General features: G+C 35.3%; 2 protein-coding genes across 3 annotated transcripts; both read left to right on the forward strand.

The window, feature by feature from the left end:
• The first annotated feature begins 12,023 nt into the window (after window positions 1-12,023).
• On the forward strand, window positions 12,024-30,300 carry LOC136203342 (potassium channel SKOR-like). 2 transcript variants are annotated; one of them, XM_065994467.1, is made up of 14 exons: window positions 12,024-12,401; window positions 22,742-22,966; window positions 23,051-23,114; window positions 24,068-24,407; window positions 24,969-25,264; window positions 25,378-25,458; window positions 25,956-26,060; window positions 26,521-26,739; window positions 26,817-27,005; window positions 27,194-27,269; window positions 27,360-27,654; window positions 28,433-28,554; window positions 28,615-28,773; window positions 29,901-30,300. In XM_065994467.1, exons 1-14 carry the CDS (start codon window positions 12,193-12,195, stop codon window positions 29,906-29,908), a joined length of 2,388 nt encoding a protein of 795 aa, XP_065850539.1. In that variant the 5' UTR covers window positions 12,024-12,192; the 3' UTR covers window positions 29,909-30,300. The 2 variants fall into 2 exon arrangements, with proteins under 2 accessions (XP_065850539.1, XP_065850537.1); XM_065994465.1 differs by lacking the exon at window positions 29,901-30,300 and having other exon boundaries at window positions 28,615-29,094.
• A 17,962-nt stretch (window positions 30,301-48,262) lies between these two features.
• On the forward strand, window positions 48,263-51,506 carry LOC136203317 (uncharacterized). Its single transcript, XM_065994439.1, has 4 exons — window positions 48,263-48,564; window positions 48,715-48,797; window positions 50,912-50,967; window positions 51,045-51,506. Exons 1-4 carry the CDS (start codon window positions 48,393-48,395, stop codon window positions 51,121-51,123), a joined length of 390 nt encoding a protein of 129 aa, XP_065850511.1. The 5' UTR covers window positions 48,263-48,392; the 3' UTR covers window positions 51,124-51,506.
• Window positions 51,507-72,089: the final 20,583 nt, after the last annotated feature.

Here is a 72,089-nt window from a genome sequence, read left to right on the forward strand (position 1 = left end):
TGAGCCGATGACCTTTAACCAGTTTAACGAGAATAGGACAATGGTCAGAATGACGAAAAGGGAGATTCAGCACGTTCACCTCGGGAAATCTGTAAATCGCAGCCACATTCGCATAAACTTTGTCCAACCGAACAAACACGCTATTTCTTTTCCAAGTGAACTTATGACCAGCGGCTCCCAGGTCAGCCATCCGTATTCAACTTCACCACCCCATCCTTTGGCCTACTCCAACCAACAAGGTGAACCTCTTTATTCTGGGTGGACCTGACAAGGGGGTCCCCTTTGAAGCTCTCAGTAATAATAAGGAGCTTTTTCGAGAAGAACTCAGGTAAGTTCTGAATAAAAACAGTCTTCTCACTAAAAATCTCCTCGTTCCTCCACTTCCAGATTTGGTGACAAATAATAGCAAAGAAAATGTCACCATGCTCCATGTTAGCTAGTAACTTCCCACTAACCCCATTAGAGAACCAGTCATTCTCAGAGTGGGAAAGGAAGGAAGAGAGAATGTGGTGTGGGAGAACTTTCTTCCACACCTCTTTACTTTTAGAGCAGTCCCTAAGGGCATGGCACAAAGTTTCAACATGGCCACTGCATCTATTGCAAGCTCCTGAATCCGCCAAATGCCGTCTGTGCCTATCCGAATTAGTAAGCAACCTATCCTTAACTCCCAGCCACAGGAAGCTCCTAATACGGTAAGGGATTTTAAGGGCCCAAATGGATTTCCAAGTATCCGAGAGAGGGTCGAATCCGTTGAGTGTAAAGGCTTCAAAGGCAGACTTGCAAGAATAAGCTCCATTGTTAGTCAGTGCCCAGCAATGTCTATCCTTATCTTCCTCTTGATTACTAATCTTAACTCCCCTGATTCTGAGGAGACTATCCAAGCTAAAGAAGGTATCAAATTTAGACCAAATCCAATCCCCATCAGAGTCCACCACATCGGCAATCCTCCAGTTGCGGATATTGCTAGGCGGGGGGGGGGGGGGGGGGGGGGGGGGGGAGCTACAAACATCTATAAGCGGTTTATCTCCGATCCAGGTATCATTCGAGAAGCTAATGGATTTACCATTACCCACCTCCAGGCCAACCCCCGAGCAGAAATCAGCAAACACAGCGCTGAGCCCTTTCCAAAGGAAAGAACAATTGACAACTCTCTCCTTGGGGCCTCCAAAGATTTTTTCCTTCTGATACTTACCACAGAGCATACGAACCCAAAGAGAAGAGGGGCATTGCCACATTCTCCAGAGGAGCTTCATTAATAAAACTTTGTTGTTGTCCTTAGCTTGTCTAATGCCAAGACCCCCCTGCTTTTAGGCTGGCAGACCTCCTTCCAAGGGACAAGGTGAATCTTTCTTCCCTCTCCAGACTCTCCCCAAAGAAAACGCCGGTTAATTTTGTCAAGCTCATTGAGAACCGGCTCAGGTAATTTACAGGCTTGCATGATATGATTGGGAGCCGCACAATTGACAGACTGAATTAAAGTTAGACGGCCTGCCAGGGAGAGAGAATTGGCTTTCCAACTAGCACACAACCCATTAGTTTTATCCAGAGTCTCTTTAAAAGAGGCTTTGGAAACTCTGTCACTATGGAGGGGGACCCCAAGATACTTACCCAAAGAGTGAGTAAGAGGAATGCCAGAAAGATCGCTAAGTTTTTTACAAATGCTTTTTTCCATGTTCTTAAAGCAAAGCATCCGAGACTTATGGACATTAATCTTCTGGCCAGAAGCGGCGCAAAAGCAATTAAGAATATCCATGACCACGCCAACTTGCTCCTCATTTCCTTCCACAAAGATCATCACATCATCAGCGAAGAACAAATAGGAAATAGGAGGGCAAAACTTGTTAATGGACATAGGATGAAGAATCCCCTTGCTCCCAGCCTCTTGAATTAGGTGAGCCAGCCTTTCCATAGCAACCACAAAAAGGAAATGGGTCATAGGATCTCCTTGACGGATACCCCTGGAAGGAGAGAACTCATCAGACATATCTCCATTGATCAAAACCTGGAAAACTGGAGAAGAAATGCAATCCTCAATCGATCTCCTCCAGTTCTCAGGGATACCAGCTCTTTTTAAGCTATCTAGAAGGAAACTCCAATTTAAGCGGTGATAAGCTTTCTCCAGATCAAGTTTGAGAGCCACGAACACTTTCTTACCTTTCCTCATCTTCATAGAGTGAACCATCTCCTGGGCAATAACCACATTGTCCATCATTTGCCTGCCAGGAACAAAACTACCTTGATTTTGGCTAATAATCTCAGGAAGGATACGCCGGAGCCTATTAGCCACAATCTTAGTGATAGCTTTGTATAAGACATTGCACAGACTGATCGGCCTCATTTGTAAAAAGGAGGAAGGTTTTTCAACTTTAGGGATCAGAACCAGGAGTGTTTTGTTCACCAGCCTAATATCGTTGGATCCACCGAAAACCCCTAAAATAAAATTGTAAATGCCTTCCTTCATCGTATCCCAGTGTTTATGGTAAAAACTAGCAGGAATACCATCGATCCCTGGAGCCTTAGTAGCTCCAATACTGGTGAAGGCAAGATCAATTTCTTTCTGGTCGATAGGATGAAAAGCTTCTTTAATAGCCTCCTCCTCCAGCCTAGGAAAGGAGATCTCAAAATGGGCTTTGTCCAGATCCACCTCTTCCTCTTTAAAGAGGTCTTTATAGAAATCAAGGACAAGGCGATGAATATCTTCCTCCTCATAAATCCAATCACCATTGGAGTCTTTAATAGCATCGATCTGATTCCTCTGCCTCCTAATAATAGTAGAGAGGTGGAAAAATCTGGTATTCCGGTCACCGTCCTTAATCCAAGCCTTTCTAGACTTCTGGAACCAAAGGAGCTCTTCCTGTCTAAGCACAGCTTCCAACTCGTTCTGGAGAGATCTAAGATGATAATTCAGACTGTGGTCAAAACGGATCTCCAAACAGCGTTGAATACCTTCCATTCTCCTTAAAAGTTTATTTTTCCTTCGGATAATATGGCCAAAGATGTTTTTATTCCATCCCACCATATTTCTTCTAAACTCCTCAACAGCAAGGAGAACATTAGAATGAGGTTGCCAATTGTCCTTAACAAAATTCCTGAACTCTGGATGGGTATCCCAAGCAACAAGGTACCTAAAAGGTCTATTCCCTTTGAGCCGATGACCTTTAACCAGTTTAACGAGAATAGGACAATGGTCAGAATGACGAAAAGGGAGATTCAGCACGTTCACCTCGGGAAATCTGTAAATCGCAGCCACATTCGCATAAACTTTGTCCAACCGAACAAACACGCTATTTCTTTTCCAAGTGAACTTATGACCAGCGGCTCCCAGGTCAGACAGCCCGCATAGATCCATATTCTGCTTATGATTAAGGCAACGGTTCACATAATGATTACCCCCCCTCTCTGATCACTCATGAGGGCAATATCATTAAAGTCCCCAGCAACCATCCAAGCATCCACCATGCTTGTACTTATAGAATATAGGAGCTCCCACAGCCTTTTTCGGTTAGTCAAAACCGGGTCGGCATAAACAAAGGTGACAAAGAAATGTTTGTTACCAGGGTAACAAACCTTACTATGAATGAATTGATTATCCATACTAATAATATCGATACTAACACGATCTGGCTTCCAAAAAAGCCAAATCCCCCCTGCCCGACCAGTAGCCTCAGATCTGACACAACTCCAATTCTTAAACTTTCTAACCACCTCATCTGCTTTGGAACCACTAACCTTGGTTTCAAGAAGAGCAAAACAAGAAGGATTAAATTGCTTAATAAGATCTTTAACATGAATGCGGGTAGCCTTACTAGCCGCACCTCTAACATTCCAAACAAAAAAGTCCATCAGAAAAGAAGACTATTGATCATAGGCCCACACCTTATGCAAGGTATTTGTTCGGGGCTCCTGAGAGCCTCAAAGAGGTGCCAGCAGGCCCCCTTTTATCCCAAGAATCCAAAGAACTATGGTTCTTTTTAGGGTTAGCTTTAGGTTTCTTCATATTCAACTCATTGACTCCCATAGTTTTTGCGGTTGGGACATCAACAAGAGTTTTCAAATTACTAACCTCTTTGGTCATCATTCTTCCTGTTGAGCCAATGATCTGGGATTTCCCCTTGACAACAGCATTAGAATCGAAAAGAGGATTAATAGAATCACCTAGGATGGAAGCAGGCTCGACTGATTCCAGGCCCGTCATGCTTAACTCCATATGCTCATTAGATAATTCTGGATCCTGTCCATCTTCAAGAGACAGGACTCCAAATCTCAACCTTGACCCGGATGTTGAAGCAACATCAGCACCCATCTTGACATCAGGGGGCCTGACCTTGATCTCAGGAGCAATTTGCAGAAAATTCAACTCGTTACTGATATCTGGAGATTGATTCCGAGCAGCAAATGCTCTTGGCTTCCGTCTGACCAACCTTTTGGCCAGCATCCAAGGGCCAAAATTCTTCCCTTCACTTTGACTCTCCTCAGCTCTACCTATGTTAGGCACCACCACCTCTTCAACCGCCTTCCTTCTCTTTGGACATCCATCATAAGTATGGCCAAACATGCCACATTCATAGCAGATATTGTGAATCCCTTCATATTCAATATGAAAAACTTTATTCTGAACGTTGAATTTGGACAGAAGAGGCTTAGCAAGATCAATGTCAATACACACCCTGGCAAACTTGCCTCTCACTGCCCTAACGGTAGTTTGTCTACATGGTGAACTTTCCCTACAAGGCCACCAATCTTATTAAGAAATCTCTCATTATAGTATTCAATAGGCAGTCTTGGGAATCTAACCCAAGTAAGGATCCTATTCACAGAACAGTTATGGGGATTAAAATTAGGGACCCAAGGCCTCAAAGCCAACACATGATTGGATATGATATAAAGGGTCACCATTAACTACAACATTAAAATCCTCTGCCCTTGTAAATTTAATGACATAATAGTCATTCTCCAGATCCGTAATGGTAACCTTCCCTTTCTTAGCCCATTGTGCTTGGATCCTCTGAGCAAAGTAATTAAAGCTAATCCTTTTCCCAAGCACCTTGACAATTAAGGCTAATTTCCATTTTGACCTGAGCATGCGCTTATCCTCAGAGGAGAGACGGATCACAGGACACAGCGGGTCCTCTTGGAAACCATCCTCCACATCAGAGTCGGAATAGACTTCTTCCGACTCATACTCGATAATGTCATCCTCCAACATAGGTTCTTCCTCGATCACCCCCATCACCTTATCTCTCCAGGATGAATTCCCCAATCCTTTCTCAAATTTAATATTATCAATTGTATCCCCTCCTTTTTGCAGGCCCGGATTAGCAACAGTAGACATACCATTAAGGTCCGCAGCCCCCTGGATCCCTGATCCTCCCAACGGGCCTGTAACAACATCCCTAACAAACTTAGAAAGTTTGGCCACATCCGGCCCCTACTCCTGGGCAGCCTCCCCCGCTGTCGGCACTTCCACGGTGTAATTGCCCATCAATACATCAGAAACAGGGCACTTACTGCCAAGCACCCCAGCCGAATTGGTATCCACCGCAACGCGGGACACCGTCTCCCTAGGTCCAAGGGGCCGAGAGAAAAGATCCCTGGCTCCGGAGACCCAATCCGGCTCTGCCGCAGCAGGCGCCGGCACCCCGCTCCCAGCAGACGCTTGCTCCGCCTCCCTTGCTACCCTCTCCCTGTACCACCCAACCTCAGCGTCCCCTGCATCAGTCAGAATCACGGCCGGATCCGACCTCTCCACCCTTATGCGGCTCGGCCGCTCCCTCTCAGTCGAGCGGTCCCTAACCCGCTCGCCACTCCCCCGCCTAACATTCAACATCTGAGCCGATCTCCCTTCGCCCACCGCTCCCTCCCCATCCGGTCCCAGATCCGCAACCAACGACCTCACCGCAACCTGATCCCTCCACTCCTGGTCCGAACGGCCGCCTGTACTGCCAGTAGTCATAGCCGCTCTTGCCTTCCGCCGCTTGCGCTCTTCCGATCTCTCTTTCGCCATCACCGCTTTTGTATTCTATTAAAAATAAATTCTAATTAAAGTGTGTGTGTATATATATATATATATATATATATATATATATATATATATATATAATTGTTAGCGATATTTTACGAATATACTAATTTTCAACATTGTCACGTGCAGTTAGGGTGCGGGCATGCCAGATAAAATTATTTTTCAATTAAAATGGGCTAAGTTTGTGGATTTGCGCATCAAAACTTGAAATCTAACGAAGCGATTGGCGAGGGACGCAAGGATTGAAAAAGTCCTTCTTGGACCTCTAGCGCTGTTATAAAAACTTTGCTAAATAAATTAATTTTATTTAAGCTAATGCGAATAAATTAAAAACGGGTAAAATAAATGAAATAAAAGTGCGAGATTGACACGAGATTTGAAAAAAATGGGTATTTATTGATATAAATGTAAGTTTGAGTACATGTGTTCAAAGAAAAAAAAATAGAATTGATTACAGTTGAAATATTTCTATACTAAACATATAGATAAATAAATTGAATCGGAGAAAAACAAATCAATACATAAGAATTGAAATGCAATAACAATAAATTGAAATTCAACGACAAATTCGGAGCTACAATAACTATCTCAGCTAGAGGTCCTTAGAGCACCACGGTCGGTTGGTAAGAGCTAAATTGATCTAGCAAATCTCTGATTTGTAGTAGGCAAATATGGGGCAGATTTGACCTCGAACACGGAATCGAGCATAGTAAAAGGCTAAATTTAACTTCAGGAAGTCAAGAACAAATGTTTAGAAGGAATCGAAGGCTAAAATAGACTTTAAATGGTAAAGAAACGGGCTTGGAAAATCACTGGGCAGATTATACTAAAAGCTGGAAACAAAATGTCTAAAAAGATTTGAGGTGCAAGGATTGACTTGTAAATGGAATTTCCGAACACGAAATTGGACAAAATAAAAGGCTAAATTTAACTTCAAGAAGTTAGGAACAAATGTTTAGAAGGGATCAAAAGGTAAAATGAACTTTAAATAGACATAATCGGGATTGGAAAATAACTGCACGAATTGTAACAAGAGCTGGAAAAATTAATTTGGAAAATGGTTCTAGCTAAGGAATTGAGAACTTTAGGCTTAGGAATGCTAAATTAAATGAAAAAAAACTTGAAAAGGAGCTATTAAGAACTTGAATTGAAACTAAAACAAGTTAGAAAAAGGAATTAGAATTAAGAACTTGAAAGAACAAAGCTAAGAACTAAGAACTCAAAAAGAGAGGATTGGAATGGACCTTTAGGAATGAGTTTTGATGTGTTGAACGAGTGAGTACTAATGAATGATTAGAGTTTTATTTATAGCATTTTGTGATGATATTTGAGGTAATTAATCAACCTAATTTCCTTAATTTTCTCTCAAATTTTCACCACAAATTGCCAAGTGTATAACCTCCCTAACTTCCACTAACCACTAACATCTTCCTAACTTCCTTCAACCTTCATAACTTTTATGCCACATCACCCAACTAATTTGTGGTTAGAGAGAGTTTTAAGGCTAGACATAGGTGTGAGGAGGAGGTTAGACTTCACGGGTTCGCCATTGGTGTACGTTTGGAGAAGCCGGGTGAACTAAAATGAACTCTCGGAACTAAGTTCCAAGGGTAGGTCTCGCCGAGACCTATACGAAATATATATATTTTCTTTTTTTTATTATTCTTTTTTGTTTCTTTTCTTTTGTATAATTTTTATTTGTATTTATCACTTTTATTATTTACAACTTTACTCTAAAATTAACTACATGCTTACAAAAATTTATTTATTTGGACTAATAATAATATTATTTTATTTTTGGAGATTTTTCGGTTATTTTTACGGGCGGTTTTTCAGGAGCAGCAGGGTGGGGATCCCACGGTTCGGGGATAGTAACACCCACCCGTCCAAATTTAATCTTCGGAGCTAATCTTTCCTCCGCTTTTGGTCCCGCACTAAAAAATTTTGGTTTTTTTCTGGTCCCATCGGTTCGGATCCCTACAATTTTCGGTATTCTCCGGCCCCATTGCCACCCATACTGTAGTTGCGAAGTAAGGATTAGGAAAGAATTCTCTATCTATTTTTTTTTAATATACGGTCATACCCAAAATGACATCCTTTTGCATAAGGGTCTAAATTTAGAAAAAGTTACCCAACAAAAGTCATCTTCATCTCGAGGTTTCCTTCTTTGTATAGAAGGAACCTACAGCAGCAGCCATAGTGGCTGTATGCAAATTAAAAAAAATTAAGGGGGCGAATATTTTTTAATCCAGTAAACTTCTAATGGTAGCCACGATGCTGGGCAGGGGCGTAGACAGGGTCCTGGGGGTCCGGACCCCTCCAGCCGCTGGAACCACCTTGACCCGGGTAGTTTCGGTCCCTCTGTCGCAATTTTTTTTTTTATCGAGTATTGAATTAGCCCCCATAATGGGCTATTACGTATTAGGTTTGTCCAAAATTTAAAATTTCAATATTTTTAGGTACTCTCTAAATCCAAATTTCTAATTTTGTTTGGTGTGTTAGGCTTCTATAATCTAAATTTCTAATTTTTTTTTGGCATGTTAAGCCTCCCTAAATCCAAATTTCTAATTTTTGTGGTCAGTTAGGCTTCCTTAAATCCAAATTATTAATTTTTTTTTTTGCCTGATAGGCCCTCTAAAATCAATTTTTTTATTTTTTTACGTGTCCAGCCCTCCCTAAATCCAATTTTTTTTTACATGTTAGGACTATTAAACGAAATCTAGCTTAATTTTGAGAAATTATACATTAATACTTAAAAATTGGTTTTTGACTATTCAAATTATAACACGCATGTATACAAAAAAAATTGAGCAAATTCGATTTAACAATTTTTTTTTTTTAATATACGGTCATACCCAAAATGACATCCTTTTGGATAAGGGCCTAATTTTAGAAAAAGTTACCCAACAAAGTCATCTTCATCTCGAGGTTTCCTTATTTGTATAGAAGGAACCGGATTAAACCTTTATTTGGGGTATTTTTACAAAAAAATTACTTTATTAGATCTGATTAGGAAATATTTCCTCTCAAGGGGCTGTTTTTTTAACTAGGGTTAAAAATTATATATTTTTGAATTTTTCCTACTCATTCCGGCGCAAAGTGGACAGGAATCCAAGGATTCCTGTCCAAAAGCCTGCCCCAACAAATATTTAATTTTTTTTATTTTATAAAAATTAAAATGTATAAAATTAATCTAAAAAGAAATTAATTTATCACTTTATAAAAATAAAATTATATATTATAATGATGTTATTAAATTTTTATTTTATAAAATTTTGATTAAAATTAAAATTTAATTTTACTTGAAAACGTTAGGATTAAAATTACACAATTTTATACGTTATGGCTAAGTATGCACTTTATTTGAAACGTTACGAGTAAATATTTAGTGCATTACTAACAAAAAAATATATTTAGTATATTAATAAAAGAGTAAAATATTTTACACATTTTCAAAGAAATTGTGATTAATTTATACGTAATAGATTTAATTTTTTGAAACTGTCTAAAATATTTTATTATATTATTAATATAGTTATGGAAAGAATATATGAAACTGATTCAATTTATCAACAAACTGGTTTAGAAGGTCTGACGTGGCTAAATAACAGTCAAATAAAATTTTTTCAAATTTTCAGTAGCGTATGGTTAAAATTGATCTTCATTGAAAACGTTAGTGTTAAATTTGCACAATTTCATACATTAGGGCTAAATCTGCACTTCGCTTGAAACATTACGGTTAAATATTTAGTACATTACTAACAAAATAAATATTTAGTGCATTAATAACATAGTAAAATATTTTAGACAATTTAAAAAAAATTATGATTAATTTATACGTAGTAGGTTTAGTTTTTTTTTTTTTTGAAACTTTCTAAGATATTTTACTGTGTTATTAATACAGTTACAAAAAAAAATGTATAAAACTGGTTTGTCGATAAACTGAAACAATTTCATACATTTTTTTTGTAACTGTATTAATAACACAGTAAAATATTTTAGACAGTTTCAAAAAAATAAACCTACTACATCAGACCTTCTAAACCAGTTTATAGATAAATTGAATCGGTTTAATCATTTTTTTTGTAATTATATTAATAACACAGTAAAAAAATTTAGACAGTTAAAAAAAACTAAACATACTGTACATAAATTAATCAAAAAAAATTTTAATTGTCTAAAATATTTTACAATGTTATTAATGCGTTAAATATTTTTTTATTAGTAATTCACTAAATATTTAACCTTAACGTTTCAAGCGAAGTGCAGATTTAGCCCTAACTAATGAAATTTTGCAAATTTAATACTAACGTTTTCAAGAAAAATCAATTTTAACCACACGCTATCAAAAATTTGAAAAGATTAGTTTGACTGTTATTTAGCCACGCGAGATCTTCTAAACCAGTTTGTCGATAAATTGAATCAATTTCATACATTTTTTTGTAATTATATTAATAATACAGTAAAATATTTTAGATAGTTTCAAAAAAACTAAACCTGCTACATATAAATTAATCACAATTTTTTTTAAATTGTCTAAAATATTTTACTATGTTATCAATGCACTAAATATTTTATTTTTGTTAGTAATACACTAAATATTTAATCGTAACTTTTCAAGTAAAGTGCAGATTTAATTTTAACGTATGAAATTGTACAAATTTAATCCTTACATTTCCATACAAACTTAAATTTAAATTCTAATCAAAATTCTAAAAATTCAATAACTATCATTATAATATATAATTTTATTTTTATACAATAATAAATTAATTTATTTTATAATTTTTATTTTTATTTTATAAAATAATAAATTTTTTTTTTAAATATTTGTTGGGGGCAGTGGAGCCACTGCCCCATTTTTGGACAGGAATCCTTGGATTCCTGTCCACTTCCTCATTCCGGCGCCTATTGCGCTGGAATGAGTAGAAAAAGTTCAAAAAAAATACAATTTTTAACTTTAGTTAAAAAACAGCCCATCGGAGAGGAAATATTTCCTAATCAAATCCAATAAAGTAATTTTTTTTGTAAAAATGATCTCAAATAAAGGTTTAATCTGAAGGAACCTACAGCAGCAGCCATAGTGGCTGTATGCAAATTAAAAAGAAAATTAAGGGGGCGAATATTTTTTAATCCAGTAAACTTCTAGTGGTAGCCTCGATGCTGGGCAGGGGCGTAGACAGTGGCCTGGGGGGCCGGGCCCCTCCAGCCGCCGGAACCACCATAATGGGCTGTGTTATGTTTGTCCAAAATTCAAAATTTCAATATTTTGGACTATTAGGTACTCTCTAAATCCAAATTTCTAATTTTTTTTTGGTGTGTTAGGCCTCTATAATCTAAATTTCTAATTTTTTTTTGGTCTGTTAGACATCTCTATATACAAATTTCTAATTTTTTTTGGCATATTAAGCCTTCCTAAATCCAAATTTCTATTTTTTGTGGCCTGTTAGGCTTCCTTAAATCCAAATTATTAATTTTTTTTTGGCCTGATAGACCCTCTAAAATCAATTTTTAAATTTTTTTACATGTCCATCCCTCCCTAAATCCAATTTTATTTTTTTTACATGTTAGGACTATTAAACGAAATCTAGCTTAATTTTGAGAAATTATATATTAATACTTAAAAATTGGTTCTTGACCATTCAAATTATAACACGTATGTATAAAAAAAAAATTTAAGCAAGTTCGATTTAACAATTTTTTTTTTTTTGTGAACGCACGTGTAAAATCGGCCCCCAACCGAGTAATTATGTATTCGCCACTGGCGCTGGGCTACTGTTCCAATCTTAACACCTGTTACCATAGTTTTTTTTTTTTTTGCCAACATTAAAAATCATATGTACCATTTTATCATAAAAATTCGAAGTATCAAAATGTAAAATCACTATTATTTTACTTGACAGGAAAAAAACTTTTGGTCGGTTTCTTTAAATCAATAATGCAATTTACAGATAATAAAAGGTTAGTACAATTTCCTTTTTCAACCCAATAAACATTTTGAACATATTCTCGGAATCAAAATTAATCACACTTGTCGATTGGTTTCTTTATAGTTTTTCCTTTTCATTTTAAATGTACCAATTAGAGGTGAGTGTTTTTCTTTTCTGTCAGAATTGATTTTCCTTTTGGTGTTTGGCGAGTGAGAAAGTGCAGAGATCGGAAGAAAGAAGATGCGCGAAGAAGAAGAAGAAAGAAGAACAGGAAATGAATTAGAGATAGAAGAATTCGAGGAAGATAAGATCAATAAAGCGTCATGGAAAAGATTTCTGGCTCTGTTTCGAAACGAATCTCTTACCGGAGAGATTATTGATAGATATGGAAATGGAAGCAGTAGCAGAAGTTCTTCACGCTCTTATTTCATCATTCGTCCTGATAATTGGTAACCTCCTAAACCATACATTTTCAATTGATTTACTTAGTTTGAATCGGAATGAGCAGAAACATATTGTTTATCATTAGGATTCACTCACACTTCACTTTCGATCTTGAGTTATATGCTGATCTTCACCATTCAATACATAATTCCGAGGCTGTTTGCACTGGCTAATACAGCATTGGTCGGTTGGGCCGAATTTACACGTGCGTGTGTAAATTTTTTTTCTTTGTTAAATCGAAGTTGTTCAAATTTTGTTCGTATATAATCTGCGTGGTCAAGATTAGAAAAAAAATCGGATTTATGGAAGGCCTAAGAGTCCAAAAAAATTTAGAAATTTGAATCTAATGAGAACCTAAAATACAAAAAAAATATATTTGGATTTAGATGGGCCTAACTGGTAAAAAAAAAGAATTTTGGATTTAGAAAATGACTTAACAGGAACCCATTAAATTTCTTGGAGATAGAGGGGCCGGAACCACCATAACCTCAATTTTTATGGAGACTGGAACTTCCCGTGATCATGGTGGTTCCGGCGGCCGGAGGAGCCCGAGCCCCTATATCCACCTCTAGCTGTTTGGTTAAACTTTTCATATGTGCTGTTTAGTGACAAAGCCAATTTTACGGGGTTGAGAGGTAAATTTCTAAAGTTTGGGTTGAGAAATTTTTTTGGCATGGAGAGCGGTTGTTTGTAGAAAAATATTGTGTTTCTGTAAAATATTGGATAAGCAGAAATTTTGTAATAGAAAGTAAAATAATATCGGATGTTTGACTATAATACTGAAAATCAGAAGAAAAAAAAAGGTGGATGACAATTATTTTAAAAAATTCAATAAAGGAGGTTACAAAAGTTAAAAAGAAAATGTTTTACTCACTTTTTTTATAATATTTCTGTTTGATTTATTTAAAAAATTTCGTTTATTTATTTTTCTAAATAAACAAAAACTGAAAAATTAAAAAAATATTTTATTGCATAATATTTTTCGATAAACAACCCGAATTTGAACTTTAAAACTTTATTATTTTAATGTGCTAGAGATTAAAAGTACCCAATCTAAAAGGAATGTTTTTTTTTTAATTTTTTATAAGTTGAATATTATTTTTTATAGAATTGTAATTTTTTTTTATTTTGCAGTTATAAATTTAATATGACTTCTACAAATTAAAATTTATTTTGTAGTGTAAAACGTAAAGAATTGTTTGGACCTATCCAAAAAGAATTAAGTTAAAAATGGTTAAAAAGGTCAAGGGTCCATTTAAAATAGGGTAATGTTATATACTGCAATTGTTTTTTCCACCCACCGCACTCTTTTGACATTTATGCCCTTGTCATAATTTTTTATGACAAAACCAAAACTTTTTTTTTCTCTCTTTTTAATTTTTTTTTAAATGGATTTGGCCTAAACGGGCAGCGCGCACCGTTCCACCGTACGGTGGAACGGGCATGCCGTTCGTTCCACCCGTGATGGAAACGGCACGTCCCGTCCGTTTAGGCTAAATTCATATGGATTCCGACTCCGATTCGGAGGCGGAACCCGTGATTTCGGAGTAATTTTAAAAAAAAAAACCTTAAGGGAGCATTCATGAAGCCTTTACCCGCTCATGTCTTTGGCGGCATGTCGTTTTAGGTCGGGTTTTTTGAAAATCCAAAAAGCTAGAGAGAATTTGAGAGTTTTGAGTTTTTGAGTTTAAATTATGAGGAGGGCAAAATTGTCAAAAAAGTGCGGTGATTGGAAAAAATATTGCGGTAAATAGCAGCCCACTTTAAAATAAGGGCAAGTATTTTTACATTTTGTTAAATAAATGTTTGTGAAACTTTTTTGCCAAAATAATGACTAAGGTTTTGGTTTTCAATAAGAAGATGACCGGGATTTTTTATTTTGTTAAAAACAAGAAGTTCAAAATTAAAATAATGGAACAAACATATATTGTTTGATAAAATATGAAAACATAAATTTTTTAACTTTATCCTTAAAATAATTAATAAAGGTAATTTAGTTATTTAAAAAAATCAAACAAATAAAAACTAGGCCTAATACATAAATAACCCTTTAAACTTGTCCAATTGTAACAACTTACCTCTTAAATTTGTTCAATTGTAAAACACAACCCCAAATTGCTGACATGGGCTGCAATTGAAGAAACGCGTGAAACATAAAATTTGCAACGCTCGTGGAGTATGATAATCATATCTTTGGCGTGATACGAATCCGGAGAAACTTTTTTACGGTTGCTTCAAATACGGGGTAAAAAAATTCCCAATTTGAGATTATGTTTTACAATTGGACAAGTTTAAGGGATAAGTTGTTACAATTGAAAGTTGAGGGGGACAGTTGTAACATTTGGACAAGTTCAGGAGGTTATTTGTGTATTAGTCTTAAAAACTATATAAAAAAACAAGCTTCGTTAGATTTAAATTCATAATCCTTCTATATTAAATTTAACACATACATTTTAAATCAATCCAGCGACCTAATATTGAGATATTAAAATAAAATAATTACTTTGTTTTTCTAAAAAATATTAATTCAACCATTTTAAAAATTATTAAAATAATACAATTGCATTAAAGTAACTAATATTAGGAGGAGGGATAATAGGAGGTGACACTATGCCTTAGAAATAATAAAAGGTTGGAATTCACAATTAAATAACAGTTAAACCAATTTTTTTAAAATTTCAATAATATGTACTTAAAATTAATCTTAGTTAAAAATATTAAGATTAAATTTATATATGTTATCTTAAAACTAATCTTACTTAGAAATATTAAGATTAAATTTATATCAAACTAATCTTACTTAGAAATATTAAGATTAAATTTATATCATTCTATATATTAGGATTAAATTTACACATTATACCTATATGTTAGTAATTTTATGCTCTATCATCCGATGGTGAAAACCACACCAAGTAACGGTACTTTGTAAAAAACAAAATAACCATAGCGAACACCTACAAATTATAGACAAGCAATTTGAACTACAAATACCTTCACAATCCCTATAGCCAAAGTTTTAATTTAATTACTCATAAATTCTTGGGAGGTAATTATCTTAACATTTTTTTTTTTTGGAAGAAATCGTAACATCTTTTAGTTTAAGTTTTAAAATAACCAATAAATTATGTTAGAATATTAATAACTTGAATGTCAAAATTTACTTAACATTAATAACTTACAGTGCTTTATATGGTTATTTTGTTTTTGACAAAGTACCATTACTTGATGTGTTTTCACCATTGAATGATAGAGTATAAAATTAATCCAATGATGAAAACACACAAAGTAAACTTTACTTTGTAAAAAACAAAGTAAGCATAGTCTTTACTATAACTTGAATATGTATATAAGACCCCATTTAGCATAAATTGTGTTTAGCATTATACTGCCCTGGGCGTAGTAGGTAGAGCTAGGAGTACGGCCTTGCAGGCCCAGGACCAAAAGGTCCAAGTTTTTTTTTATTATATATTTCATCCGTAAAATATTTGTTTTTTTAGAGATTTTTTTGGGATCAAATACATGAATGTCATAATTAAGTACAAAATTACAATTAAATTATATCACCAAACTTAATTCTTAATATATCATTATTCTCTATATATTATGATTTTACACTATAATTTAAAAATTCTAGACTCCAATTCATAAATCATGAAGCCTAGAAAACATATTCTAGACTTCTAATTTATAAATTCTAATCCGTAAATATATTAAAATTACTGATTTTAATAGTTTGACATAATCCAAAATTATGACTTGACATATTTATAAATAGTTTTTAAAAGATGAATTTCTATGTAATTTTCCCAATTTTTTTTCTAACAATACATGATTTTTTGATTCAATTTATATATATTAATTGATTCTTATTAATATACCCCAATCTAAGTTACCTTTTTATTTTGGAAATAGATAAAAATTAATTAATAGATGCAACTAATACCAGGATAACAAATTCATTTTAGTTAAAATTAATTATATTTCTTAATTTTTGTACCTTAACCTTAAAAGACAAATATTATGGATCAATTTTAACTAGAAATGTAGTCATAAATACTCATTCAGATCTAAAAGTGATAAAATAATATGATATTTTAGGCTCAAAATAATATGATAAAGACTTGTTTGGTTCAATTGTTAGCTAATAGTTGTTGTTATTGTTGCTAGCTGTTTGCTGTTGCAGTATGCTGTTTGTTGTTACTGTTAGCTGTTTAATTATTACTGTTTGGTAAAATTATGTTGATCTGTTGCTATTAGCAAAACGTCTAATATGAGCATGTTTTAAATTAATCAATAAATAAATTATAAAATAAAAAATATATTACACAAATTAATAAAAATAATTAAAATAAATAAATAAAAATAAAATTTTGTTGAACGGAGCAAAATCTTGTTAATTCGTCAATGATTTTTAGAGATAGAAATAATGTTAAAAGAAAAAACATGTTTTGTTGAAATAAAAAAGATAATTTAGTTACTCAATAAGACATTAAAATATGTGTCATATCCAATAATACTCTCCATACTCGTTATTTATTTATTACTAAAATCATTATTTCTTTTTGAAGTACTAAAATCATTATTTTTTTTTGAAGTACTAAAATCATTATTTATTATTATATTAATCAATAGGAAAGTGAGATTTATTAATAATAAAATATTATTAAAAAAATAGAGAAAGTAAAGAAGCTCATCAGTAATGAAATGGAAAGTGAGAGTTTTAAGGATTTTGAGCAGGGACGAATACGATTCAGTTAATCGATATATTTTTAACTGATTCTATTTGTTTTTAAGACATTAAACCTTAAAGCAGTCCAAATATATCGGTCAATGGTTAATTGTAATTTTTAGTTAGGTTTTCGGTTAACAATTTTCAATAATTTAATGAGGGCATCCACCCTCTAGAGGCGGACCCGGAACCTAAAGACGAGACCCGTAGAGAGCTAGCCGAGGGAGATGAAGAAAAGGACAAACATGGGAGCACGCGGGGCGTACCTGGTAGGGCGCGGGGCGTGAAGAGCCCAAAACCTGTAGAACAACCCAGCAAGTTGAACATGCGGGGCGTGCCCTCCGAGGCGCGGGGCGTGGAACCAGTCTCCAATGAGAGTTCAGACCAGGAGGTCGAGTACACGGGGCGTATGTCTCAGGACGCCACGCGTAAGAGTGCCCAACAAGAACCACCAAGTCTAGGGACACATCCACGCGGGACATGAGGGAGGCCACACGGGGCGTACCTAGGTTGAGGAATACTTCCTCCCCAAGTTCTTGTTGTTAGGGACAATATCTGCCACCTCTTATTTACTGTTTTGCCATTTAATTATTTACCACTTTGCCATTGAACTTATTTACCCTAATATCTATCATTATGCATTTCCTATTTTACCCCTAGGGCTCCTTAGTTGTTGGTAACCCTAGAGGTGGTCTTTAGTCTTTGTCTTTTAATTGGGAGGAGTATATATTCTCCATCTTTTGTAATGTTGGTTAACTTTTGATGAATATTATATTTTGAAGCTTCCATTGGAGCAAGGATTCATTCCTTTTGGGTTTATTCAACCTTCAAGTTAAGCTTGAGAAGTTTGTAATCTTTGTTGGTTTACGATTAAAACCTTCAGATCGATTTAATCTACATCAGTTGGTATCAGAGCCGAGTCGTTTTCCTTGACCGGAGACTTCTTCTCGGAAATGGTTCAACCTCGTATCACAAACGAAGCCACCGGATCTATGGAGCAACGAGTAGAGTCACTAGAAGGCCACATGAAGCATATCACGGAATCTCTAAGAACGATAAAGGAGAAACACGAGACGAGCACCCGAGATTTGCACCGCCTCATTGAAGAGCTCACAATAGCAACCCGCCACAATAACAATCTTCTAGCCGGAGACCCTCACCGGAAAAATGAAGATGCAATCCGGCCTCCACCGGATAGACACCCAACGCCACCTCCTTTGAGAAACCAAGCACCACAACGAGCGGACCCTCGGGTTCATGAGGTAAGGCATCCTAACGCCATGGTCATTAGAAATGCCGATAGTGATAGTGACGGTGACCTATTTGATGATTTCGACTTGAATAGGATTGCTAGGAACATGGGTATTAAGCATAATGTCGGTATTGAGAATGTTAGGCATGTGAATGATATGAATATGCATGATGTTGTTGGTCCCGTGCATGTGCGTGCCGGGAATTTGGATATTTTGAATGATGATGATGTAGGTGGTCACGGAAGGGTAAATTATGGAATGAATGATCCGTATGGGGGTCATGCTATTGATAGGGGCGGATATAGAGACGGAATGAATGGGAGAGTGGGGTATGGAGGACACTATGATAGGGATGATGCTTTCAAACTTAAGGTTGATCTACCTTCATTTGGAGGGGAGCTTGACATTGAGGGGTTCCTTGATTGGTTGCTTGAGGTGGAGAGGTTCTTCGACTATGCGGGGATACCGGAAGATAGGAGAGTTCGGTTAGTGGCGTATAGGTTGAAAGGGGGAGCCTCGGTATGGTGGGATAATGTGAAGGAAGAGCAGAGAAGAGGAGGAAGGGAACCGATTAGGTCTTGGAGGAGGATGAAATCGATGATGAGAGAATGGTTTTTGCCACCCGATTACGAGCAGTATATCTATAGCTCCTACCGGAATTGCTCACAAGGGCCGAGGAGTGTGCACGAGTATACTTCGGAGTTCTTGAGGCTTTCGGCAATGGCTAACTTGTCGGAAACTGAAAGGCAAAAGACTTCAAGGTATCTAGAGGGGCTACGGTATAATATTCAGGACAGAATTGGGACACAAATGGTAATCCGGATTCAAGACGTAAGGAATCTAGCTTTGAAGGCCGAGTCTCAATTGAATGTTAGAGCACGTGATGGGTACCGGAGACCGAGGATTGAGGAAATATGTGAGGAGGGAGAAGAGTCCAAAGTGGTGGACAAGGAAAAAGGGGGCGCTAGTTCAAGTGGCACTAAAGTCTTGAGTGGGGGAAAATCACCTAGCGGAGATGTGCGACCCTTTAGGACAGCCGCCCCTCCTAAGAACAACAACCCGTACACCAAACTGGCTCCATTTAAGTGCTTCCGATGCAATAAACCGGGCCACCGATCAAATGAATGCCCAAAGAGGAGGGGTGCTTATGTGGTTGAACGGTACGATGACAATGATTATGGGGGACATGACGGGGTGTATTGTGAACCCGTTGATAGTGGATCATCCGGGGATGAGCGGAAAATCCATGTAGTGAAGAGAGTTCTTATGACGGTAGAACAAGAACATGACCCGAGGCACCAACTGTTTAGGACGAGAGGCCTAATCCACGGATTGAAGTGTGAGTTGATTGTTGATGGCGGTAGTCAAGAGAACATCCTTAGCAAAGCCGTCTTGAGCAAATTCGGCTTAGTGCCCGAGCCGCATCCGAATCCGTATCGAGTGGGTTGGATTAAAGAGAGAGAGAAGCTTAATGTCACTCACCGGTGCAAGGTTCCTATCTCTATTGGGGCCTACCACGATGAGGTTATGTGTGATGTGGTTGAAATGGATGTGTATCACTTGCTCCTTGGGAGACCTTGGCAGTTCGACCGTGATGTTTCACATGCGGGGAGGGACAACACGTACACCGTATTCAAAGATGGTGCCAAGTACATTCTCACACCGTTGATGGGTCCTACTAAGGGAGAGAAGAAAGCAGCCTTGCTTGTATGCTCTAGCCGAGAACCAACGCCACCAGGAGACACACGCATTGGGCAGCCCGTCGGATTGCTAGTAACGGGTAACCTGAGCCAGGAGGAGAGTATTGATAATGGGGTGAGCGGAAGAATAACCTTGGGCATGAGTCACTTTTGTTCTATCAATGAGTTGGGGTCCAACTCTTTTAAAGGAGAGTATGATGAGGGCATCCACCCTCTAGAGGCGGACCCGGAACCTAAAGACGAGACCCGTAGAGAGCTAGCCGAGGGAGATGAAGAAAATGGCAAACAGGGGAGCACGCGGGGCATACCTGGTAGGGCGCGGGGCGTGAAGAGCCCAAAGCCTGTAGAACAACCCAGCAAGTCGAACACGTGGGGCGTGCTCTCCGAGGCGCGGGGCGTGGAACCAGTCTCCGATGAGAGTTCAGACCAGGAGGTCGAGTATGCGGAGCGTATGTCTCAGGACGCCACGCGTAAGAGTGCCCAACAAGAACCACCAAGTCCAGGGACATATCCACGCGGGACATGAGGGAGGCCACGCGGGGTGTACCTGGGTTGAGGAATACTTCCTCCCCAAGTTCTTGTTGTTAGGGACAATATCTGCCACCTCTTATTTACTGTTTTGCCATTTAATTATTTACCACTTTGCCATTGAACTTATTTACCCTAATATCTATCATTATGCATTTCCTATTTTACCCCTAGGGCTCCTTAGTTGTTGGTAACCCTAGGTGTGGTCTTTAGTCTTTGTCTTTTAATTGGGAGGAGTATATATTCTCCATCTTTTGTAATGTTGGTTAACTTTTGATGAATATTATATTTTGAAGCCTCCATTGGAGCAAGAATTCATTCCTTTTGGATTTATTCAACCTTCAAGTTAAGCTTGAGAAGTTTGTAATCTTTATTGGTTTACGATTAAAGCCTTTCAGATCGATTTAATCTACATCATAATTATCTTAATATGTAGTTAACGGTGCCTTCATTGCTTACTTTGTTAATAAACTTTACTTTGTTTTTTCTACCATTGGATGAGTTTACTTTTTTTTGTCAAAGTTCATCACCATCAAATAGTGGAAAAGACAAATTAAGCATAGCCTAACCATGTAGTTAGAAAAAAGAAGCAGCTAACCATATAATAGTTAATAAACTAAAAAAACAATAATCCAAACCTAAATATAATAGAACCAAAACATCAGTTAACTATATTTTTTTATTTAAATATTTAAACCAAAATAATTGTTCAATACACATTATTTTAAATATACCAAAATGAAATTAATTGATACAACATAATATCACTGATAATTTATTCCTAACCATTATAATTTATATTAGTTAAGTATTTTTCTTAAACATGTTAATTACTAAGTAAAAGTAAAAAAATGTAATGATAATAATATAAATGGTTTGGTTAATCGAAACTGTTGGTTTTTGAAAATATAAAACCGTTAACCGTTGCAACCAACCTATACAAATTTAAACCATATTCATCTATTCGATTAACCGTTAATCGATTTGACGACTTATATAATGTTGCACATGTTCGTTTCCTTTAATTTTCTGTTTTGAACACTTTTATTTTCATTCTCCTCTCTTTGTAATTTTCCTTTTTATTAATAATATTTTGAATTGATTTAGTGTGTTAGGGGTACCAACCTAGTTGGAATGTCTAGCCACTTAATCGCGTCCCAAATTTTCATACAAAAAAAGATTAAGCGGTTTTTTCGGTTTTGCTTTGAGTAATAGTTTAGTAGGGGGTTTTTGTCCACTCCTAATTTTGGGAGTAACGGATAATCTCTTGGAATTTTATTTTGTCAAAAACTACTCAAAATTTAAATTAAGAGCCTCACGAAAGATTCTCATCAGATGCTTCTTTAATTATTAGAATTTTAAGAGTTTTTTTTTTTTTTTAAATATTTTAGGTTCAACCCCCTCAACTCTCCAAAAACATCACATACAACCCCTTACACCCTTATGTTCGGTCAAAATATTGACCCGTGTAGAAAACGCGTTTGACTATTGACCACACCAATGCTACGTGTCATTTTTTATTAAATTTTTTCATTGAGACCTCTACTCGGCGAGCAAGCCCATTTGTGCTCGGCGAGCAACTACCAGAGATGGATTTCGATCAGAATTCTTATGCCAGAATGGAAAATTTTAATAAAAAAGTGACACGTGACATTGGTGTGGTCAACAGTCAAACGCGTTTTCTACACGGGTCAATATTTTGACCGAACATAAGGGTGTAAGGGCTGTATGTGATGTTTTTGGAGAGTTGAGGGGGTTGAGAGGTTGTCCCCTAAATTGAGGGGACGAAATGAAAAAAAGTTACAAATTTAGGGGGTTGGGTGCCTATTAAGCCAATATTTTAATTGAAAATGTTAAGGTTTGATGCGACACTTAAATAATATTAGGTTTAATTTCCACAAATTGATGTTAAGGCTAGATCTGCAATTTCACATAAATATTAGGATCAAATTTGTTACTTAGCCCTATATTTAAAATTGTCCAAATTCAATTGTTTCTTCACTCTTCCATTGGAAGCCCTTCACTGTAAGCTAGTTGATGGCCAAAAATGCAATTGAAAATCTATCTTCTTCTTGTTTGAGGAGTGGAGGAGGAAATTGAAAATGGTATGTTGATGTGAAATGTGAAAGCAGGTGGTACGCAGTATGGACACATTTCATTCTGATATGGGCTATTTACTCTTCCTTCTTCACCCCTTTCGAGTTCGGATTCTTCAGAGGATTACCACAGAACCTTTTCCTGCTCGACAGTGCTGGTCAGATCGCTTTCCTCATCGACATTGTTGTTCATTTCTGTGTTGCCTTTCGCGACCTGCATTCCTATCGCTGGGTCTACAATCGAAATCTCATTGCCATTAGGTTCTCCTTTTCTTCATCTTTCTTCAGTGTTCTTTCTATCATATAATACAGAATTAATGCTATTCTCAATTGTTTTTCTTTCAGGTATTTGAAATCTCGATTTTTGGTCGATCTTTTGGGTTGTCTGCCATGGGATGCTATCTACAAGGTTATTTCTACCTTTTCTGTTCTTTTCTCGCTTACTTTATCATTTTATTAGAGAATAAGTAGAATTCTCACCAATTCTTCGTTTAAAAAACGGAGCCAGTTAGTTTTAGTTAAGTTACATATGCCATTCGAGTAATCAATTTAATTAATAGAATTTTAAAGAACTTCTAGTGTTAATAAATGATAACAAAATAAACACAAAGTCCAAACAAACAAAGTAGTATACAAATAAATTAAGTGTAAAATGCACCTAGTGGATGTCTTTGAGGTGATCCTTCTGTGAACCTGTAAAAATGAATATCAGTATGCTATGCACATCCGCTGTGATGACTTACTTGTGTTGTGCCATTGTCAGTTAGAGTATATAGAGAATCAAAGTGACCAGAAAGTATTAGATGTCTCACCCTACCTGGAATGCAGCCTCTATATAGGTCTCTTTTATCCTTTTCCTATAGAGGATGCTCAGGTTCCGATTAGAAAACAATGAATCGTTACTTGTTAGCCCTTACCAATTACCATGACGATTTTTATTTTAAGGACATAGTTAATAGGGATGGTTGTCATCGGTGACATTCATTTTAATTGGATTTCTGATATTTTTTAACATGATCTACAGTATTGAAGTGAATATTCATATCCTTTATGAAATTGTTTCTGAAACAAGAAGCAGACAGGAAATTGGAACGAATGACTGTACCATAACCCAGTTAAACTGTCCAAGGCAGACAAATTATTTTTAGGGACATTTCATGCTTCCAAGTCTAACATGCATTATTTTGATCAAAGAGCACTATATATTATGATTTTGTACAAGCAAAAACATATTAATAGTATAATGAAAGTATGAATATGTCCTGCCTATACATTTCTTCCTTTATAAGAGTTATGTGATCATTTGTAAATTGGGAGGAAAATAATTTCAATCATCTGAAGTTATATATCTGCTCTAATCAGGCGTGTGGGAGAAAAGAAGCAGTCAGATACATGTTATGGATAAGGCTAAGTCGGGCCTGCAGAGTGACTGAGCTTTTTGAGAGGTTGGAGAAAGATATAAGGATCAATTACCTTCTTACAAGAATTGTGAAACTTTTCGTTGTTGAACTCTATTGCACGCATACAGCTGCCTGTATTTTTTACTATCTTGCTACTACGTTGCCTCCATCCGAGGAAGGTTATACATGGATTGGAAGCTTACAGTTGGGAGATTATCACTTTACTCACTTCAGAGACATTGATCTTTGGAAGCGATATATAACTTCCCTATATTTCGCCATTGTTACCATGGCAACTGTTGGTAATAAAATTTCTGCTGCATTCTTTTGAACATATATGGTGAAACTGAGGATAAACTATTTTTTTGACCCATGTACTTGCCAAAATGCTGATATGGAGTCATTGAACTTTAAGTTGGTCATATTTAATCCTATATTTTGATTATAGTTGAAATTAAGCTCTTTATTAACAGGTGTGCATCACACAACCCGTTAAATGGCATGTCTAGCATGCCATGGAACTCAAACTTCTCGCACCATTTAATGAACCATCTGGTGCATGGCTGACCTTGCTGTTATTGAGCCATTGAATTTATATAATAAATACAGTACATGGACTAAATGTCGCCAAATCAAAGTTCAAGGACTGGATGTCAAAATTTTGACAAGTACAAGGACCAAAAACTATCATTTTACCGTCAAGTTGGTGACAATTTGTTAATTACTATGTTTTATTTATCTCTTAGCATGACTTGCTTATCTAACGTTACTTATCATTGAAGTACTTCTGATCATTTCCTATTGATTTTCTTCATTATTTATGATATTTAATCTAATGGCTAATTCGGTGCTTGCTTTTGCAGGTTATGGAGAAATACATGCAGTTAATGTGAGAGAGATGATATTTGTGATGATTTATGTTTCTTTTGACATGATTCTTGGTGCTTATCTGCTTGGTAACATGACTGCATTGATTGTAAGAGGATCAAAAACAGAAAAGTTCAGGGATAAAATGACTGATCTGATCAAATACATGAATAGAAACAATATTGGGAAAAGCATAAGTAATGACATCAAAGGCCATCTCAGATTACAATATGATCGTAGCTACACTGAAACTACTCTTCTTCAGGGTATTCCATCTTCTATTCGTGCAAAGGTATTAATTATACTCTTTAGGAGACCAATAACATATATGATCTTGACATGCTAGAAGTTCGACGTCTTCAATTGAAAATCTGCATAACTTCACTATGTTTTTTTTTCTTCCAGATCTCACAGAAGTTATATGAGCCATATATCAGTCAAGTTCCTCTCTTTAAAGGGTGCTCTTCGGGATTCATTAAGCAGATTGTAAGCCACTTTATTAAAAATGAAAGGAATTTTGCTTTCAAAAGTTCAAGAACTCTTTTTATCTCTCTATCTATAGATTTTAGGAATGAGACTTGATCAACCGTTAAATGTAGTTATTTGTTCTAAAGGTCTAAACAGTCTTCTTGAGTCATAAGCATACTTATTTGTGGCAACTGGCAAGGAATTCTGCTTCTATTTGAGACAAGTATAGGCTTTCTTGCTGACGTACCCCCATATCATCATGATGAAATTATAATGGCTGCTCTAGATATTGTTTATCTAGAATGATTAGGTGACTGTCTTTTATTTTCTACATTCTATGATACTTTGACCTTTTGAAAATATAATGCTCGAGAAGGGTTAATATATGAAAGAAATAAATATTTCCTAAAACATTCTCGGCTTGTTCCTCTACAACATTTTCACTCCTAGAAAATTTTCAGGAATAACTTCTTGTTGCTTGATTCAAATGTTATTTAGATTTTGTGTTTTTCCAGGCTATTAAGGTCCATGAGGAATTTTTTATTCCTGGAGAAGTGATTACAGAACAAGGCCAAGTAGTGGATCAGCTTTATGTTGTCTGTTATGGTGAATTGGTCAAGGTAATTGTTTTCATTATGCATTTTATTTCTGCTTTAGTTATATATTCAAAAACATTATTAGGTAATGGTTGTTGTTACTTTTTTTTTTTTGATAAAGAAATGGTTATTATTACTTAATTACTCTCTTTACCATAGCATTAAACTGTTTTTTAAATCTACATTTTTTCATTTAAGTTTCTGTACATATTTCAACTTGCCAAGTTTAAGGTGATTTTTGTTTCAGTTATTCAATTAACAATAAATTCCACTCATCAGTTGGACGGGATTAAATTAAAAATGGAAACAGTTTATTTGATCACAAAAATTAGTTTGAACTTATTTGTACAGACTCATGAAGTTCTTTTGTACCTTGCATCCGTTTTAATATATGTATCATCTATTTTCTCATATAGTTAAACTTTTGTGTGTTTGTTTTCAGTATATAGACAAAATTGATTCTTTGAGCATTATTTATATACAGGAGGAAATGAGAGGAGAAGATGTAGTCGGAGAGCTTCCTATGCATCTGCAAACATATAGCTCATTTGGTGAAGTTTCTTTTCTCTGTAACACTCCTCAGCCGTATACAGTTAGAGTTCGTGAACTATGCAGGGTTTTGAGACTCGACAAGCGCTCCTTTACGGAGATCCTTGACATGTTCTTCTTCGATGGACGTATTGTCCTAAACAACTTCCTTGAGGTGATTTCATCTTGGTAGCAGTTCTTGCATCTTTTTGTGCAAGTCAACCTCATTTTACCAACTTATGTGATTCACAGGGAAAGGACTCCAATCTGAAGAGTGAATTGTTGGAGTCAGATATCACTCTCTACATTGAGAAGTCTGAATCAGTTCTAGCTTCAAGGCTGAATTGCGCTACATATGATGGAGATTTTTTTCGGCTGAAACGTTTGGTTGGAGCAGGAGCAGATCCTAATAATACCGATTATGATGGAAGATCGCCTTTGGTATTATTCTAGCTAAACCACCTGTAACTATCCAACTTGGACGAGTCACACCAAGTCAAAAGAAAACTAGGCGAGTGGTTAGCAAGTGCCTATTATCCTAGTGACATTCTTTTCTTACTTAGTGTGACTCGTCCCGAAGTTAATGGAGTAACTATTGTTTTGCAGAGTAATTTTTTTGCTTTCCACAGCACATTGCTGCTTCTAAAGGATATCAAGACATAACTCTTTTTCTTATCGAACAAGGCACGGAAGTCAACATTGCAGGTAGTTTGCTTACACATTTTATTGCTGCTTGTCCCCATGCTATATGCACATCCTGGATAAGTGATCATTCATTTTTTCTCTGTTTGTCAGATAAGTTTGGAAACACCCCCTTGCTTGAAGCTGTGAAGAATGGGCATGATGAAGTAGCTTCTACACTTGTTGGAGCAGGGGCAACGCTGGAAATTGATGATGCTGGAGGTTTTCTGTGTATGGCAGTAGCAAGGAAGGATTTGGATCTGTTGAAAAGGGCTTTGCTTACTGGAATTAACCCGAATGCTAAGAATTTTGACTGCCGAGCGCCACTTCATGTAGCTGCATCAGAGGGCTTATACTCCATTGCGAGTTTACTACTAGAAGCAGGAGCTAGCGTCTTGTCAAAGGACAGGTACAATCTAATTTAACTTTGTCCGATAAAAAGTCGATTTAGCTCTTCACTTAGCCTATAGGGTTAGTTTGTCAATATTGTACAGTTCAATCTCTTAACTTGTTCATATTTTGACAAGTTAGTCTAAGACAGCATCTTTCAATCAGAATTTAAAACATAAAACGAATCACAACGTCATTTTAGACAGATTTTTCAAACACATCCAAGTTTAAAAACTAAATTGTATAAAACTTTCATATTTGAGCAAATTGCCACAAGCAAAATGAAAATAAATTGACGTTTATCTGAACATGATCTACTCATAGGGGAATAAAGCATTTTGAGACCCCTCAACTTTGTAGGACTTCCAATTCAACATATTAAGTTAGCCCCTGAACTTTTGTAATCAAACAAGTTAAGCTTCTAGTTAACTGTTTCATTAGCTGTGAACTATATACACACCATTAAATTACCTGCATAATATGGTTATTATATGTCATCCTTCTCATATGGGGAGAAAAATAACCATTTCAAAGTCCTATACGTTAGGTGATAAATTATAACTTTAAATGGGAAGGGTGTCGAAAAGGTAATGGTCAGATGAGTAGCGTGAATCAACCAAGTGCAGTTCACAGCTAGCTAGGAGCTTAACATACAAAAACTTGGGAATTTAATGTGTCAAATTGAAAATTCACGAGCCTAATGTGTAATCTGCAAAGTTGAGTAGCCTTGGGATGCTTTATTCAGACTCTTTAAGAAAAATATTTTTCTCTTTTAACCACAAAGTGTCTGGTGACAGATGGGGACATACCCCACTTGATGAAGCCTATGTAGGTGGCGATAAGAATTTAATTAGGTTGCTTGAGGTTGCAACAACTTCTCAGACGTCCGGCTTCTCTGACCGTCCTCAACAAATAGAAGGTACTACTTCAGCTGTGAGTTATGTTTACAGGGTTTCGTCTCAAACATGATTATTTGCAGGAAGGAAGTGCACAATTTTCCCATTCCATCCATGGGATCCGACAGATGCAAGAAGACATGGAGTGGTTTTGTGGGTTCCGCATACATTGGAAGAACTTGTAAAGGCAGCAATGGAGAAGTTGGAATCCTCAAGTAGCTGTATTTTATCTGAAAATGGAGGTAAAATTCTTGATGTAAACATGATAAGTGATGGCCAGAAGCTATATCTGGTTAGTGAAACATAGGATTAGTAATACCAATTGTTCCGCTGATCTTGGAGGCTGACATAACTATCTCCTATTGTGTTTGCTAAATCAATTAGCTTTCTCACAAGTCTCTTGTAATATTGTTCGTCTTCTAAAGGGTCTCCATGCTCCTTTGATAGTTTGATTGAGGAATACATTGGTGTTACATTGGTGTATTGTATTATATTAGCAGACTCCAATAGAGGTTGACCCAAAGAGTGCCAAAAATATAATATTTTATTAATTTAGAAATCTACATCACTGTTGTCAACTTTTATTTAAAAATGCTTTAATAGTAAAACAACTTTAAAAGTTGCCACAATTATCCCACAAATCATTACTTAATATATAATTTATTTAATTATAAATATTGTCAACCAATAGTGAAATGAGAGAGAGTCATAAAAAAGGTGAACCAATAGTATTCAAGTAAATCAATTTTTTTATATTAAAAAATGTTTGGCAACCTTGCTTAAGGTTGCCAAAAATTGGCAACATTTTGGCAACTTTTTTGACACACACTATCACTCCAATAGTAGGCACTCTTTAAAAGTTGCCAAACTAAATACCACATCAGCTGACACTCTTTTGGGCACCATCTATTGGAGATGCTATTATATGCTAAAAAAACTTGTTTCAACAAGCAGATCTAACACATACTTCCTTTGAGAAATAGATATACCTTTTTGATTTCTTGCAATTTCCAATCAAAAAAATAAAAAACTTTAAAGTTCCAGTATCTTTGATTTTAAATCTATTATCCAAAAACTATTTGACAATTTAAATCTCATTCAGATCATTACTTGTGAATATAATATCATCTACATACACTAATAACAAAGTCAAGAAAGATTCTGACCTTTTAAATTAATAAGGAATGCTGAAAGGGACATTCCACATACTAACATTCATTTAAAGCATCAAAAGCTTAGAAGACCATCTTCTACTTGTTTGCTTTAAACCATATAAAAATTTAGTTAGCTTAGATATCTGATTATCTTGTTGCGTTTTAAAACCTGGTGGCAAAGTTATGTAAGATTCTTTATATAAATCTCCATGCAGGAAGATGATGTTCACAACGAGTTGGTATAATCCCCAGTTTTGAATACTAGCTAATGTAAGTATCAGTCTTACTGTGGAATTTTTCACAATTGGTGAAAAAGTGTGGAGATAGTTGATTTCTTCCTTCTTGTTAAAGTGTGTTTTGAGATGTCATAGAAGTAATTGAGCTAAAAATTTAAGCTAGTAGTTTAAGACCTAATTTCTATTATTAATGACACACCTCGGCACGTGAATGCTTACTCGGCTTGAAGTGTGTACAACACAGACTCATCTTACCATGTGTTGAAATTAAATCAATAAATGAGATTGTCAAGAATCGAACCCTTAGGGTCCGTTTGGTACGTTGTAATCAAACTTGTAATGTAATCAAATGTGTAATGCAATGGAATGGAATAGTGATTTCATTACCATGTTTGATTGACAAATTTTAATAAATTTGATAAGATGAAATTAATCATTGTTTATATTAGTTAAATGCAATTTTCATGTTTTTCTCGTTTTTTGTTTTGTTTTTCGCGTTTTTTCCGTTTTCTTTTTTCCGTGTATTTATGTTTACCCCCATTTTTTTCATTTTTTGGTTTTTCCTATTTTTCGTTATTTTTCTCATTTTTGGTCTTTTCCGTTTTTCTCATTTTGCATTTTTCGTGTTTTTCACTTTTTTTCTCGTGTTCATGTTTTTCGCCTTTTTTTATTTTCCGATTTTCGTTTTTTTTCATTTTTTACATTTTTTCTCGTGTTCATGTTTTTCACCTTTTCTTGTTTTCCAATTTTCGCGTTTTTCATTTTTTCTCGTTTTCGTTTTTTTCATGTTTTTCTTTTTTTTGCGGTTTTTATGTTTTCATGTTTTTTCCGCATTTTTCTATTAGTAATAAAAAATACACTTGTTCTGATTAACATCTCGGCAAATTTCGATGACCGTCTGACCATCGTGTTGCTCCCACGTATTGTCACAATTTCTGCCACCTCCTCCACGTAGGAGTGCGTTCCTTGGCCGTTCCACATCCGTTCAGTCATTTCGGTGTCGTGCTTTTATTTCTGACAATCCTTTCTAGTCACGCTGCTGCCATGGGGGTTCGAACCTTGGACCATTTGTTTACACTCCAAATTACTTACCACTGAGCCAATTACTTTCCTTGTGTAATATGTGCCGCGCTGATTAATATACCATCACACTGTAGCTTTCATTGTTTAATATTTGACGCATGCACTTATTAATATTGATTAAATATGCATAATAATGAATTATTAATAAAAAAAAAGAAATGTGCATAATAATGAATTATTAATAGAAAAAAAATGTGCATAATAATGAATTATTAGTAGAAAAAATTCAAGAACATGCTCCAATTTCTTATTTATTTAATTTCTTTATATTTTGTAATTTATGTTATATAAGAAAATATATTTTTTTAAACATACGTTATAACATATAATTTATCTTTTTTTTTGAAACAACATATATTTTAACTTTTAAAACGCGAACTATGAAGTTTAGAACGTACGACATATTTTTTAGAACATACGTTATGTTTTTTAGAACATGTGTTATGTTTTTTCGAACATGAGTTATAAATTATATTTTTGGAAAAAATGAAAAAACGATCCAAATATCTACTGATTTTTTTAGAACATTATACTTAATTTTTGGAACACAAACTACAAACTTTAGAACATACGTTATGTTTTTTAGAACATGTGTTATGTTTTTTCGAACATGAGTTATAAATTATATTTTTGGAACAAATGAAAAAACAATCCAGATATCTACTGATTTTTTTAGAACATTATACTTAATTTTTGGAGCACAAACTATAAATTTTAGAACATACGTTATGTTATTTAGAATATGAGTTATAAATTATATTATAGAACAAATGCAAAAATGGTCCATATATTTACTGTTTTTTTAAACAACAATTGTTTTCCTTATCCATTATGGAGCGCGCTGATTAATATACCATTATCCATGTAGCTTCTATTGTTTAATATTAGACATATGCACTTATTGAATATCGATTAAATGTGCATAATAATAAATTATTAATAGAAAAAAAATGTGCATAATAACGAATTATTAATAGAACAAAAAAATCCAAAAACATGCTCCAATTTTTTATTTATTTAATTCCTCTATATTTTTTGTAATTTATGTTTTTAAATGTTAAGGACGATGTTCTAAATAATGTTACATAATTTTAAACTTTATAATTTATGTTCTCCAAATTAAGTATAATGTTTAAAAAAATCAGTAAATATCTCGATCATTTTTGCATTTGTTCTACAATATAATTTATAACTCATGTTCGAAAAAACGTAACGCATGTTCTAAAAACATAACACATGTTCTAAAGTTTATAGTTTATGTTCCAAAAATTAAGTATAATGTTTTAAAAAAAATCAGTAGATATCTGGATCGTTTTTTCATTTGTTCTATAATATAATTTATAACTCATGTTCGAAAAAACATAACACATGTTCTAAAAAAACATGACGTATGTTCTAAAAAATATATCGTACGTTCTAAACTTTATAGTTCGTGTTTGTTCTATAATATAATTTATAACTCATGTTCGAAAAAACATAACGTATATTTTCTTATATAACATAAATTACAAAAATATAGAGGAATTAAATAAAAAAATTAGAGCATGTTCTTATATTTTTTTTTTCTATTAATAATTCATTATTATGCATATTTCTTTTTTTTCTATTAATAATTCATTATTATGCATGTTTCTTTTTTTTTTCTATTAATAATTCATTATTATGCATATTTAATCGATATTAATAAGTGCATGCGTCAAATATTAAACAATATTTAGAACATCGTCCTTAACATTTTAAAACATAAATTACAAAAATATGGAGGAATTAAATAAATAAGAAATTAGAGCATGTTCTTGGATTTTTTTTCTATTAATAATTAATTATTATGCACGTTTCTTTTTTTTCTATTAATAATTCATTATAATGCACATTTAATCGATATTAATAAGTGCATGCGTTAAATATTAAACAATAGAAGCTAGAAGTGCAGTGGTATATTAATCAGCGCGCGACATAACACATAAGAAAAGTAATTAGCTTAGTGGTAAGTAATAAGGAGTGTAAACAAAGGGTCCAAGATTCAAACCCCCATGGTAGTAGCATTTTTTTTTAATTTTTAGACTCAAAACTACGTAGTTTTAGGTGGTTCTCACCTAAGCAAGTGTCCTCACCTAAGAAAGGGTTCTCACAAGAGCCCTCCTATATATATATATATATATATATATATATATATATATATAAACGAAAAGCAAAGATTATCTCAAGTATCTGTGACTTGATATTCGTGTGCTTAAGATGCCCTTGTTCTCCACCCCACCAAGATTCCCAACTCATATTAATAGGGATTCTAATACCACCACGATTCCCCTATCTACCTTTTGCAATCTGTCTAATCATCCTTTTTTTTCCAATCAAAACCAGAAGGGTTGAAAACAAATAGAGCAAACAACTAAGATGCTATTAGAGTTTCACAATGAACAAAACAATAGACTTAACAAAGTAAAAACTCTGACCTCAAACATTGGCTCTATTAGTACCAAAAGATTATATTCAAAGATAGGGTTCTATGTTGATCTGAGGGTTGTTCTTTTAAGTTCATCTGTTTCTGTTATAAACGATCGACGAGTGTATGGAGATTGCGGATCCTCTTTAGCTGACTTTATTTGGCGTATGTCCCCTTTGGATGACGTATCTCTCTTTAAGCCAAAGAAGTTACCTACATTAATCTGGAATTTTTATGATAAACAAGATAAGTTTTTCCCTTTTCTTGTTCCATTTTAATTAAAGAAATTTGAAGTTCACTACCCTTATGAAATGCTATGAATATCATATATGTTATTATTATATATCTAGCAAACTGTGAAAGATAAAGTAATAGAGACATATTTTCATTGAATCTTGCGTGTTCAATATGCATCATATTTTTGCATGACGAATGTAATAGGCCATTATCGTTGAATTAGAACAAAATGCATGTATACGACCCGTAAGCTTGGAATTTATAAACAATCTACCATACCCATTCAAGGCTATCATGTCATTCGATATCAAAGTAGATGATGATCACCTCTCACAAGGCCGATCGCCCCTTACGAAGGACGATCGCCTCTGATGGAAGACCCAATAGAGGTCGATCGCCCTCCATCTTCATAAGGTAACCCAAGCACAGGAAAGGTCGATCGACCCTCGCAAACTGTAGATCTTACAGTCTTTCCCCAAATACCCAACCCTCAAATCTGTGCCAAAATCAACGAAAAACGTAATAAAAACACTCCTAATTACTACCCAAGCAATAATCACACATATTTATGCCAAAAAAACGCAACAAAAAAGCGATCAAGAAAAAGAAAGAGTATGGGAAAGGGACTAAATGAAGCAGAAATGGCGTGAGACCGAAAGTCGAAGCAAACGGGAACGTGATCCCGTACTTCAGCCCATTGACCACAACTTTGTGGTTCCTACCGTTTTTAGCGCCAACTGGAACGCACCTCATCGAGGTCATTTCAACTACCCTTGGGTCTAGGAGAGCAACGGGCAAAGAAGAAGAATCGTCCATCATTTGGGAACTATGAGTGGAATCGTTCGAGGAATTGGAAGCAGCTGCCGAGGTCTCTATGGTCCTCCTAGCAAAGATCTTCTTGGTAACCTTCTTCAAAAGGTCAGACATGGCTTAAGAGCTTTTATAAGGAACTTCTTTGATGACGAAATGAGAGTCATGGGGAAGAATGAACCATCCAACTCCTTTAAAAGGTAACTGGTCCTGGACACGAAAGACGATCGTCCCCCCACTTAAAAGGGATAAAAGACGATCATCCTCCAGCGAAAACAATCACTTTTCAGCAAGGACGATCGACCTTCATAAACAGAAAGACGCCCCAAAACAATTTCTCAACTCCAAACGTCATTTATTCATATACTTAATTCCCCCAAAACATTTTCTAAAACACAATTAAGGGCATTAAAGATAAAAAAAAAACTACGACTTTTGCTTACGCCACAATTATTTCCAAACAACTGAATTGGTTATGGAAATATGATTTTTATTCATGTTCCACGACACCGAGCATGCATGTCCCTTACTCCTTATTACCTATACCTGTCATATTTGAGCCTGTATTTGAGTACTACATGTCGAGTTTGATGTCCCAAAAGCACTAGACGGGTCCAAAATCCCGCAACCCTAACTGTTATTGTCTTGCATGTTTAATAGATATTTATATACATTTAGGATTATACCCCATATTGTATATCCCAGTTTGGTATTTTGTGTCCCATATTCATTCATTCATTCGTTGTAAATATGTAATTAATTAATTAATTAATTTACTGATTCCCATTATATCAATATTCACATTAATTAAATCAATCGCAGTAATATTCGGAATAAATAAAGCACTAAATTTTAAGCTAAATTAACATTAGAGATGAGTAAGTAATTGTCTCGAACCTATCTCTGAAGGGTATAGTAGTCGAGCGCTCTATCTACTATACCGAATTTTCCCGATCGAGTGGCGACTCTATACAATTCAGCTATGAGTTGTTCCATGTCACATTTTACCAAGCATCATTAATCGTGTGTGTCCTGCTCGTGATACGATACACTTCTTTTCCGGGTGACTCAAGTGAGACTCCTTCTCGGAAATATCGTGCGCTGTATGTTTTGATTTTGGGTCTTCATGCTACAGATGTGAGTTTGCTAAGTGTCTGTCATGTGTTTAGGTTAATTTGATTAATGACCCACTATCCTTATATGAAATTGAGGGTTCCTTATCCTATTTCGCTGATGATTTTGCAAATGGAGATAGTGATCAAGGATGAAAATGAACAGAATTTTACATACAACAATTCAGATAAGCCAATGTAATTTAGCTTCAAAAAGTGGTATGAGTTTGCCTATTCAACATAATATAATGTGAAAATCGATACTTAAATTTAAGGGTAATTAATTTATTAGTCCCTATATTTTGACAAAACACACTGTTTAGTTCCTGTATTTTCAAAAACACGTGATAAAGTCCCTAACCTTTTTCTCGATGAACTGTTTAGTCCCTAACGTTTTTCTCGGTGAACTGTTTAGTCCCTGCCGTTAGACTCTCATAAAGATTTTGTTAGTCAATTAGGATTTGCGTTCTTCTTTTCCTTTATTTTTCTTTCCTTTAAACTCTAATGCATCTGAAATCAACTTAAAGTGTTATTCTTTTTCTTGTTCTCCACACAAATAGCTTCTTCTTCTAAATTGGATTTCCTCATTTAAAGTTTGAAGGTAAATAGTAAAGGGTAATTTAGTCATTTCCAAAGTCATAAACGGTAAAAAATCTAACAAACAGACGGAAGGACTAAACAGTTTACTGAGAAAAAGGTTAGGAACCTTACCATGTGTTTTTGAAAATACAGGGACTAAACAATGTGTTTTGTCAAAATATAGGAACTAATAAATTAATTATCCTAAATTTAAATATTATGCATAAATGTGTTATTTAGTGGTTGGAATTGACTACGAATGAGACTGTTAATATTACAGTTTCTATTTATTTTTTTTGCATGGTCGGTTGTAGCATGTAAGGATAGGTGATTGCGCAGATTAATCTTTTTCTTTAGTTTTATGTTATCATATTTTTCTTTTCTTTTCCTGCATTTGAATCGAATTGCAAAGCTGCTATTTCATTTTCACTTGATGTTTTGAATATTTAGCAGAATATGGTAAAAACCTAAATGGTATAAGCTATCCTTATTCAAGTTCAGGAGCATTCAAGCGTCTTCAAATCAATTTGAGTCCAAGCATATACTTCATGAAAAACTTGTTTAACCTATATGAGGTTTAAGATTCTGTAATTTCAGTTTACGGTGACATTTTGCAAAATTGTATTCAGATCGTCCGAGTTATTTTTCACATTGTCTAATGAAAATCAAAGTTGTGGCTGAATGAAATTTTACTATTTTCTTTCTCATGTTCATATGATAGTACAAAATGAAAGTTTCGAATTTTATAATGGGATTAATGGTAACACATTGCTAAAGTGTGGCCTGTTGAATAATTATTATCCAAGAATACCGGTATTTTTAAGCTTCTAATGAACTTTTAGTAATGTGGCTTTGGTTTCCAACTCTTTGCAGAAACCTACTGAGGTTTACTAGTTTTTCTTGCCAACATTGTTATTGCATGGGTCACGATGCATTACAAAGTTATAAATCCGCTAGATTTACAGATTTACCAATCTATATATTTAAACTAAATGCTTAATAGGCACCAAGTGTTGGAAATACTTATTGGAATTAGATCCACAAACCACAAGATCATAAACTCATGTTAACCCATTAAGATCTAAAGCGGAAGCGTACCTGAATACACAGCGTAGCGGATTGAAGAGAATGAGAGACACCTTAGGTTGATTGGTCTTCTAGGGCTAAAAGCAACTAGCACATCTACACTTGATGGGGGAGGTTGTAGATTTAGAATGCTGATGCCCTAGGGACCATAACCCTATATTTATACTAAAAACCTAATTATCGCAATTACTAATCTGCCCATCATAGTATTAGTAAATTACAACTGGGTATCTACACATATTTAAGCCCATACCCATTATATATGCCACATGCCCATAAACTAATTTAGATCACTTAATCGGGCTCATACATATGATAGCTCATAATTACAATTATACATGTAAAGCCCATAACGTTGGATTTTAATCCAACAATCTCCCACTGGGCGAAACATGTATATTCCTGTAAATTATGAATCCTTTATGACGTCAAAATATGCTATCATATTTACTATAGGCATATACCAACAATTCCGTCCATTAATCATACTAACATAGAACCAAAGCAGAATTAATCACCTTTAGTGTAACCTTACCAACAATGATCACATATGTTAGCATAATCAAATGACATGAATTAAGTATGGATGTGTAGCATGGAAATTACATGTAATGTGACCTTAACATGCCTATTTCCAACTGGTCCTCATTAGTGAGATCAAGACTATAACACTTCCAGAATGGAATAAACTTAAAACTTTATTAACTGGAATCGGTACCGAATAAACAAACATGTCTAAAACTAAAGAGCATCCAAAATACAAACTCCCACTAAACTCAAATTTTCTTAAGCAATTCAAGACCCAAATGAGCAATATGCTCATGAAAGATAATGGGCAATAATCATTAACTGAGCGGATCCATAGAGTTTGTCCTAATATGCTCATTAGACACCGGTCCATTCTGAAATCTCTACTAGATATTTAATTACTAGTAGAACATAAGTGTTGACTTATTGTCATAATATATTATCTTTCTATATCTGAATTGCAGCCTAATGACAATTTCACAGTCAACCAAAAAACTAGATGCCTCATAATGCGCTACAGATATAGCTGCCATGATGGAAGAAATGATTCACCCATCTAATAAACTGAAATGAACTTTAAACAAAATGAGCATCCGATATAATCAGAATCAGTATACATAATGATCTCTACTTGATTTGACTCTAACATATTATATGCGAGCTTTATTCTATGTGAATAGCGCATGACCTTATTAGCTGCTTTTCTAAAACTTCAAAACTAAAATATTTGCATATCTGCTCATTACCTCAAATATGAATACATATCAGAATGCATACGTACTTGAGCACACAAAAATAATGTATAACTGTTTGGGCACTATTTGAGACTAAAATCGTCTCCTTTAATTATAAGGGTATCACCTGATTTGGAGTTCTCAAATAGAAAAATAAATTTCCTCCCACTGAATCCAAAATATACATAATTATCAAACAAATTCATCTCAAAATCAATGAGACAATAACTTAATAAAATTTGTGATCATAACCAGTTACCAATGCCATTATAACTTTAAAGAATCTTTTAATGAAGCTAGAAAGAAAGTTTTTCACAAATAATGTCTTCTTTTCGTCTGAAGTCTTTGACAACAATAAATACCTTATATCTTTTCATAATTGTCTTTGAGAAAATTGACAAGATTTGAAAACTCTAAATTAATGGCATCAACCCACAATCGAGAATTGGAACTCCTTAAGGCATTGATAACTCAATACCATCTTTATGTTCTTAGAGATATACAAAATAATGATCAAACATTGTATTTCTCATTTCTCTAGTGAATTTCACTTTACTGACATTTATTCTTGAGGTTGTTGAGATTGTTCTTCTGGATGAGGAATCATTTAACCATATTTCCCCCTGCAAGCTCAACATCCTCAAAGAATCTTGAATTACTTGTCTTCTAAATTCTTAGTAGTGGGAACATAGAATTTAGAAACCCCTATATTCACAGTACCTAATAAAATGACAAACAATCATTCTTCAAAACCAATTTCTTTTCAATTTGTCTATATACATAACCATAGGTTGACAACCCAACACATAAATGTTTAAGCTAGGCTTTTACACCTTCTAAATGCTTGGGTCTAAATTGTTTCTTTTATTGGTACTTTAATTAGAATATAACCTGCAATATTCATATCAACTACATGTTTTAAAAAATGGTCACAAGTCTGTTGGTAGCTTTTCTTTTTACATTTGTTTGTTCTCCTTTATTAAAAACTGACACAGATTTTAAAATCTGAAAAATCTAGGAACTTGAGAACTTCATCTGATATAAGATTTTCAATTCTCTTTGGAGAAATGAAACTTATATTTAAAATTCTTTTTCATTAATATTCTCAAAATGTGCACCAGTTTGCAAGGTTTCATTATTTTAGAAAACAATATCAAACATATAAAGATTGCCAAATATAAATAAATGTATAGTGTTCATCATAACTAAATTTTGATAAAGACAATTTCCTATTCTTAAACAAACATCTATATGAATTTGTTTAAAATAGAAACTAAAATCCACCTAACAGGGTGGTGCAATAAGTCTTCTTCAAATATGAATATACACCGGTCCTCAAATGTAATATTAATATGTATATTGTCAATACTTTCTACCTTAACATTCCCATATAGATGTATCTTTCACCATCAAATGAATGTTAGGTTAGACAACCTCGCACAAACACATCAATATGAATAATAATACCAAAAATATAATTCATCAAGTGTGTTCAAGCATAAAAATTAACCTTAGAACAAACAAAAAAAAGTGTACCTTTCTTTATACGCCAAGCACAGTTTTTGACATGATTCTTTTTATTATGTCCAACTTTATTGCATAAGAAACAAGTAGTTTCTGAATTTTGTCTCTTTTGCACTTTAATGACACAATACATGCATTTTTAATACTTTTCTTAACTTTATCATTTGAAGTGGATGCCTTATAAACACATTCATATCTCTCTTGCTGAAGTATATCATCTTCTTGCAACTGACACATATATTAAAATTTTGAGAAATCAAGGGAATTGAGAATTCCATAAGACAAAAGCCTTTCAATTCTCTCTTGAGAAATGTGTCCTAATCTTTTGTACCACAATAGCAGAATTCTCATAATTTAATTTTCTCTTCATACCACACCACGTGTACTAGTTTGCAAGGTTTCATTATAAGAAGAAACAGCACCAAGCATATAAAGATAATCATAAATAGATAAAGAACCAGTGCCAATGGTAACTGAATTTTGAAAAAGACTCAATTTTCTATTTCCAAATGAACAATAACCAAACTTGTCCAAAGTAGAAATAGAAACCAAATTCCGTCTAAAAGACGACACAATAAAAGTCTCATTCAAATCTAAATAAGCACTAGTTTTCAAAAGTAATCTAAATATGCCTATTGCCTCTACTTCTACTGCCTTGCCATCTCCCACATAGATGTGTCTTTCACCATCATTTGGCTTTCGGCAGCTTAGGCAACCTTGCATGGACACGCTAATATGAGTAGTAGCACCAGAATCTACCCACAAAGTATGTCCAGGTACTGGAGATAAATTAACTTCAAAAAATGAGCAATTATAGCTCATCTTAAATTTATCAAATTGTGCAATAAGATAAATTACAACCTTATACACGAGCATGTCATTAGACAACTACAACTTAAAGTGTATTTAACTTAAAAGCAAGATGAGACATCTCTATAATGTGCTCCATAATGTTTCATTTTCCTTATCCTTAATGGTATCATCATGTTCATTCTTTGCAAATCTTTTCTCAATTTCAGCAAAGAAACCTTATCTGTAGATACCTCATAAGTCAATATAATACCCTTAAAACTTATAGAATGAAACATTTCATGATCATTAGACTCATGCAATTTGATCTTCTCACTTCCAATGATGAATTTTATCATTATCAGTACCGGATGTCATTACGACAGTGAGTTAATCAATTCCTAATACAATGCCCAGATCAACAATATTGAGAACTAGCATAATGTTCTCTTTCAAAACTTCATATTGAGAACTAACATAATGTTCTCTTTCAAACCTTAAATAACATCGTTCAATATGCAAATTGAATGAATTATGAGCAAATATAATGGCAGCAAATTCAATAACAAAGAAGTTAACAAGCTCGCATAAGTTATATATATTTGAATTTGGGCGGACAGAAAAATCAAATCATGGCAAATCCCATCACAAGATACCTAGCACGACATTAATATTTTATCTTTGGACAAAAATACTAACTCGTAAGTGGTCATCTTGTTGTAGCAATCAAATATTAACAATAAGTCCTGTCAAATAATAAATCATCTTTGGACAAATTTATTATTCACATGGAAAACTAGATAATTGTTACATATTTATTGCCACAGGTGTGTATGTAATTCGGCCAAATATTAGCCTTCCTTTGGGCCGGGTAATATCCGCATGAATTTACAGACACACAAAACTGAATAGATGTTGTATATCAAATTAATCTTCACAAGAGAGCCCACTTTGGCGGGATGTTGCTTAAACTAATTTATATAAAACGTCTATAACCATGACTTGAATACAAATGAGACAAGTATACATAATTGACCATAAAAAAAAACTTTAATATTTATATATTGTCATATATAACTTAAAAACCAAAAATATTTTTGACAATATATAAATATTTAGTCATAACAAAAGTATGGTCATCGAAACTAAATAACTGCATAAAATGATTATGCCCAAAATATTTTTTCTTTAATTCACATAATCGCCCAATATTATATATTTGTCTCAAATAAAATCACAAAAGTTTATTATCAGAAAATTGGGCAAATAAAAAAAAATTAAATCAAGGTTAATCTCATTATAAGACACCTAGCACAACATTAATATTTTGTCTTTGGACATAAATATTAACTTGTAAGTGGTAATCTTATTGTATCAATTAAATATTAACAATAAATCATATCAAATAATAAACATATCTTTGGATATGTTTAATATTTACATGAAAACTCAAATAGTTGTTACATATTTAATTGACATCTATACCATGATTTGAAATTTTTTAGAACTTAAAACCGAATCATAAATCAATTTCAAAACCAAACCATTAATGTTTAATAAATACAAAAGTTATTACAAAAATGTTGTAACCGAAACACTAATGTAAGGAATAAATTTTGAAATTGTTACAAAACTTTATTACTAAACCATAAAGAAATAAATACTGAAGTTATTATTAAAATTTATAACCAACACATTAATGTGCATAAATAAATACTAAAGTTATTAAAAAAAACTTATAACCAACACATGAATATGAGGAAATAAATACCAAAATTGTTACAAAAATTTATAACCATTAATGTAACCGAAATACCAAAGTTGTTACAAAAACAATTGTAACCAAAACTTTAATTTGATCAAAATACCAAAGTTGGTACAAATATTTTTTGTAACCGAAATATTAAAACACAAAAACTTCAAAAGTCTAAAATTATGAAGTTTTTATGAATTAAAAACAATATAAAAGACATTAATATCTAAAAATTTTGATTTGTAATAAAACAAATCAACTGAAAAGTTTGAAGAGTTCATCAAATTAAAATCTTTGAATCAATGTTTAAAACCTCAAAAATAAAAATAGATATCATAAGCGATTCTCAATCCATAACATATAAGTAAAAAAAACTTGATCCAAAAGCAAGACCATAAGATTTTTCCATGTTTAGAAACAAAGGAAAAAAAAACGATGTACTGAAAACATTGATAAACTAAAACATAAGAAAACCAAATTTAAAAGAATATTGATATTCAATTGAATGTCTCTGAATCAATTAATATTGATTCCTAAATCGTTAGCATAAGATTGGCGAAAACCAAAAGAAAAATCTTTCATCGAAGTAAAATAAAATCTCAATGAATCTACCATGAGTAGCTCTGATACCACTTGTTGGAAATACTTATTGGAATTAGATCCACAAACCACAAGATCATAAACTCATGTTAACCCATTAAGATCTAAAGCGGAAGCGTACCTGAATACACAGCGTAGCGGATTGAAGAGAATCAGAGACACCTTAGGTTGATTGGTCTTCTAGGGCTAAAAGCAACTAGCACATCTACACTTGATGGGGGAGGTTGTAGATTTAGAATGCTGATGCCTTAGGGACCATAACCCTATATTTATACTAAAAACCTAATTGTCGCAATTACTAATCTGCCCATCATAGTATTAGTAAATTACAACTGGGTATCTACACATATTTAAGCCCATACCCATTATATATGCCACAGGCCCATAAACTAATTTAGATCACTTAATCGGGCTCATACATATGATAGCCCATAATTACAATTATACATGTAAAGCCCATAACGTTAGATTTTAATCCAACACCAAGCCCTCTAAACTTGTAACTTTTTTTCACCTGGCCCCCTCAACTTAGGGGATAACCTCTCAACCCCTTCAACTCTCCAAAAAATCACATACAACCCCTTACACCCATATGTTCGGTCAAAATATTGACCCGTGTAGAAAACGTGCATGACTGTTGTTGACCACACCAATGTCATGTGTCACTTTCTTATTAAAATTTTCCATTCTGGCATAAGAATTCTGATCGAAATCCATCTCTGGTAGTTGCTCGCCGAGCACAAATGGGCTTGCTCTCCGAGTAGGGGTCTCAATGGAAAAATTTAATAAAAAATGACACGTGACATTGGTGTGGTCAACAGTCAAGCGCGTTTTCTACACGGGTCAATATTTTGACCGAACATAGGGATGTAAGGGGCTGTATGTGATGTTTTTGGAGAGTTGAGGGGGTTGAGAGGTTGTCCCCTAAGTTGAGGGGGCCAGGTGAAAAAAAGTTACAAGTTTAGGGGGCTGAATGCCTATTAAGCCTAAAATAAATAATGAATCAATAAGTTTAAAAGGATCAAGATTGAAAAGGAGGGTGATACATTTTTTTTGACTCGTTATTTATTTAAATACATTTATATATGAATCAATAAATAGTAAGATTTATGGATGAAGAAAATTTTCAAACATCTCGTGCATTATATAGTTACTAATTGATATTATTAGTATGATTGTTTTTTCCTTAACCGTTGATCTGTTCTTTTTGTTTGTTAATTGCAATTTAACATGTTTTTTCCTTGACAACTTATATGGTTGTATGATTCGCAACGACAATAAATAACAACTAAGGACAATCACTAGAACATGTTGGATTATATCTTCCTTGCCCGATACTTAGCCATGGTAAAATGTATTTGCAATTTGAAGAGTTACCAGCCAGCAACAAAGGATTAAAATTTGTTATTTGTGATTATACTCAAAATATGGTTTTCAAAGAAGTATTTAATAACGACTCATTTATTCGTTATTCTGCAATACTATGATGAGTATAAAGTAAAAAATTATTACATTAAATTTTAATATTTATATATTTATTAAAGTTTTATCCTGTGAATTTCTAGACATATGTACATAATGATGATGAAACCAAATAAAAAAATCATGCTAGTAATATTTAAAATTACTAATTTTGTATTATTGAAAAAACTCATCGATGAGTGTTGAATCTGCTATCCACCGATCATCATAGGCTAAACTTTGTACTTGTTTTATTTTTTTACTAGTATGAAACCTCGTACAAATAGGGATGGTAACGGGTACTGTACTTGTGGATACCTAACACCATCCGATTCTAATGAGACTATCCGTACCCTATATAAAAGGGTATGAGATCAAAACCATTACCCGTTAAGGTAATGAGACGAATATGGGAATACTCACAGGGTACCCGGTATCCGTTACTCGTCATAATTTTTTTTATATATTTATAAATATCATTGTTTTTTAGATGTGAGATATGAGGTTTAAACATCAATCTTTTGTTTTTCACACAATGAGTGATACTACTAAGCTACATTATTCTTATTAATTAAGGTTCAATTTGTTCAAATTTTAGATAGATGATTTATTAAATTTATACTTTGTTAAATTTATAATATTTTTTATTTTATTTATTGATTCTTAATGCATAAGGGTACCCGCGAATTAAATGAGACTGTTATGAGATGCAAAAAGTATACCCGTTAGGATAATGGGACGAGTATGGGTAATTAAAAAATAAAAGACTAAGGGTTTGAGATTGACATTACCCATGAGTATCCTACCTGTTGCCATCTCTACGTACAATGCATAAGATCTATTATGATTTTTTAGTTTTTTTGTTAGTATAAATTATTAAATGCAAATATTATTCAATTCATTAGTTATATGCTATTTGCAAACTAAAGTCATGCAATATAAATAAGTTTAATGATATAAATATATTATTAAAAAACTTTACTTTCAATAAAAAAACAGACCGAATCGGACTGAAATAATCGACTAAATCGATGCATTTCTGCTTTTCAGTTTATTAGGTTCAGTTTCAGTTTTAGTTTATAAAATACATCGGTAATATCGGTCAGTTTGGTTTTTGTGGTAAAATTATCAAATGAACCGAGCCGACCGAAATAAAGATTAAATAGATTATTATTTATAAATTATTTCTAAGAGTACTTTTACTGTTTATTTTTTTTAAATTGATTATTAGTTAATATTAATCTTAAAATAATAGATTACATAGGCTATACCTTCACATAATAGATTTGGATTTTCCTTGAAAAATACAACTAAATACGTCTTAGTATTTTGTGTTTAAAAGTTGAATTACATTAATTAGGTTTATGATTATAAATTCAAGAATTTCCTATTATATATAATAACATAATGGTATACAATAACATGTATATATAATTTAACTTATTATATTTTTTTTTGGAAAAATATAATTATTAGAGTAGAAATGTTACAAAATTATATTTATTAATATGTATTTTAACAATTTAATATGTTTTGAAACTGAAAATCGAATCAAAATATTCGATTCGGTTCGATTTGTTAATATATCCTATCAGGTTTGATTCTTATTTTAGAAACTACTAGTTTTTGGCCCGTGCGATGCACAGATTCATCTTAACATATAAATATTAACAAAAATATAATCTAATAATTACAATTAATGATATAAATGTGCTATATAAAGTAAATATTATTATTTTATTTTCATATTTACTTTAAATAATCTTTTTATAGAAAAATATAATAATATAATTAAAATTAATATATTATATATTATATTATATTTTTTATCAGTAAAAAATGAGAAAGTGACACATCAACTCTATCGTTACTGTTTTATATTATATATATATATATATATAGAATATATATATATGCAGAGAATTAGAGAGATTTTAAGGATTAATTTAAATTCTGTAGAACTCTTAGATACAGTACAAATAAAATAATCTTTTTATAGATAAATATAATAATATAATTAAAATTAATATATTATATATTATATTATATTTTTTCTACCCGTGAAAAAGGGGAAAGTGACACATTAACTCCATTGGTAGATCCATTAGCTTCTGGGAGGACACCTGGATTGGTGATAAACCCCTTATTGATGTGTGTAGATCCCCTCCGTCTAGTAATATCCGTCACTGGAAGGTTGCTGATGTGGTGGGTTCGGAGGGTGATTGGATCTGGTCTAAGTTTGACTCTTTCCTTAGTCTGGAAACCCTCCTGAAAATTAGAGGAGTTAAGGTCAGCAACCTCGAGGAGGATAAAGACAAACATTGTTGGGCTTTGTCTAATAATGGCATCTATTCTTGTAAATCGGCCTATGAAGCCTTTTCCTCTAGTAGGGAGTATCCTCCTTTGGAGATTTGGAAGACTATTTGGGCCTTTAAAATCCCTTATCGAATTAGGAGTTTTTTGTGGTTAGGAGTTAAAGACAGGCTGCTCACCAATGTGGATAGGCAGATGAGGCACTTGACTGAATCAGGAACCTGTAGTAGATGCAGGGGTCATATGGAGACACTTTGCCATGCTCTGAGGGATTGCCCTAATAGTCAGAAGATTTGGGAGGGGGTTCTTCCTGCCCATACCCTTCCTCCCTTCATGGCTCATTCTGCAATTGACTGGTTCTCTGAGGGCGCTAAGGGGAAGTTATTGGCCAATATGGAGCATGACGACATTTTCTTTGCTCTTATCTGTCACCATATTTGGAAATGGAGGAATGATGAGTTATTTGCTAAGAAAACTACCTTTATTCCTGATTTATTAAACTTCTTTTCCAAAAAACTTTCGGTTATTTTGCAAAGTTCTAAAGGGGAGCCCCTGGGTAATCCCTCCCCGGCTAAGGTGGTCCACTTGGTTGGTTGGAGTAAGCCTATTGAAGGGGTAGTGAAGTTGAATACGGATGACTCCTGTCTTAGCAATGGCAGAATTGCTGCTGGAGGAGTTCTTCGGGATGCTGGTGGAGCTTGGCTGGCTGGGTTTACCCATAACTTGGGATTGGGCTCGGCCTTTTCTGCAGAGCTCTGGGGGATTCTGTCAGGTATTAAGCTTGCCATTCGCATGGGAATTAAGAAACTGGTGGTGGAATCTGACAATTTGGAGGCTATCAATAGGATTTCTGCTTCCCAAGTTTCTTATCTCTCTTGCCAGAACCTTATCAAAGCCATTTTGAGGCTTCGTCCTGCTTTTGAGGTTATTAGGTTCTCCCATATTTTTAGGAAGCAAAACCGTGTGGCGGATTGCTTGGTTGCGGCTGGGCATGGGGGGATGTTAGGTGTTCTACCCTTTCTATTCCTCCTTCTTCTATTTTGTCCCTTCTGCTTGAGGATAGGGTTGGGGTCAGCCACCCTAGGCTGATCCCGGGTTAGACTTTCGTTTTGTTTGTTTGTTTGTTTTTTTTTTCCTTGTCCTACCAAAAATAAAAAACTCCATTGTTATTGATCCGATATGCTGTTATTTATTTAGATTTGGTTCGGTTTTAAGACCGAACCGACCTTGAACACCCGGAAGAAGAAGGAAGCCAACTCAATTTCATTAGAAAAAAATACAATTTGATTACACGTTTTATTAGAAAAGAATGAATGAGAAAGGTAAATGAAATAGCCTTAATTGGTAAGGAAAGAATCAGAAGATTAGGGAGATCATAAAGTCAATTGACTCGAACAGAGTGAAGAATTCATAACAATGGCGTTGCAGTGGATGATACTTACTTACGTGGTGGCCGCCGAAGTCGTGTTAGCGGCGGTCATAACCCTTCCCTCCCCGAAACTTCTTAAGTATCGCTTGGTGTCTCTCGTCTCTCTCCTTCTCCAGCCTGCTCTCTTCGTCGTTCCTTTCGCCGGCTTCCAGCTCCTCGGTTGTTCTCTATTCTGCGTCTTGATTTCCTCCTATTTCATATTTTATGCGATGATTGTTTCAATTTTCGTAAATTCTAGATGATTTACTCACTTGATGCAGAAATGGGATTCTAATAATTTGAGGGTTTTGGCTTTGTTATTATCTGCAGATATCTATTGGAAGAATGAACATCGCCTGATGTGCACTTCTGAGATCTGCACTGCTACTGAGAGGGATCGCTATGAGAAATCGGTATATCTTTGGCTGTTATTTCAGTTTCTCAGAATGATTATATGTGAAATTATGTTCTCAGTTTGGCGTAGATAGTTTCGAATGTGATTGTTAAAGTGCCGATTGGTCTCAAAACTACTTATCTTGTTTATATTCAGCTAATTTGTTGATGAATTACTGATTTGATGGCATAATGAAGTATACTTTGCTGGATCTCAGCTAGAATAATGTTTTCTGGATCTTCATACTTGCTATTATAACACTCTAGAAAGAAGTCCAACATGTATTTGGGAAGTTTTTGTATTGCAGAACTTGAAAAGCTAGACCTTACTTTGGCCTTCACAAAGGGAAATAGGAGAACTAGATATGTTTTAGAAGAATTATTTCAGATGTGTATTTCTATGGTTTATATTATCTTTCCCTTCTTTTATTTAAGATTGTTATGGTGGCAAGTTGTATATGTTCCCAGAGTCTTAAATTTAAATTCCAGGACAAAACTTAAGAACTTTAGCAGTTATGATGTGCATTCTGTATATTATGTAGGATATAGAGGTCAAATTTGTGTGATTATGCATTGGTGTATTGCTGCAGTGTGCAAATTTTGGGGAACTTTTGATGATTGTATATCAAGGAGGTGGAAATACTAGAAAGGAAATGTTACAATGTTTGTTATCATTCCAACTGATCCTAGTGACTTAAGAAACTATGACTTCTACAGTTTCTTGCATTGTTCGCCAATTTAGAAATAACATGGTTAGTGGCAACTTGGATTGTGTGCAGTCTAGTCTTAGTTGCTAAATGGAAGAACATAATTGCGCTTATTTAAAAGAAAGTGAGAATGGTCTCGTTTTTTTTTTTTGAATGGTTAAGCTAAAACACGTACGTGGAGCCTTCTGATCACATTGGATGAAGATTGTTGCTGCATTATGACATGGATATGGGTAGAAAGATCTTAAGATAAACTTCAGCTGTGACTATTTCATGTTCATTGTACCACTTAGAATTTGTTGGATTATTTGTAGGGTAAAATCCACTTATGCCTTCAAATTTGGTGTATGTTGGAGATATCAAAGTTTAAGGTCACCAACTTATCCTCTCTAAACCATTCAGTGTAATATTTTGTATTTTACATACATATGATATGACATAAACTTGAATAAATAAGAAATGGATTTGAAATCATTAACCCACTACTGAATGGATTGGGTATGATTTTATGCTGATATCCATTTGAAGTCACTAATGTCATTGTTCTTCTTTAATAATAACTTAACCCAGGCAATTTTAATCCTATCTTTAGCAATATTCACCATTCTCCCATGCCAATTAATTTATTTTCTCCAGCACCAATTTATTGGTCCTTCACTTGTAATCTTTCATATAGCCATTATCTTATTTTTTTTATAAACCTTTGCTTTTTGCTCCTGGTTTGCGGAAGTAAGTTTTTGGTGAATTTTAGTATAAATTGTATACAAACATCATGCAACTTATGAGCAATGGGAATCTGGTTTTGCTTTGTTAGTGTTGTCATCACTATTAGCTAGCTTAAGAAGAGATAAATTTTGAATCTTAAATTTGCGTTTATTAGTGATAACTTCATGAAGTAGCTTTTAGGGTCGAAGATATCCTTTGCCATAAGAAACTTCAAGTCTCATAAATCTGAACATGTAACTTGAGTTTCTGATTATATAGGAAAATTGAGAAAAAAAAAACACCTGCAAACACAGGACGAGTGATCAAGAACATACCTTTATCTACTGATTCTATGATAAGTTTATTGATTTGTGAAAATCACACTTTATTGGCCATGGATTCAAAGTTGATTGTTAATTTTGGGAAATTACACATCAGTAACAAATTCAGGGGGCAGATTGTGTCAACTGTTCATGTTAATTACTTTTATAAACTGTGTATGACTACCATTGATTAAGTAGCTTCATTAACTAAACTAGGGTTCCAAGTCTTCTCATGAAACTCCATAGTGTTCAAGGGTACATAATCTGAGGAAACTATAGGTGTCTTCTGTTTCTGTTCTTTCTGATGAAACTGTGATAATTTGGGATGTCAGCTATTACACTTAAAAAAATTTACATGTCTTGATGAGTTATATCAATTGCCACTTGGATGCTTCGCAGATCTACAAATCTCAAAGGAATGTGATCTTATGTGCTGCAGCCTGCATACTCTACTGGTATGTTGTAATATGTATAATTTTTTTTTCTTTCTCTGCGTTCTCTATATAACGTGCAATTATATCTGGGATTATAGGTGTGTGTATCGCATTTGCATATATTACAAGCAATTACAGAAGTTGGAGGAGGTGGAGAAGAGGTACAAGGACGAGTAGTTGACTTCTCATTTATCACCAAACCAGCATTAGGTCTGCAGGCAAGAAGTTATTATTTACATTCTACCGAAAAGTTTGTATTACAATTAGAGATATTTCTTGTTATAATTCGTGAATATCTTGTGTTGGCATGTGCTTTCGTCACGCTTGTAGCATGAGGCATGATTATCTCATATCACTAAGCTGCTGCATTCTTGCATGTTTTCTGTAATTTGTGGAAATAAGGGAAGAATGCAGCTGATTAGAGATTGAGCCATTATTGTCATAGGTGAAAGATGAGCTGTTACTATATTAGGTGCTTTTTTTGGTAATTTACTTTCTGATAACATTAATCTATCTACTTCTGTTATCATAAAAGATTAAGATTTCCTCATTGTGTTCAACATTTTGGTTATTTTGCAAATTGGCAATGAAAATTATAATGCTGTTGAAACGGTTTCAGAAGTTTATTATGTGATGAAAATAAGTCCCGGATTTGGCAAGCTTGGATAATTAAATGAATTTTCCAAATTCACATCAACATATGTTCTAATTATAATGGCTGTGTCAAGAAAAATCATATATAGATGTCATTTTGCCATCATTTAACATTTAATCTAATATATGAGTAACGTAGATGAATTTTGTTTGAAATGTTCATTTTTGCCTAATTGCGAAGTTTTGGAATTATTATTTTAATATTTCTGTCAAGAATGCTATTTTTTTTATGTTTTCTGGTGCAATGGAAATGGTAGACATGTTTATTCTTGCGTAAAATAATACCAAAAGAACTCAGGTTTGTTCGCTTTTTGCAATCATCTGTCATTTTCTGCTCCTGTTAATCAGGCGCTTGTTTCAGCCTTGTGCCTAGGCTTCAGGACGCCTTAGTGCGTCTAGTGCCTTGTAACCAACTATGGGCTTAACGATAGCTATTAGCATGTTAAGCACTAGATCGTTGTCTGATCTAATTATTTGATAACATTTGTTTCATGATCTATCCAAAAATGTTGATATTTGTTTTCTGGTATATTATTTGGTAACATTTGCTTTTTGATATGTTATAATTGATAAAATCTGAACCTATATGGATTGTAACTTAACAGTTTTGTTAAATTTTTAATAGTTAGTTTAACAGTTTATGAATCAAGATTAAGTTTTGTTAGATAAGTTAAGGTTTTATTTTATTTTATTTTTAATGAATTAACTTATTCCACATATTTGGACTGTGTCAGAATTGTTATTGATGTATCGTTACATATATTATCCAACATGGTAAAAATCATGCCAAGTTGACAAATTTAACCTAACTGTTAACTTAGGTAACAATTTTAATAGATTATTGATAAATGTTATCAAATAAATAAGGAAAAGTATGATAGTTGATGGTCTAATAGTGCTGGTGAAGCACTTAGCCTAGTGGTTGAGAGCTTATCTATGCCTTGAGAGGTCATGGGTTTGAATCACATCCGGGTCTGGTGGAGATTTTTCTTTATTCTTTAAATGTAAGCGCATTGTGCGCAAATTAAAAAAAAAAAATAGTGCTTTAAATCAAATATGTGTATACCTGGAGAAGTAATTGTTATAAAGCCTACAAGTAATTGTTATAAACCTAGCCTTGTAAGGGCTTTGATTATTAACAAAAAAAAAAAAAAAAAAAAAAAAGTCTTGTGGTTTCACTGATTTATAAAAAGTTTTTTTTTTTTTTCCATCAAAATCAGAATTATGGTTGGTGTATCTTTTGAGATTTTATATACAAAGATTTCTTAGGTTACTATAGATGTTAATTTGGTTTCTTTTGTAATTATTTTGTTAATTTGGTTATTCTAATTTTAATTTATGATTTGTAATCACAAAATTAGTGCTAATATTATGATTTTAACAAACTTATTTTTATACTACTAGTGGAAATTTCTATTAAAAGTGTGGTTTTGGCGGGACAAATAAAAATTTTGACAGTTTGAATGTGAATGAAAATGTTAGCATGTTATGGAATTTTCGTCAACAATATCACTAGAAGCTTTGACGGTATGAACATCAACAGAAACGTCATAACCTTAAGATGGAATTCAATCAACGTTTGTCAAAATATTCTGTCAAAAAAAATATTTGACGCGTTTGTAGTGGTACGTTGCTTCACTTTAAATTCTCGATGGCCAGTTCTAGCTCTGTCGCCTTATTCTCAGCCTCGAGTTCACACTCTACACCCTTCAACTTCTCCTTGAGGACGTCCCTCTCTCCCTCGAAATAGTTCTTCCCCTATTGGTCCTTGACAGCGTCAACCTTCACGTTCTATATCTCTTCGTCTATCTTTTGTAAAGACAATATATGTGTTTTGATGGTTGATTCTCGTTCCAACATGAGCCTTTCCACATCATCAACTTTAGCAGGTTTCGTAAAGGTCACTTACTCCTTTCTTTAAGCCTTGGCCTCATTCATCTAACCTTTGGGTTTTGCCTTTTTAGCATCAATCGCCTTTTTCTTAATACCATCAACCTCCTTTTGAAAAGCATCAACACATGCAAGGGCCTTCTCTAGAGTACGACTTTGGTCCTTATTCTTCTCCTCTAAGTTCAAGTGCATCTACATTATATTGAGGAGTTCTTGGCACACTTTGGTTATAGTCGAGAAAATCTCCCAACAAAAGCAAGAATCGGGCGCATATGCTAAAATGGAAAGGAAAGACAAAATAGGTGGTGATACTTACTTGGATGGAGAAGGGCATGACCACCTCCATTGTCCTTCGGAGAGACGTCTGTTGATCCCTTATAACGTTACAAGTATAGTTCCAAGGGGGGGTTAGGAACTATTTAAACTTTTTGACAAACTTAGGGCAGACTTCTTTTCTTAAGAGAAAAGGTTTTAACAGCGGCGCTGAGTAAACAGCAAGATACTGGCTTAGTCAACTGGTGACTAGGTCAGTTTCTTGACTTGAGTCAGGAGATAGCACTTAGAGTCTATTCCTGAGCTCAGATGTTTGATGCGCACAACTCAGCTTGACCTCTTTACTTGGTCAGTTTTTGGTTATTTAAGCAAGCAATATATATAAGGAGTTTTAAGGTAAGAAATACGTTACTCAGCAGATTTATCCAGGTTCGGCTTCTAAGCCTACGTCCTGTCCCCGGAACACATTCCGAGCTTTCGAATCCTCTACTGAGCTCTTTAAAGGTAGAGCCTCAAACCTTTTACAATCTTAGCAACTGAGTATAACAAGAGTACCTTCCTCTATACCTCTACTCAATCCTAATCTCTCGCTGAGTACTATAACCGAGTACTCAGCCTCTCCTTTCTAATCTCTAGAAATGATAAGTGTTTGTCCTAAACAATGATTGCTAAGACACCTTAGATGATTGTATAATCACTCTAGACGTTTACACAAAAGATATGAAATATAGTGTAAGATTGCTTTGCTTTTTGCTTGCAGAACTTGCGTAGAAATTTGGTCACCGTAATTGCTTGATCAAGTTCTGTGTTGAATGAAGCTTCTGATGGCACTATTTATAGAGACGTCTTGAGGCATCGGTCATTTCGAATTTCGAAATAACCATTGGAGGGAAACGGCTTCCTGTCGTTGTCATCCTGACTTGCTCAGAGCTCTCGACCAATCAGATTTGAGTATCTTCTGTCCTCGGTCAGCTTTTGGTCAGCTCAACAGAGTGTCTCTCCATTTATGGTAATGTCAACTAGACAGCATACTGTGTCGTCTGAACTTTACCCAAAGTGGAAACACTTTGTCTGGAAGTTTTCCTTAGCCAGCTGCTGTCTTGTACGCTTTGTCGAATCAACTCAGCAGCTTCGTTCCGAAGTTGTTCCCTGAAGGTCTTCTAGATCCTTCTTCCGCTGAGTTGCGTTTTGTCCACAACGACAACGTTTTTTACATTCACGGGCCGAGTTGTCTTGAACAGTTTGACTTGGGCTTTGACTCTTGTATTGAGCTTGGGCCTTTCAATCCTTATGTCTTATAAGCAATTTTTAACTCAACATTGAACAAACACATTAGTAGAATAAATCAAAGCATTTAAACTTAGTGTGTTTAGAATATGTTTTCAATTATACTTAAACAGTTTTGTCAAATCAAAATTATGTGGAAAGGTGTTTCAACAAACTCCCCCATTTTGATGTTGGCAAAACTATTCAGCGAGGAACTCAGTATTGAGCTCCCCCATGATAGTTGACCTAGTATAACTTAGCAAACTCCCCCGTAAGGGTTGAGCTACTGACTTAGTTTTACTCTAAACAATTGAAGGTTTAATCAAGTAAGTCTAAGGTCAGTTTTCAGATATAGGCCAGCTCATGGAACATATTCTATTTTACTCAGTGTTTAAGCAGAAGTTATAGCATTCAGAGAGCGCTGAGTAATTTGTTGTTCAATGAGTTTTATAAGACAATATTATATTAAGCATATAAGTCAGTGTCAAACATGTTATCAGCATTGGGTTCAATCATTAAATTTTATAAGCATTAAACATAGCTGATTCAATTGAAGATACATAATGACATAATACACAACATCGTATAAAAATAATTCATAACTCATGGTTTGAACAGAAGATGCAAGTATTGATAATTAATATAGGTAGTCAGCGTTTACAAACAAAAGTTCAAGACAGGCATAGAGACTACATACTTAGTCTATACTGAGCTAGCCTATATCTATTTCTTTCTCTTCTGTTTGGACTGACTAGACTCATGCTGTGTTTTCGCTTGTTCTTTCTCCCCCGTTTTGTCAGCATCGGGAGGAGGAATCCTAAAGGCGTCGGTTAAGACGGCTCTGGTCAGTTCTGTGGACAGCGCTTTAAGTCTATCGGCGCTTTCATTGACACCATCAAAAATAGCCACTCCATTATCTGAGACCTCGGTGGGTATATTAAGCTCAGCAGCGCTGATCATGCTGACTGTGAAGGCTTGAGATTTGCCTATCCATGTAAGTGCATCGGTCAGACCAGCAATGACTTGATGGAATGTTTTGAGTAAGTAGGTGTCATAATATTGACGCTGAATATTGCTGTGACGTATGTGGTTGAAGGTTTGTCTGGTGATAGACAGCATCTCATTTTGCTTCATAGCGTCAGTATCCATCTCTTGCTTGTTCAGATTCAGCAATCGAACGACCTCACCAATTTGCTCCACTGAGCACTGAGAATAGGAGACCATTTGCTCGTTGGTTTTGATTTGCTCGGTGTGAAGCTGAGCAAAGAGCATTTTAACTTCATCAGAAGTAGCATAGCGTGTGTTCGCAGCTGACAAAGTTTGAACTTGGTCTTGAAGAGCATTGAGATGTTGAACTGTTGTCAGCTGGATCTCAGCCAGCTTTGCAATGGAATCCTGCTTAGCTTGCTGTGCTTGGAAGGTAATGATGACATTCAGCAAATCCTTGAATCCCTTAACTTCGTTGAGAAGCTGAGTGACTTGGGAAAGCTGAGTTGTCTCAATAGTGGAAGACCCAACAGTAGGAGGAGTAGTTTGTTGAAGGTCTTTGATCAATGCTTGCACTGAGTCGATTATTCGTTTACCAGACTCGGTGGCATTCATGTAGCTTTGAGAGCCTTCATTAAGTTGTCCAGTGACATCAGTATGACCGGTTGGAAGAGGAGTCAAGGGAATGACGTGGTCAGTGACTGGAAGTGAGTTTCCAATCTGCACTTGAGTTTCAGGTAGAACTGATTGAACGGTAGAGGTGTTGATTGGAGAAGAAGTAATCCGGATGCTGTCGGTGCTAACTGAAGAGGGAATGTTCTGAGTCAGCACAAGACTTGGATTGACAGCATCGACGGGAATTGATTCCACTTGACTTGTAGAATTTGCGGAAGCATTCAAGTCGGCATGTTCCTTTGGTGAAGAAACAGAGGCTTGCTTTTCTAGAGAGGCCGGTGGAGTAGTGGTTGGTTGCTTTCTGAAAAATTTCAGCTTAAGTGCAGAAGGGTCCTTAGTTGGCTTCTGAATAACAAAGTCAGGAAGGGTTGGTGGTTGAACAAGAATGTCACTGACTGTCTTCTGACTTGTCTTAACCAATCTTCTTCTGCGAGGAGGAGGGTCAGCTTGAATAGACTCTCCTGAGTGAGATGGAGAAGTTTCTTCTTGATCAGCTTCTTGATCAGCATTAAGCTGGTCAGCTTGTTCTTGTATTTGATCAACATTGTGTTGGTCATGTTCTTGTTCTTGTATTTGATCAACATTGTGTTGGTCATGTTCTTGTTCTTCTCCAGCAGCCAACACAGTATTGGCTTGCTCAGCTTCAACCTCACTGGTTGTTTCCTCATTGTCCTCAGCGTCATCCTGACCGCTGGCCTCTTCTTCTTCTTGGTCATCTTCTGAACTGTCACCATCTAGCTCTTCCTCAACTTGTGCAATGAACTGATCGTCCAAATGCACCTCATCTTCTTGATGCTCAGCTACAGTTCCTAGACACTGTGTGTAGTGAGAGTCACCAGGAACAATGACGTCAGTAGGGATAGCATCAATGGGAGTCAGTGAAGAAGACTTCTGCTTCTTTTGAGGCTGCACATCAGCATCTTGTCTTTCCTCAATTTCAGGCTCATCTTGCCTGCTCCTTTTCTCAGCTGACTTAGGTCTCTCCTGACCTGATTCAGCAACTGACTTAGGCTTCTTTGCCTTAGGCTCAGCCTTCTTTGAAGGGGTCTCAACAGCTTTCCTCTTGCGGGAAGCTGGAGCCTTAGTTCTTCTCCCTTTCTTCGGGACAGCTGTTTCCTCAGCTTGTTGTTCACCAGCAGCAGCAGTTTTTCCTTTCTTCAGAGGCTGATTGAACTTCAAAGCCCTCAGCGAAGCTACTGTGATTTCAGATCCTCTAGCTTTAACTTCATCAGTTAGGTCTATTTGATGATCAATGAGGATCCTGGTGATAAGCGAGCCCAGCCTTAGAGTTCCAGTGCTTCGTAGGAACCCAGCAATCAGAAATATTGGCATGTTGATCGGCTTATATGTCAGCATATGCCATATGAAGCATTGCTCAAAATTCGTTGCTGAGGTGGTGCAGTTGATCTTAGGATAAATGAAGTAGGTCAGCAGATAGTGAGCCATCTTTTGATGCTGACCCATAGAGGAACTGGAGACTTCTCCTGAGTGACCTTCAGGTTTACAGAAGGTGACCTCGTACCCAGTACCTTCATGATCTCCAGATCTTCTCAGCTTTGCTCCTTCATTTTTCAACTTCAGCAAATTCGCCAAATAGGTGGGATTGATGAAAATCGTTTTTCCCCTTACTACTGTTGCCAGACAGTCCTGGTTATCATCAGCGACTTGGAGGTTCTTGTAGAATTCCCTTACGAGGTCAGGATAGGTGTGATCCCTAATATAGAACAACTCGGTCCATCCATTTTGCGATATCCATTCGCAGAAGGGTTGCTCGGAAGTCACGAAGGACTCAGAGACCCATCGAGAGAAGTCCACTTTCCATTCGCTAATATTACCGAAAACCTTGGTATAGGTTCTGGTTTTGGTCGGTTTTCCTTTGGAGGAGGTAGCTTGCCCAGTTTTTCCTTTACTCGGCGTAGTGACCTTGGCAGTTTCAGGCACAGAAGTTTGCCTGAAGGGTTCATCGGAGCTAGTCTTAGGGTGACCGGCACCGGAGATGTTGATGGAAACTTTAGTCATAGTTTCAGAACAAGTTTGGGAAGCTTTGAGAGTTTTTAGAGACAAAGCTTTGCCTTAGAATTCGATAGGTGTAAAGAAAATAAAGAATGGGGATTTACCCATTATTTATAGCGGTGAAGAGTGGATCTTATCGAATCCATATGTCACTTTTGCCTTGGGATTGTCAATCGACAAAGATCCTAGCTGTTATGACACATTCGGCGCATACGTCATCCTAGGTGGCTATACGCATGCTTTTGCATTTAATGCAACGGATCTAGCACTCAGCGTTTAGAATACTAAGCGTTTTGGATTCTGAGTGGTCAGTATTATATGAAAGGATGATTTCTCAGTTTAAGATAACTACTCGGTGTGCATATTGACTCAGTATTGATGTGTATTTTGTGTTAAGTACTCAGCATAACAATCACTCAGCATGCATTTGCATAAATCATTCAACATAGTAATTCACTCAGCATAAATTTACATTTTAGAACAGGAATTTACTGAAGAGGATTAAACATACCAATGGCTTCTCTCAGTATACTGAACTGTTCACGAGCCAGTGGCTTTGTGAAGATATCCGCAAGCTGCTCATCCGTTGGGACGTAGGTCAGCTTTATCTCACCTTTGAGTACATGGTCTCTAATGAAGTGATGCCTTATGCTGACATGCTTCATTCTGCTGTGTTGAATTGGGTTCTTTGATAGATCAATTGCACTTTTGTTGTCGCATTTGACCTCAATTGTCTTTGTTTGAACACCATAGTCTTCAAGCTGTTGCTTGATCCATAGGACTTGAGCAACATAATGACCAGCAACAATGTACTCAGCTTCAGTGGTAGACAAGGCTACTGACGCCTGCTTCCTGCTGAACCAAGATACAAGACACCTTCCTAAGAAATGACATCCTCCAGAGGTTCTTTTTCGTTCTAGCTTGTCTCGACCATAGTCAGCGTCAGTGTATCCAACGAGTGTAAAGCCATGAGTGTTGGGATACCATAAACATGCGTTCACTGAGCTTTGCAAGTATCTAAGGATTCTTTTTATAGCTATGTAATGAGATTCCTTAGGGTTAGATTGATATCTAGCACAGTAGCATACTGAGAACTGAATGTCCGGTCTACTGGCTGTTAAGTAAAGTAGAGAGCCTATCATACCTCGATACAATTTGCTGTCTACTGACTTACCATTCTCGTCAGCGCAGAGGACAATGTCAGTGCCCATAGGAGTGGATATTGGCTTGCAATTTTCCAAGTCATATTTCTTTAATATCTCCTTGGCATATTTGGCTTGACTGATGAAGATGCCATTCTTTCCTTGTTTTATTTGAAGTCCGAGGAAGAAGTTGAGTTCTCCCATCATCGACATTTCAAACTCAGTCTGCATTTGTTTGCTAAATTCCTTGCACATTGATTCGTTAGTTGCACCAAATATTATATCATCAACATAAATTTGAACCAGCAGGGTATCTTTACCCTTTCTCTTAATGAATAAGGTTGTATCAGCTTTGCCCCTGACATAGTTTCTAGTCAGCAGGAAACTGGTCAGCCTCTCATACCAAGCACGTGGTGCTTGCTTGAGGCCGTACAGAGCCTTTTTGAGCTTATAAACGTGGTTTGGGAATTTAGGATCCTCAAACCCTGGAGGTTGATTAACATAGACTTCTTCGTTTATAACTCCATTAAGAAATGCACTCTTAACATCCATTTGGAATAATTTAAAGTTCATGTAAGATGCATATGCACATAAGATCCTAATAGCTTCTAGCCTTGCCACTGGGGCAAAGGTCTCACCGTAGTCAATACCTTCTTGCTGACTGTAGCCCTGAGCTACAAGCCTTGCTTTGTTCCTGACTATGTTTCCTTGCTCATCCAGCTTGTTTCGGAAGACCCATCTTGTTCCAATAGTCTTCTGACTCTTTGGATGTGGCACTAGCTCCCATACATCGTTTCTTCTGAATTGGTCAAGTTCCTCTTGCATTGCGCTCATCCAGAATTCATCTTCCTCAGCATCAACAAAGTTCTTAGGTTCCTGAACTGAGACGAAGGCTACATTGCTGAGGTACCTCCTGAGTTGATTCCTCGTCATCAGGGTATTCCCAGTAGAATCAAGGATTGCACTCTCTGAGTGCCCTCTTGGAATCCTTATCTCTTTAGGTAGATTAATGTCTTGTGCTGTCTGTGTTTCAACAATCTCTGCAGAACTAGACTGGTCAGTGAAAGTAATCTTAGGTTCACTCTTACTCTTGGTCAGCCTTTTAGTGAATGACTCAGCAGCTGGTTCTTGGTCAGCGGTTACTGAGTTTGGATCATCCTCGGTCAGTGGCTGGTATCTACCTGCAGGGTTAGTCTCATCGAACTCAACATGTACTGACTCTTCTAAAGTTTGAGTTCGTTTATTGAAAACTCTGTATGCTTTGCTGTTTGTTGAGTAGCCTAGAAAGATAGCTTCATTAGCTTTTGAGTCAAACTTTCCTAAGCTATTTTTGGTATTCAAAATAAAACATTTACAGCCAAAGGCACGAAAGTATCCAATGTTGGGCTTTCGTCCTTTCCAAAGTTCATAGGGGGTTTTCTTTAATATAGGTCTAACTAGAGCCCTATTAAGAATATAGCACGCTGTGTTAACAACCTCTCCCCAAAAATACTTTGGAAGCCTATGCTCATCCAGCATTGTCCTGGCTATTTCAACCAGAGTTCTGTTCTTCCTTTCAACAACCCCATTTTGTTGAGGTGTTCTAGGAGCAGAAAAATTGTGGTCAATGCCGCTGGCTTCACAGAATTCAACAAACTTTTGGTTTTTGAATTCTCCACCATTATCACTTCGGATGTGAGCCAATTTTAGGTCTTTATCATTTTCAATTTTTCTAACCAAATTTGAAAATGTCTCAAAGGTCTCATCCTTGCTACTCAGCAAGATGACCCAAGTGTACCGAGAGAAGTCATCTACAATGACCAAGGAAAATCTTCTTCCACCCAGACTCAGCGGCTGGACTGGACCGAAGAGATCCAAGTGTAGTAATTCTAACGGACACTTAGTTGAGACAATGTTTTTGCTATGAAAAGATTGTTTGGTTTGTTTTCCAGCTTGGCAAGCGTGGCATAATTGATCTTTTTCAAATTTAAGTTCAGGCAGTCCCTCAACCAATTGCTTTCTTGCTAATTTGGCCAGGAGGTCCATGCTTACATGACCAAGTCTCCTGTGCCATAGCCAAGAATTTTCTTCCTTTGATACTAAGCATACAGTTTTTGAAAACTTTTTCTCTAAGTTTAGCATAAAGACATTATCTATGCGAGGGGCAGTTAAAATTAACTCATTTGTTTTACCCTCGTATATGTTACATCTAGTAGCATCAAATATAACTTTTCTCCCATTATCACATAGCTGAGCTACGCTGAGTAAGTTATATTTGTGTCCGCTGACTAGGGAGACTGACTCAATAGTAGGATTACCTCCGATGGTTCCTGACCCTACTATCTTACCCTTTTTGTTGTCTCCAAAACTTACGCTTCCTCCTCGTTTACGCTCAAATGTGATGAACTGAGTTTCATCACCAGTCATGTGCCTCGAGCATGCGCTGTCAATATACCACATGTTTGACTTCTCAGCACACCTCAGGCTTACCTACATTGTAACTAGTTACTTTTAGGTACCCAATTCTTTTTGGGTCCTTGCTTGTTAGGTTCAACAGGTAAAGCATCATATTTTATTTTATGGCGGCACACATGGACAGTATGGTCATTCTTTCCACAGAAGTCACAGCTGACCTTCTGTTTATGTTGTCTCACTGACTGGTCAGCACCCCAGTGCTGAGCATGCCAGCACACCTTTGTGGTGTGACCTTTCTTCCCACAGAAGTCACACTGGACATTCCGTTGGGGATTCCATCTCTGCTGAGTACCTTGGTACTGAGTTCTCAGAGGAATGTTTCTTTTATTTGGAACCTTTAACTGGTTCTGGATAGTTGTGACGTCCTTTCTCAGTTTCTTTGAAACTGATTGGACTTCACAGACAAACTCATGTATGATCTTCATGTTATCATGCAAAGTTGAGTTGTCCTGAAGAAGGTATCTGAGGTCACTCAGCTTGACCTCTTCAACCTCGTCACAGCGCCTGCTGAGTGCTCTAATTTTCTTATTACACTTTTTGACAAGTGTATAGAGATCACTCAGGGCATTACCCATTTCGTTTCTGAGCTGGGAAAGTGGTATTACCTCATTTGATTACTCCTCATCGTCAGATGCAACGGAGGAGACAGCATGCTCAGAGACGCACGGCTCAGCAAGTTCGTCAGCCATGAAGCATATCTTCGCTGACTCGGTGGCCTCAGCTTCTGTTGATGAAGACTCATCACTGTCGCTCCATGTAGCCACCATTGCCTTTTTTCCGTTTTTCTTATCTTTCCTCAGCGTGGGGCAGCTTGACTTTATATGGCCAGTTTGATGACATTCAAAGCATGTAATGGGCTTTGAGTTGTCTTTCTTGTATTTGCTGTCGCTGGACTCAGCTTTATACTTATCAAACTTTCTGTAAGGCTTCTTAGAGTATTTGTCATTTTTCCTGAACAGCCTTTTCATTTTCCTTGTGAACATAGCCATCTCTTCATCATCTGTTGAGCTCCCATCAGTGGAGTCAGCTTTCATGACAAGAGATTTCTGCTTCTTGTCTTCAGACTTTTCCTTCACCTCGAAGTTTTTCATTGATATCTCATGGGTCAGCAACGAGCCGATGAGTTCGTCATATTTGTAGGTGGTTAAGTCCTGAGCTTCCTCAACAGCGGTCTTCTTTGCTTGCCAGTCTTTAGGAAGACTCCTGAGTATCTTTTTGACTTGTTATTCCTCAGTGAAGATCTTCCCAAGTCTCTTGAGCTCATTTATGATGTTGGTAAACCTTGCATTCATGTCAGATATGCCCTCATCATTGTTCATCTCGAACAGCTCGTACATTCTCATCTGCTGGTTCACCTTGGACTCCTTTACTTTGTTGGTTCCTTCGTAGGTGACCTCCAGCTTCTTCCAGATCTCTTGCGCCGACTCACAACCTGAAATTTTATTATATTCTGCAGCATCGAGCGCACAGTGAAGCATATTAATAGCCGAAGCGTGATTTTGAAGCTTCTTGAGATCATCCTCTGTCCATTTGGCCTCAGCTTTTACAACTGTTTGGCCAGCCACAACTTCGACAGGTACAAATGGGCCTTGCACTATAGATAGCCAGGCACTCATATTTGTAGCCTGAATGAAATTTTTCATCCTATTTTTCCAGAAGGTATAGTTAGACCCGAAGAATAGGGGAGGCCGAGTGATGGACAGCCCCTCAGGCAATATCTGAGTTGTTTGGTTTCCTGGGATAAACCGAGTACTGTTTTCGCCCATAGTGGGGATCAGCTCAAGGTTGTTAAACCTTTTACAGTGAGCTTTTAGGCTCTGATACCACTTGTTGATCCCTTATAACGTTACAAGTATAGTTCCAAGGGGGGGTTAGGAACTATTTAAACTTTTTGACAAACTTAGGGAAGACTTCTTTTCTTAAGAGAAAAGGTTTTAACAGCGGCGCTGAGTAAACAGCAAGATACTGGCTTAGTCAACTGGTGACTAGGTCAGTTTCTTGATTTGAGTCAGGAGATAGCACTTAGAGTCTATTCCTGAGCTCAGATGTTTGATGCGCACAACTCAGCTTGACCTCTTTACTTGGTCAGTTTTTGGTTATTTAAGCAAGCAATATATATAAGGAGTTTTAAGGTAAGAAATACGTTACTCAGCAGATTTATCCAGGTTCGGCTTCTAAGCCTACGTCCTGTCCCCGGAACACGTTTCGAGCTTTCGAATCCTCTACTGAGCTCTTTAAAGGTAGAGCCTCAAACCTTTTACAATCTTAGCAACTGAGTATAACAAGAGTACCTTCCTCTATACCTCTACTCAATCCTAATCTCTCGCTGAGTACTATAACCGAGTACTCAGCCTCTCCTTTCTAATCTCTAGAAATGATAAGTGTTTGTCCTAAACAATGATTGCTAAGACACCTTAGATGATTGTATAATCACTCTAGACTTTTACACAAAAGATATGAAATATAGTGTAAGATTGCTTTGCTTTTTGCTTGCAGAACTTGCGTAGAAATTTGGTCAGCGTAATGGCTTGATCAAGTTCTGTGTTGAATGAAGCTTCTGATGGCACTATTTATAGAGACGTCTTGAGGCATCGGTCATTTCGAATTTCGAAATAACCGTTGGAGGGAAACGACTTCCTGTCGTTGTCATCCTGACTTGTTCAGAGCTCTCGGCCAATCAGATTTGAGTATCTTCTGTCCTCGGTCAGCTTTTGGTCAGCTCGGCAGAGTGTCTCTCCATTTATGGTAATGTCAACTAGACAGCATACTGTGTCGTCTGAACTTTACCCAAAGTGGAAACACTTTGTCTGGAAGTTTTCCTTAGCCAGCTGCTGTCTTGTACGCTTTGTCGAATCAACTCAGCAGCTTCGTTCCGAAGTTGTTCCCTGAAGGTCTTCTAGATCCTTCTTCCGCTGAGTTGCGTTTTGTCCACAACGACAACGTTTTTGACATTCACGGGCCGAGTTGTCTTGAACAGTTTGACTTAGGCTTTGACTCTTGTATTGAGCTTGGGCCTTTCAATCCTTATGTCTTATAAGCAATTTTTAACTCAACATTGAACAAACACATTAGTAGAATAAATCAAAGCATTTAAACTTAGTGTGTTTAGAATATGTTTTCAATTATACTTAAACAATTTTGTCAAATCAAAATTATGTGGAAAGGTGTTTCAACAACTTCTTCCTGAAGAAGGACCGTTCCAAACAAAGTTGGACCAGACGACCAAGGTCCTGAACAACCCCATAGTGGAAAAGGGAGATCTCCATCCCCTATAGTTGTTCCCATAACTAGAAATAAGGCAGTCATAAGTTCCATCACCACACAAAAGGAGTTAAGATAAACAAAGAAAAAAGGAAAGGTAAGAACATACCGCTGAGGTGCCATACTTCATATATATGTTAACCTCCTCAGGATCATATGGCTCTAGTTTGCTCATCTCCCCATCCTCCTCCTTCCCCTTAGGCTTTCGACCTTTTCGATAAGGGCTGATAAAACAAACCCTTAGGGTTATCTACTACCTAGGACTTCCTCTTCAGCCCTTTAAGTCTTGGAATAGGAATCTCCATTGAAGGAACCCTCACCGTATTGAGTTTTCTTTTGTTGTCCTTCATTCATTCTCGGGGATAGAGTCTAGAGTAGCCTTAGATGGCTTAACAGGCGAAGTATTGTGGTTCAAATGTTCTTCTCCCACCTCTGGATCCATGGTGAGGGATGGGTCCACCTCCGGCTAGTTAACTCCCTTGTCCCTTGATGGAATGGAAGTATGTTTGTTCAGGTTCAATACTTTGTTCGATGGGTACATAAGTGACATGCTCAGCAGTTGTATCTTGTTCGTTCGAAACATGAACATGTTGTTCATCCAAGGGTTCATGTTTGGTCTGGATGGAAGCCCATTTCTCCATGATGATTTTGACCCCGATCAAGGAAGAAGCTCTTGATCCGACATTCGTCAGATAAAGTCTGACAGTGGCTTGTTTCCTCCTCCTCAGTAACATAGCATCACGAAGAGATACATTAGGGTTCAGGCATGCACCAAAAAAAAAACTAGAGTTAAAAGACTTATCACCTCTGCAAAGCTTCTTATAGCCCTCGTCTATCTCTCTAACATTACTCCGAAGGGCGACGAGAATCCTTCAGCTAACGACTTCAAGCATGTCCTAATAATTTAGTTGTTCAAGAAAAGCTAGGATATAATGTAGAGCTTATGACAAAGGGGAAACCTTTGGGATAAAGAAAATCAGGGAAGTTCTTATTCGGCCCAACCAAAACAACTTTGGTTTGTAAGCTTTGACATGTTCGTTCTTGCCACTCAGAAAAGCTCGTCTATGAAGCCCATTTTCCAATAGCAAACATCATTGTTGTTCCTCTTAGTAGGCTGCCAAAACTGACGGAATACGACACCACTTAGTCGTAGCTCCTGGTCCTAAAAAATCTTAGCACATGCCATCAACTTCAGCCAGACAATGGGCGAAATTTGTTTTAGGACTTAAATTCAACTCCTAGAGAATATCTACAATGTTGAAAGAAATAGGAAACCTCATGCCTCACTCCAACAACTAAAAGAAGAGACCTAACCAGCCCTCCAGTTCAGAATCAACATAATGATTCTCTAAGGGCAAGTCAAACTCCATCCTCTCAACTTTTGTGTATTTGTTAACTAGAGCCGCAAGTTCCTCGGGAATCATGACAAATGGTTGATCCCATACTTTTGGGGTTGATTACTTAGAATGAATTGGTTTTAGAGTAGTCATGATCTCTGTATCACTGTGAGTTAAATCTTTAATAGGTTCTCGAATTTTTTGTTTACAATAATTCTTTTTAGGAAAAGATTTCATACACCAAAGAGAATAAAGGGAGAAAAATGAAAACATATTGATTGCAAAAGGATCGACTAGAACTCTGAGAAATCTGTGAATGTGAAGAAGAACCAAATAAAGATAAGAATGTAGAAGGAAAGAATAGAATGGACATCCTCCCTCATTTTATAGCCTTTTGAGCTTAGGAAATCGAAATGACGATCCCAATATACATCATTACAGATGCACCTCTCAATAAACCCCTTAAAGAAGTTATTAATGGATAAAACCCTTTTCACTTCCTGTTCTTTTGAAACATCATAACGTTTCATTAAGTGTCGCGACTATCAAGGAGGGATGCATTTTGATTAGAAAGGACGTCTGCAATGACTGAAATGCCACTTAACTCATCAACTAGTTTTCTCTTTGGCCCACACAAGACTATAGATCCTAGAAAAGACCCTTCGGCTCTTAAAGCCGTTTGTTGGCATTCTTAGTCTGAAGCCTTAAAGAACTTCGATAGACCAAATGGGAGGGCATTTGATAACTAGCAAATAAAGAAACATGCCACGTGGGCTAATGTATACATCCAGATCAAAACCAATGGAAGAAGATACCCACCTCAGACATGTAGACTAATAAGGAAGGTGCACCAATTCCAAAGAGGTGTCGTCCCGAGATACACGACATACAGTCATTACATGCAAATTTCTAGTGGTCTCACCAAAAGATACTCCATTTCATATCTTTACACGTGTCTATAGCGTCACCTAGAGTACAAAAACTGAAATCTCCCCAAACTTCCCCTCAACACTTTTTAAATAGAACAATATGACTACAGAGCTAAGGTATCTCATCACAAAATCCTGGAATTCCTTTTTTCCCCATCTCATCTCTTCAAACTCTGCTAACTTAGACATTAATATGACATCGCTAGTTCCTGATCCTCATTTGACTTTTTTTCTATTGGGTAAATTACACCCATGACCACTAAATTTTACTCATTTTCACGGTAAGAGCACTAAACTTTAAAATGTAATATAAAAGTCATTCAATTACACTTTGTAACATCATGACCACTAAACTTTAACTAACGGCTCAAACCTACCGGTAACGACCTTAAAATGGAAACATTTTTATTTTCTAAAATCACAATTTCAAGAGCTTTCTCTCTCTAAAAAATCATTTTCTCTCTCGTAATTAAACAACATCTAAATGACTTCAAAACAAAATTTTTGAAGAATTAAAGTTGTTTAGAATATAATCAGTTCTTAGAGTTTTTTTATTATAAGGCCATCAATGGTCATTTTAAGACGTTGATTGCAATTTAGTAGCCGTGATATTAGAAAGTGTAAGGTGACTTTTATATTACGGTTTGAAGTTTAGCGATAATACCGTGAAAATAAGTAAAATGCAGCAGCCTTGAGTGTAATTAACTTTTTTTCTATATTATTGCAAAAGATTATCATCACAGACCCTAGAAATTTCTCCTCAAGATTTCTGACATAATAAGGTCTATCAAATAATCTACTTGAATGGTAAGAAAATTTTAATGTCATTCAAAATTTATGAAACTTAGCTAGCTAATGTTATAATTAAGTGGATTTTTTAGAAACATTCGGGTTAAGGTGTAAAAATACCCCTAACATTTTGGGCCAGGAGTAATTTTACCCATAACATCTAAAATGGTGTAATTTTACCTTAACATTATAAGCCAAGAGCAATTTTACCCATAATATTGATAAATTGGATCGATTTCAAACACTTATAAAATACAGATATTTTTGTTCCTTATTCTGCATCAATTGTATAACAATTCGTTCTAAAAAATGATTTCATATTTTTTATAATTTAATAATAGAATTGAAGATTAATATTTATATATTCGGTGATTTTTTTTTTGATTTTTTTGTCTAATTCGTACAAAAAGACTTTAATTTTTTTTTTCACATTCCAACATATATTTGTGATTTGTTACTAATAAAATGACGCACATGTGAAGTGTAGATGGCAAGATTCATGACCGAGAAGATAGTTTGATAAATTATTTCTCAAATTGACCCAATTTATCAACGTTAAGGGTAAAATTGCTCTTGGCTTCCAACGTTAAGGATAAAATTGCACCGTTTTGGATGTTAGGGGGGTAAAATTGCTCCTGGTTAGCTAATGTCATTTCAAGTTTTAGCAAAGACCAAACTAAAAACGGAACCACTTGTGTGAAATCAGTAAGAAAGTTGTTCATTTTCAAAGAAACAATAATTCCAAAAATAGAATTAAGTATATTTACTAGTGTAACCCTATTTTGGGAATAACAATTTGCTTAAAACATTATTAAGCCTTAATAATAAGTCAATTTTATTGAATGACTGAATTAATTAACCAGGGAAGAATTATCAAAACTTAAAATTTGACCCTTTTACATACATTTTGAACAGATCAAATAAGTTAAATATGATTATTATTTTCTTTGAATCAATAAGTTTGAATTATTATTCTACAACTTAATTGAGACTAGTTCCTAACCAATTATCTTATAGACCGGGTGTGTAGCCTTTAAAAACTATATTGGACTGAATATTTAAATAAAAAGATTTAAAATTAGACCGAATTATTTTATTTATCAAATTGAATTGAATTCGGTCAAAAAAAAATGTCAATAGTTCGATCCAATTCAAAATATTTTTCGTCACATATTCGATTCAATTTAGTATTTACAGGATCAGTGCCCAATCCTATTACCTCATGCAGCTGACTTTGAAACTGGTGTTTTTGTTTCTATCATATCCACTATATTTTTTATTTTAATTTGATGGAAGTTTCTATCATATTTTTCATACCTTATTATTAGTACTAGTACTAGTATTAGAATTATAATATTTGTAGGTGTGAAACCCATGAAGTTTTTTTTTTTTTTTTTTTTTTTTTTTTTGGTAACATATGAAAAAATGATAGCATGTTCCCACTTTCGAGCTTTATATATACAAAAGGAATAATGCTATATAATTAAAATAGATTGCATAGACTTTGGCTCATATGTTGCATAACGTGTGTAACATGTTCATTTTTGGACTAATACATCAACTCCTTGGACTAATACATCAACTCCTCCTGAACTTTTTCAAAATAGTAGATTGAGTCTCTGAATTTTGCAAATGTCTCACCAGCTTCCTAAACTTGCTTATTTCATATCACCAGCTCCTAAAACTTATCCATAAAAGTAGATTAGTTTCCTGAACTTTGCAAGTGTTTTCCCAACTCTCCAAACTTACTTATTATGTAATAACTAAATATAAAAATCATAATACTAACTCTCGATCCTCATCCATTCAATCTCTCAAACCTGTAACACTAACTCTTATAATAGGTTGAAATGTAGGAGAAGCGGAAAATTACCTCTCGAATAGATGAAGACGTATTTTTAGAATTTAGGTTTAACAAGTTTTTGTATTTAGTTGCTACAGAATAAGCAAGTTTAGGGAGTTGCTGAGGCACTTGCAAAGTTCAGGGAGTTAGTTTATTTTTATGGACAAGTTTAGAGAGTTGGAGTTGATTCCTTCTGTTTGTTGTGCCGATTACTCCTAAGTAAGTGGCATTGGTCCCCCACTTTGATAAATTGTACATTTATGAGCCGAGTTTACACGATATTATGATCAACCGATTCCAAAAGGGAATTCCTCCTCTAAGGCATCGCATGAGTGCTTTTTCCCCACCCCGACCGCTCCTTCCTGGGGAATTTTCCGCTTGAAAGCATCTCACTAATGATCACATAGGGTACTTATACTTCTAGCATTAGAAAGTTTTCAAAGTAAGTATGATATGTGGAACCAACGAAATAAGCAAGTTTAGGGAGCTGGTAAGACACTTGTAAAGTTTAGAAAGCCAATCTACTATTTAAAACAAGTTCAAGGAGCTGATAATGTATTAGACCTTCTTTTTTTTTCTATATGTTTACAACCAGAATCATTTTCTCAAGGCTTAATACATCATTTGCCTGGAAAAATTTGATTGGCCACCTAAACTTTTAAAGTGTCCCAATAGCTCCCTCAACTTGCATAAAATATTCAGTTAGCTCCTTCAACTTACGTAAAATGTAATCAATTGATCACTCGTTTGCAAAAAAAAAAAAAAAAATTAAATGCGGAAGATGTATTTCACGCATCTTAGAATGTTATTAAATAATTCAAAAATAGATTAAAAATAAAGTTATTACCTCTTCAACTATAAAACTTGTCTTCGCTAATTAATATTAAAACCGTATACCTCCGATTTTGGTCATTTTATTTTTTTTAAGACGCGTGCAATACATATTCCGCATTTAATTTTTTTTTTTTTTTTTGCAACCAAGTGATACATTCTCCGTAAGTTTAGGGGACTAACTGAACATTTAATGCAAGTTGAGGGGACTAATAGGATACTTTGAAAGTTGAAAACACTAATCAATCAAGCTTTTTGGAGGGTACAAATAATGTATTAAGCCTTTTCTAAATATATGTGTCCCACAAGGTACTCATCTGTAATCTTTATCTGTAATATTCAAGATACATTTTTTTTTGGGAAAAGTACTAACAAAAAAAAAATTGTCCATGGTTTATCCAATCAGTAAATAGAGATATATAGTTTAAAAGTTTATAAATAGAGGTCACTGATATGTTTTATATTGCAATTACACCGTTAAGTTCTGATTTTATCTCAAAAAAAAATTGTTCTGACATATCGGTAAAACACAACCCCCAAAAAACAATTTTCTAAATCGAAACAATAAATTATATGGTGGGAATTTTACGTTATTGGGAGTGGATTACTAACCCTGTCTGAGAAAAAATGTGGCGGTGGACCAAAATTAGGTCTAATCTGATTAGACAAGGCAAATGGAGATGAGTCGGTGACGGATTGGGAAACTGCTACTGAAACATACTGATCTGTCCTGTGTTTCTGATTTGTGGAGAGAAAGATGGAATCAGACCCATGTCAGATGGTGGCCTCCGTGTTGATG

Source organism: Euphorbia lathyris, chromosome 8, assembly GCF_963576675.1.
Source record: "Euphorbia lathyris chromosome 8, ddEupLath1.1, whole genome shotgun sequence".
Taxonomy (NCBI): Eukaryota; Viridiplantae; Streptophyta; class Magnoliopsida; order Malpighiales; family Euphorbiaceae; genus Euphorbia; species Euphorbia lathyris.

What these genes read in the sequence shown, in the direction of transcription:
- LOC136203317 (XM_065994439.1), top strand. Translation starts at nt 48,393, where the DNA reads ATGGCGTTGCAGTGGATGATACTTACTTACGTGGTGGCCGCCGAAGTC. An exon ending in CGCCGGCTTCCAGCTCCTCG is followed by an intron (nt 48,565 to 48,714) that starts GTTGTTCTCTAT and finishes TATTATCTGCAG; the next exon opens with ATATCTATTGGAAGAATGAA. An exon ending in GGGATCGCTATGAGAAATCG is followed by an intron (nt 48,798 to 50,911) that starts GTATATCTTTGG and finishes GATGCTTCGCAG; the next exon opens with ATCTACAAATCTCAAAGGAA.
- LOC136203342 (XM_065994465.1), top strand. Translation starts at nt 12,193, where the DNA reads ATGCGCGAAGAAGAAGAAGAAAGAAGAACAGGAAATGAATTAGAGATA. An exon ending in TGTTACCATGGCAACTGTTG is followed by an intron (nt 24,408 to 24,968) that starts GTAATAAAATTT and finishes TTGCTTTTGCAG; the next exon opens with GTTATGGAGAAATACATGCA. An exon ending in CGGGATTCATTAAGCAGATT is followed by an intron (nt 25,459 to 25,955) that starts GTAAGCCACTTT and finishes GTGTTTTTCCAG; the next exon opens with GCTATTAAGGTCCATGAGGA.